Genomic DNA, 72,089 nt, shown 5'->3' with positions numbered 1-72,089 from the left:
CCCCACCAGAACCCAGGGCCACAGACAAGCAGTTATGTGCTACCTCCCAGGGAAAAAAGCCTCTTTGGTTTCACCCAGGAGCTTATTCTCTGTTTTGCTAAGGGCCTGGCTGCCATGGGAACAACACCGTCTTTGCTCAGTCCCTTTGCAATGTGCTGTTAGGGTACAAAGGTACAGCTCAGATTCTCCAGACATAAGGCATCCTGCTTGTTTCCACCTCCTAACCTCTTCTCAATTGCATAATGATGCCTGTTACTGGCTGATTGCCCTGCCCTGATGTGGGTACCAATGAGAGGCCAGGAGGTCAAATCATGAGTAGTTCCCCCAGGAAACCAGCAGGGCATTAAAGGAATCATGACTTGTCAAGCACATCCCTTTTCCCTTCACTATTTCCTTCAATAACCTTGAGGAAAAACCAGATCTTGCCTGGTTCCCTTCCTCCTCAGTCCTTTAGTTCCCAAACTCTGCTGGTTCCCTTCTGACTTTTTCAAAGGCTACTGATGAGGACCAGCCTTATTCTTGGAAATGTGGGTCCTATTCCTACTTAATAGTCAACAGTATTAAGCCATGGTCTATTTTATAGAGACCATGGTCTCTATCTATTTTATAGAGAAGGTAAGAGCCTCAGAGCCTCAGAGAAGGTAAGAGATGAGGGCCTTAAGGTGGGGAGCCCTCTTGGAGGGGCAGCAGAACATGGGATTGGGCTGCATCATAAGGCATAGGAGTAAGGACTGCCAAATTTTGGCTGTCCAGCATCCATCCTCCTAACAACACCTTGATTATGTGCAGTCTCGGTGGGAATGGGCATCCAGGTGCCTATCCCCCACTATGGTCGCTGAAGGGTTAGAGTTTTACTCTGTGAGGTTGAAGGAAAATAGCAGAAGCTGTCTCCTGCTGAGACTAGCACCACGCCCAGCCAGCAGTACCTGCTTAGCAGATGTCACCTCTCCTTCAGCACTGCCACTTTTTACCTGTGTGGTGTGAGACAAGTCACTTCACATTCTTTAACTCAAAAATGATGTGTGTAAAATTTACCAGCATTCCTAATGTGTATTAATTACTATGACTGTCATAATTATAACCTAATTAGTTCTTAAAACAGTGAATGAGTTGAATCAATTGTGGTAGATCATCACAGTAGTGACTGAAATTAAAGTGATGCAGATACAGACATTGACTTGCTGATACAGAAATTTATATCATTCATATAAAAAGATGACATTATGACCATTTTTTGAATAAATGTATAAAAATAAATACATATCTGAAATGCTATGTCTCAAAGTGCTAACCAGTGTTTATCTCTGGATGGTGAGATTGTGGACAATTAAAAATTTTTTTGCCTTTATTCATTTTCTGTCTTCAGTGAGCAGACATTATTTAACAGTAATTAATCTGTAAGTTCAAAAAAGGCCATCACATAGTAGAGAATCAAGGCCTCTGGATTGATTTAAGCCAGGGGCAAATTTAAGGGAGTCGGGCAAGGCAGCCAGAATCTATGCAATAGAGATGGACCCAGGTTGGCAGTCACAGCATACTCCCAGATAGCACACTTCTGGTTTAAAGGAAGGTCTTGGGAGTGTCTAGATGCAGAATCCAACCCTCCAGGGGACTGGAGGCCAGAGCTTAAAAAATAATTTTTGTCTCTTCCCTGTCTATCTTTCCTACTGCATCCGCTACCATTTCATCCTTCTAACGCAAAAAAGCAAAAACAAAAGCAGCCATTTGGTTCCTCAAAATATGCCAAATTCATCCCCACCTCAGAGTCTTCTTACCTCCTTACTTCTCTGACAACCTTTCTAAGTTATTCTCCATCTACCAGGCTCTATCAACCCCATTAGCCTATTTATTTCCTTGGTAACACTCATCCACTCTGAAAACATCTTGTTTGATTTTTGGCACAAAAATGTAAACTCATGAATGCAAAGATTTTTCTGTCTTGTTCACCATATACAAGCTGTGACAAGAATAGTCTTGCATAAAGAAGAAGCTCAACAACAACAAAAAAACTCAATTAATGCAAAATCAAAACTCATCAGGGAACAAAAATATTAAGCAAGGAAACTGAGGCAGAAATCTAGTTGTGCTACTGGAACCCAGAAATATGGAGGATCAGCAATTGTGAGTTTACCTTTTGGGGTTGGATTCAGAGTCAGGAATATAAGGAAACAAATACTACTTCCTTTGCAACAGTAGTTATCATATTAAAAGAAAAAAAAAAGGTGACACTTCCGGGGGAATATGACACAGCCTGTATGTATGAGTTTATTGGAAGTGTGGGCTAAATGAGTAATTTCCTGAATGATGTGAAAAGTGATGAGGCTTGTGGCATTCTGGAAAAATTTGACACAAATTATGCACTAAAGTAATCCCATGGAATGATGTTTGATAGTTTAAATGGTCACTTCATTTAAAAGGTTTTGGCCTGAAGTTATGACAACTGAAAAATTTTCACACACACCAAAATTCCTGGTAGACAGCTGTAACTCAGCTCTTCTGGGACACAAAGAAGCAGGTAACTAGAGTTCTATGCCACACTCTCTGTGAACAAGTAGGACCAATGAAGACAGGGTATAGAGGGAAGAGCTGAGACTTTTTATTCAACACTTTTTACGTGCCACATACTAACAAAGAATGAATTTTCTCACTTAGTAACCCTGCAAGGCAGGCATTATTTATTTCTATTTCCAGAAGAAAAAAAATTAGGCTGAAGCAGACTGACTTGCCCAAGACCACAGTTAATAAATTACAGAGGAAAATCTGATTTCAGGTTTACTTGACTCCAAAGGCTGCACTCTTTCTACCACACTTGCCTCCCTAGCATTCCTGGAAATCCCCTTGATGAAATGTATTGCTCATCTTTTTTTAAAAAAAAGAGAGAGAGAAAGAGAGGAGGCAATAATATGGCCTAAAAGCAGGCAAGAAGTACCAGGAAAAACTAAGTAATCCACAAACTATTAGGTTGAATCACATGACATGGCTATTAGATTTTTTTAAAGCCCATAAAAGAGGCAATTTCACATCATTCAGTCCCATGGTATATGTGCTGTGGATGAAGATCACAATGAAAATACTATTTAACAGGGACTCCCCTGGTGGTCTAGTGGTTAAGAATTTGACTTCCAATGCAGGTGACACAGGTTCAATCCCTGGTTGGGGAACTAAGATCCCAAATGCCATGGGGTGACTAAGCCCATGCACTGCAACTACTGAGCCCTCATGCAACAGCTAAGACCCGATGCGGCCAAAAATAAATAAATCATTTTTTTTTAACAGACAAAACACTACTGATAACCACTCCATCACTCATTTGTCCACACCTTTATATATTATATTTCATTGCAATTTCAGTAACCCTTTTGAATGGGAAGGGTAACAATAATCATTTTCATTTTATATATGAGGGAAAGCAGGTTTGGCAACCCAACTTGACTTACCAGAGCAGCATTTGCCCTTAGGCAAACTTGTAAATTTTTTTTTTTAAGGCTTCTACCTGCCCCCACCACTATCCCACTCTCCACCTCTCATTCTGTCAAAATAATTTTTTAATTTGACTCGTATGACAGGCTCCTAATTGGTCTCCCACATCCCCAATCTATTCTCCAAACAGTAGTCAGAGGTCTTTCTAAATGCAAATCTGATCATTTCAGTTGCTTTTTAAAATTCTCAGTACTTCATTCCCTGCAAGATGAAATTCAAAGGCCTCAGCCTTCACAACTGGATCCTTATCTACCATCTCCAGTCTCACCACCTGCCCCCAATACACTTTATGTTGAGTAGAAGTTGCTTGTCTGTGCTGTGCATGTCTGTGACTTACCCAGTTGTTCTGTGGCTGGATGGTTTCCCCATACTTTCTTCCCATCCCTTACCTGACATTCAGCAGGCAAATTTACGCTTTTCAAGGCTTAGTTCAAATGTCATCTCTTTGTGAAAATTTTCTTGACTTTCCTCTGATAGTTTTCTGTGTTCTCATAGCTTATCAAATAGTCCCTGATTGGGTATTCTTAAAATACTCACAAAATTGTATCTCATCCTCAGTAACTTCAAGATAATGCACAGCACTTACAACAGGTATTACAGTCAGAACCCAAGGGTCTTGGTAAGGCCCTGCATCATGCCTTCAGTTCAGTTCAGTTCAGTTGCTCAGTCGTGTCCGACTCTTTGCGGCCCCATGAATCGCAGCACGCTAGGCCTCCCTGTCCATCACCATCTCCTGGAGTTCACTCAGACTCATGTCCATCGAGTCCATGATGCCATCCAGCCAACTCATCCTCGGTCGTCCCCTTCTCCTCCTGCCCCCAATCCCTCCCAGCATCAGAGTCTTTTCCAATGAGTCAACTCTTGGCATGAGGTGACCAAAGTACTGGAGCTTCAGCTTTAGTGTCATTCCTTCCAAAAAAATCCCAGGGTTGATCTCCTTCAGAATGGACTGGTTGGATCTCCTTGCAGTCCAAGAGTCTTCTCCAACACCACAGTTCAAAAGCATCAATTCTTCGGCACTCAGCTTTCTTCACAGTCCAACTCTCACATCCATACATGGCCACAGGAAAAATCATAGCCTTGACTAGACAGACCTTAGTCGGCAAAGTAATGTCTCTGCTTTTGAATATGCTATCTAGGTTGGTCATAACTTTTCTTCCAAGGAGTAAGCGTCTTTTAATTTCATGGCTGCAGTCACCATCTGCAGTGATTGTGGACTCCCCCCAAAATAAAGTCTGACACTGTTTCCACTGTTTCCCCATCTATTTGCCATGAAGTGATGGGACAGGATGCCATGATCTTCATTTTCTGAATGTTGAGCTTTAAGCCAACTTTTTCGCTCTCCTCTTTCACTTTCATCAAGAGGCTCTTTAGCTCCTCTTCACTTTCTGCCATATGACTCTTTGCGACCCTGTGGACTGTAGCCTACCAGGCTTCTCCATCCATGGGATTCTCCAGGCAAGAATACTGGAGTGGGTTACCATTTCCTTCTCCAGGGGATCTTCCCGACCCAGGGATTGAACCTGAGTCTCCCGCATTGCAGGCAGATGCTTTAACCTCTGAGCCACCAGGGAAGCCTGCATTATGCCTTAGGCTGGGGAAATAAGAGGAAAATCTTACTTCAGGTTAAGTGCCCCAAACCAGGGCACATTCTTCCATGGCTTTTCCAAAGTTCTTTATGGTAAAGGCATAAGCCAGGGACTACCTGAGCTTGGGTTTATTCTTCCATTACCAAGACTTATTTTCATTAAATAGCGCCTATGAGTATACAATCTGCATGAGTTACCTAAGAATATCTCGAGTTTATAAGTTACATTTTACAAATACACCTAGGCCAGTGTCTGGAGCAACTAGGAATCAAGTTGTCCTTTGTTGCCACCATGATGGTAACACATTTAATTCAATTTGACGAACAAGAAACAATTTACTAGAAGAAAACAAAAACCACCACGAGCACAAATGGTCACAAAGACAAGTTATTAGATCAAGAACATTCAGCTAGCCAAACACTCCCCTGAAAGTGAAAAGTGAAAGTGAAAGTCACTCAGTTGTGTCCAACTCTTTGCAACCCCGTAGACTATACAGTCCATGGAATGCTCTAGGCCAGAATCCTGGAGTAGACAGCCTTTCCCTTCTCTAGGGGATCTTCCCAATCCAGGGATCGAACCCAGGTCTCCCACGTTGCAGACAGATTCTTTACCATCTGAGCCACCAGGGAAGCTCAAACACTCCCCTAATACTTCTTTATTACTTTTAAAATTTGGGAGCTGGTTTTAACATTTATGGAGAAGAAACATAAAATTGACAAAATTCTATCAAATTTTCTTGGGCCGAGAAAAAAAAGACCACCATTATTTAATATTAGCTGTGGGAATACACTGGTCCAGCTTGTGAATTATAGTGTACTAGCAGATATGTTTGAAAATAAGCTCTTAACAGTCAAACCTTTACTCAAAGCATGAGTAATAATCATACTTTTACTCAAAGCATGGGGTCATTAGGGAAAAAAAAAGTATGACCTTAAATAACTTCACAGAAAGAACATTTGATTACAACTAATTAAATTCACTTTATGTTGTTGGGCTTTAAGAAACTATATGCATAGCTTAGCAGAGTTCAGAAAATTTCCTGGACAGACTTTTTGAGCCACATAGCATTTTCCCCACATTCTGGCTGGTGAAGCTCCATGTGGTAAGATTCAGTCCCCACCCTCTTTATAGGAGAATGCAGTGCTCACTTATAAGGAAATGCTAGCTCTCCAGGTGGGTTTAAGACATCAAGATTACAGATGTAAAAATCACAAGAGCTAGAATAGGGGACCCCAGCTAATGAAATATCTTAGGCACACCCAGTGATTTGAGGCAGTAAACAGCATTTATTTTCAAGAGGTACCAGTGACATGACTGATGTGATATTTTGATTTTTTATTCACCTTCAGAGAGAGACAGGCAGTATATCCATAACACACCCTGATTCGTCTCAATATAGGAGACATTCTTACAGAGTGGGGTCTTTTTTCTCATCTAACATTCTTTCTTTTTTTTTAACTGAAGCATAATTGACTTACAATACTGTATTAGTTTCAGGTGTATAACACAATGATTCAGTTATACATAAATATATGAATATATAGGCTTCCCTGGTAGCTCAGATGGTAAAGCGTCTGCCTACAATGTGGGAGACCTGGGTTTGATCCCTGGGTCAGGAAGACATGAATATATATTAAGAATTCTTTTTCAGAGTCTTTTCCCTTTCAAGTTATTACAAAATACTGAGTAGAATTCTCTGTGCTATACAGTAGGTACCTGTTGATTATCTATTTTATATATAATAGGGTGTATACATTAATCCCAAACTCTTAATTTACCCCTTCCTTCCCCACCTAACACTTCATATCCACAACCTGTTATCTCTTATGGCTACTGTTATCTCTATAGCTATAGGCTTCACTCATTTAGTTACTCAATAAATATTTATCTGGTACACATTTATCTGGGTACTCCGGTACACATCATATACTTAACACCATTTGCTTATCAATATTCATTTTAGGGTGTCTCAACATTTTAAATTTTCATTATTTATAATGTTTATTATAATGTCAAAGTTTTTGGACTTATTTTTTTCTTTTTTACGGTATGTCTTCCAAAATGGTATTACCAGGGAAAGGTCTGACCAGGTCAAGGAGTCACATAACTACTGTTGCGTGTGGTCAGGACTGCAGTGTCAGCTTTAAATTTAGAATCATTTGTGAAGTTTACAGATGGGCCACTGTAACAGAACACAATAAAGATGACAAAAGTCTAAACCAGAGCAATGACAATAGGAGTGGGGAAAAGAGATGAGAAAAATACTGAGGAAGGGAGAACACTGGGCTTGGTGTCTGATGAGATATAAGGGGTGACGATAGAGCTAACAGTGACTACTGTGTTTCTAGCATAACTAACCAGACAGAGACTCAGCAGAGGAACAAGTCTGAGCGGTAACGTAAGTTTCACTTCATAATGTGCATTTTGAGGTGTCTCTGGATAATAGCCAGCAAGCAGTCGGTGCTGGAGTCGTGGCTGAGCGTCGCTGGAGTGGCTGCGAGGAGATACGCCACGTACAAGGGCAAAGGAGAAGCCCCAACAAGATGGTAGCAGGGACAAATTCGCATTTAGAATCAAACCCCATTCCCACCAGAGATGCTCAGACGGCTCAAACCAACCTTGTGCGCTCCAGGACCCAGAGACCCCACAGAGACTGAGACAGAACTGTGTTTCAGTGTCTGCTGAGGAGGTACGGTCAGCAGTGGCCTGCTGCAGGGGCAGGGGCTCTGGGGGCAGCAGACCTGGGTGTGGCATAAGCCCTCTTGGAGGAGGTCACCATTAACCCCACCAAAGAGCTGCCAGAACGTACACAGGACTGGGAAATAGACTCTTGGAGGGCACAAACAGAACCTCGTGTGCACCAGGACCCAGGAGAAAGGAGCAGTGACCCCACAAGAGACTGACCTAGACTTGCCCAGCAGTCTCCAGCAGAGGTGTGGGTCAGTGGTGGCCTGCTGCAGGGTTGGGGGCACTGAGTGTAGTAGTGCCTGCATGGGACCTTTTGAAGGAGGTCGCCATTATCTTTATTACCTCCATCATAGTTTGGCCCCAGGTAAATAACAGGAAAGGAATAGAGCTCCACCCATCAACAGAAAATTGGATTAAAAATTTACTGAGCATACCCCCCACCCCAATCAGAACAAAACCCAGTTTCCCCCTTAGTCAGTCTCTCCCATTAGGAAGCTTCCATAAGCCTCTTATTCTTCTCCATTATAGGGCTGCTGCTGCTGCTGCTAAGTCGCTTCAGTCATGTCTGACTCTGTGCGACCGCGTAGACAGCAGCCCACCAGGCTCCCCCGTCCTTGGGATTCTCCAGGCAAGAACACTGGAGTGGGTTGCCATTTCCTTCTCCAATGCATGAAAGTGAAACGTGAAAGTGAAGTCACTCAGTCGTGTCCAACTCTTAGTGACCCCATGGACTGCAGCCTCCCAGGCTCCTCTGTCCATGGGATTTTCCAGCCAAGAGTACTGGAGTGGGGTGCCATTGCCTTCTCCCTGAAGCATATGTAAAAGCAGATTTATATGACTGTTCCAGCCTTCAGTGACATTCAACTTTTCATTAAAAGTTCTCCTCTAAAATGCTGTTCTCTGCAGCAACCATCTAATCTTGATGGCCATAGACACATGCATCTATATCACGTCAGATTCCTGCCCCAGTGAGCAAGTGACCTCTTCAGGGCTCCATCTCTGTAATTGTCCCATGGTGCCTAAAAAGACCTTCAGCTTTATCTAGACTCAAAACCAAGCCTTTTGAATCCAAGTATGTTACCTTTACTAAACCATGATGCTTGTATATGTTTATTTTAAACTTGACTTTAAAAACACAGTAATTATAAAAGATGTTCAACTACCAGTAATAAAGGGAGGGTTATTTGCTTACTTCTAAATTTCTCTCTGGTGATCACAGAGAGGGAAATACTCAATTATTTTCTTAAGAGCAAGATAAGTGGATAACATGCAGCAGAAGCAATTTATGTGGCAGAGCACAGAGGGCGTTCATAGATACAGGGTCATCTTTGAGTACCACATGAGAAAGCAAGCCAAAAGACTTGGCTTTGAATCTATGCCTCTTACTTCCCTGGGAAATGTGTTCTGACACCAAAGCTCGTGATATTCTAGGAGAGAGCATCCTAGTATAAGACAAGCAGAAAGTGAAGTTTTTTCATGTGAAGCCCCACAACTCAGAAGAGACCCCAGATTCAAGAGACCCCTGGGTCTCCTTGACATCCAAACTTCATGGCTGTCATCCCATTGGTTGTTTTGTTTTCTTCATCTTTCATCATCATGCAGACTGAAAACCATAATCACAGAAAACTAATCAATCTGATCACATGGACCACACCCTTGTCTAACTCAGTGAAACTATGAGACATGCCCTGTAGGGCCACCCAAGACGGACAGGTCACGGTGGAGAGTTCTGACAAAATGTGGTCCACTGGAGAAGGGAGTGGCAAACCACTTCAGTATTCTTGCCTTGAGAACCCCATGAACAGTAGGAAAAGGCAAAAAGATAGGACACTGAAAGATGAACTCCCCAGGTCGGTAGGTGCCCAATATGCTACTGGAGATCACTGGAGAAATAACTCCAGAAAGAATGAAGAGAAGAAGCCAAAGCAAAAACAAAACCCTGTTGCAGATGTGACTGGTGATAGAAGCAAAGTCTGATGCTGTTAAGAGCACAGGAACCTGGAATGTTAGGACCATGAATCAGAGCAAACTGGAAGTGGTCAAACAGGAGATGGCAAGAGTGAATGTCGACATTTTAGGAATCAGGGAACTAAAATGGATTCACCCATTCACTTAAATGGGTGAATTTAACTCAGATGACCATTATATTTACTACCGTGGGCAAGAATCCCTTAGAAGAAATGAAGTAGTCATCATAGTCAACAAAAGAGTCTGAAATACAGTACTTGGATGTAATCTCAAAAACGACAGAATGATCTCTGTTCATTTCCAAGGCGAACCATTCAGTGTCACAGTAATCCAAGTCTATACCCCGACCAGTAATGCTGAAGAAGCTGAACGGTTCTATGAAGATCTACAAGACTTTCTAGAACTAACACCCAAAAGACATGTCCTTTTCATTATAGAGGACTGGAATGTAAAAGTAGGGAGTCAAGAAACACCTTGCATAACAGGCAAATTTGGCCTTAGAGTACAAAATAAAGCAGGGCAAAGGCTAATAGAGTTTTGCCAAGAGAATGCATTGGTCATAGCAAACACCCTCTTCCAACAACACAAGAGAAGACTTTACACATGGACATCACCAGATAGTCAACACGGAAATCAGATTGATTATATTCTTTGCAGCCAAAGATGGAGAAGCTCTATACTGTGGTTCAGATCATGAACTCCTTATTACCAAATTCAGACTTAAATTGAAAGTAGGGAAAACCACTAGACCATTCAGGTATGACCTAAATCAAATTCCTTACAATTATACAGTGGAGGAGAGAAATGGATTCAAGGGATTAGATCTGACAGAGTGCCTGAAGAACTATGGACAGAGGTTCCTGACATTGTACAGGAGACAGGAATCAAGACCATCCCCAAGAAAAAGAAATGCAAAAAAGCAAAATGGCTGTCTGAGGAGGCCTTACAAATGGCTGAGAAAAGAAGAGAAGTGAAAAGCAAAGGAGAAAAGGAAAGATATACCCATTTGAACGAAGAGCTCCAAAGATAGCAAGGAGAGATAAGAAAGCCTTCCTCAGCGATCAGTGCAAAGAAATAGAAGAAAACAATAGAATGGGAAAGACTAGAGATCTCTTCAAGAAAATTAGAGATACCAACAGAACATTTCATGCAAAGATGGGCATAGTAAAGGGCAGAAATTGTATAGACCTAACAGAAGCAGAATGGCAAACCACTTCAGTATTCTTGCCTTGAGAACCCCATGAACAGTAGGAAAAGGCAAAATGATAGGATACCAAAAGAGGAACTCCCCAGGTCATCAGGTGCCCAATATGTTACTGGAGATCAGTGGAGAAATAACTCCAGAAAGAATGAAGGGATGGAGCCAAAGCAAAAACAATACCCAGTTGTGGATGTGACTGGTGATAGAAGCAAGATCTGATGCTGTAAAGAGCAATATTGCATAGGAACCTGGAATGTCAGGTCCATGAATCAAGGCAAATTGGAAGTGGTCAAACAAGAGATGGCAAGGGTGAATGTTGACATTATAGGAATCAGCAAACTAAAATGGACTGGAATGGGTGAATTTAACTCAGATGACCATTACATCTACTACTGTGGGCAGGAATCCCTCAGAAGAAATGGAGTAGCCATCATGGTCAACAAAAGAGTCCGAAATGCAGTACTTGGATGCAATCTCAAAAACAACAGAATGATCTCTGTTCGTCTCCAAGGCAAACCATTCAATATCACAGTTATCCAAGTCTATGCCCCAACCAGTAACGCTGAAGAAACTGAAGTTGAAAGGTTTTATGAAGACCTACAAGACCTTTTAGAACTAACACCCCAAAACGATGTCCTTTTCATTATAGGGGACTGGAATGCAAAAGTAGGAAGTCAAGAAACACCTGGAGTAACAGGCAAATTTGGCCTTGGAATGCGGAATGAAGCAGGGCAAAGACTAATACAGTTTTGCCAAGAAAATGCACTGGTCATAGCAAACACTGTCTTCCAACAACACAAGAGAAGACTGTACACATGGACATCACCAGATGGTCAACACCGAAATCAGATTGATTATATTCTTTGCAGCCAAAGATGGAGAAGCTCTATACAGTCAACAAAAACAAGACCGGGAGCTGACTGTGGCTCAGATCATGAACTCCTTATTACCAAATTCAGACTTAAATTGAGGAAAGTAGGGAAAACCGCTAGACCATTCAGGTATGACCTAAATCAAATCCCTTATGATTATGCAGTGGAAGTGAGTAACAGATTTAAGGGTCTAGATCTGATAGATAAGAGTGCCTGATGAATTATGGACTGAGGTTCGTGACATTGTACAGGAGACAGGGATCAAGACCATCCCCATGGAAAAGAAATGCAAAAAAGCAAAATGGCTGTCTGGGGAGGGCTTACAAATAGCTGTGGAAAGAAGAGAGGCAAAAAGCAAAGGAGAAAAGGAAAGATATAAGCATCTGAATGCAGAGTTCCAAAGAATAGCAAGAAGAGACAAGAAAGCCCTCTTCAGTGATCAATGCAAAGAAATAGAGGAAAACAACAGAATGGGAAAGACTAGAGATCTCTTCAAGAAAATTAGAGATACCAAGGGGACATTTCATGCAAAGATGGGCTCGATAAAGGACAGAAATGGAACGGACCTAACAGAAGCAGAAGATATTAAGAAGAGGTGGCAAGAATACACAGAAGAACTGTACAAAAAAGATCTTCACGACCCAGATAATCATGATGATGTGATCACTAATCTAGAGCCAGACATCCTGGAATGTGAAGTCAAGTGGGCCTTAGAAAGCATCACTATGAACAAAGCTAGTGGAGGTGATGGAATTCCAGTGGAGCTGTTTCAAATCCTGAAAGATGATGCTGTGAAAGTGCTGCACTCAATATGCCAGCAAATTTGGAAAACTCAGCAGTGGCCACAGGACTGGAAAAGGTCAGTTTTCATTCCAATTCCAAAGAAAGGCAATGCAGAAGAATGCTCAAACTACTGCACAATTGCACTCATCTCACATGCTAGTAAAGTAATGCGCAAAATTCTCCAAGCCAGGCTTCAGCAATACATGACCCGTGAACTCCCTGATGTTCAAGCTGGTTTTAGAAAAGGCAGAGGAACCAGAGATCAAATTGCCAACATCCGCTGGATCATGCAAAAAGCAAGAGAGTTCCACAAAAACATCTATTTCTGCTTTATTGACTATGCCAAAGCCTTGGACTGTGTGGATCACAATAAACTGTGGAAAATTCTGAAAGAGATGGGAATACCAGACCACCTAACCTGCCTCTTGAGAAATCTGTATGCAGGTCAGGAAGCAACAGTTAGAACTGGACATGGAACAACAGACTGGTTCCAAATAGGAAAAGGAGTATGTCAAGGCTGTATATTGTCACCCTGCTTATTTAACTTCTATGCAGAGTACATCATGAGAAACGCTGGACTGGAAGAAACACAAGCTGGAATCAAGACTGCGAGGAGAAATATCAATCACCTCAGATATGCAGATGACACCACACTTATGGCAGAAAGTGAAGAGGCGCTAAAGAGCCTCTTGATGAAAGTGAAAGTGGAGAGTGAAAAAGTTGGCTTAAAGCTCAACATTCAGAAAATGAAGATCATGGCATCTGGTCCCATCACTTCATGGGAAATAGATGGGGAAACAGTAGAAACAGTGTCAGACTTTATTTTTTTGGGCTCCAAAATCACTGCAGATGGTGACTGCAGCCATGAACTTAAAAGATGCTTACTCCTTGGAAGAAAAGTTATGACCAACCTAGATAGTATATTCAAAAGCAGAGACATTACTTTGCCGACTAAGGTCCGTCTAGTCAAGGCTATGGTTTTTCCTGTGGTCATGTATGGATGTGAGAGTTGGACTGTAAAGAAGGCTGAGCGCCGAAGAATTGATGCTTTTGAACTGTGGTGTTGGAGAAGACTCTTGAGAGTCCCTTGGACTGCAAGGAGATCCAACCAGTCCATTCTCAAGAAGATCAACCCTGGGATTTCTTTGGAAGGAATGATGCTAAAGCTGAAGCTCCAGTACTTTGGACACCTCATGCGAGGAGCTGACTCATTGGAAAAGACTCTGATGCTGGGAGAGATTGGGGGCAGGAGGAGAAGGGGACGACCGAGGATGAGATGGCTGGATGGCATCACGGACTCGATGGACATGAGTCTGAGTAAACTCCAGGAGATGGTGATGGACAGGGAGGCCTGGCGTGCTGCGATTCATGGGGTCGCAAATAGTCGGACACGACTGAGCAACTGAACTGAACTGAACAGAAGCAGAAGATGTTAAGAAGAGTCGGCAAGAATACACAGAAGAACTATACAAAAAAAGATCTTCACGACCCAGATAATCATGATGGTATCATCACTCACCTAAAGGCAGACATCCTGAAATGTGAAGTCAAATGGGCCTTAGGAAGCATCACTACACACAAAGCTAGTGGAGGTGATGGAATTTCAGTTGAGGTATTTCAAATCCTAAAAGATGATGCTGTGAAAGTGCTGCATTCAATATGCCAGCAAATTTGGAAAACTCAGCAGTGGCCACAGGACTGGAAAAGGTCAGTTTTCATTCAATCCCAAAGAAAGGCAATGCCAAAGAATGCTCAAACTACTGCACAACTGCACTCATCTCACATGCTAGTAAAGTAATGCGCAAAATTCTCCAAGTCAGGTTTCAACAGTATGTGAATCATGAACTTCCAGATGTTCAAGCTGGATTTAGAAAAGGCAGAGAAACCAGAAATCAAATTGCCAACATCCATTGGATCATTGAAAAAGCAAGAAAGTTCCAGAAAAACATCTATTTCTGCTTTATAGACTATGCCAAAGCCTTTGACTGTGTGGATCACAGTAAACTGTGGATAATTTTTAAAGAGATGGGAATACCAGATGACCTGACCTGCCTCGTAAGAAATCTGTATGCAGGTCAGGAAGCAACTTTATTTTTTTGGGCTCCAAAATCACTGCAGATGGTGACTGCAGCCATGAACTTAAAAGATGCTTACTCCTTGGAAGAAAAGTTATGACCAACCTAGATAGTATATTCAAAAGCAGAGACATTACTTTGCCAACACAGGTTCATCTAGTCAAAGCTATGGTTTTTCCAGTAGTCATGTATGGATGTGAAGTTGGACTATAAAGAAAGGTTAGTGCCGAAGAATTGATGCTTTTGAACTGTGGTGCTGGAGAAGACTCCTGAGAGTCCCTTGGACTGCAAGGAGATCCAACCAGTCCATTCTAAATGAGATCAGTCCTGGGTGTTCATTGGAAGGACTGATGTTGAAGCTGAAACTCCAATACTTTGGCCACCTCATGCGAAGAGTTGACTCACTGGAAAAGACCCTAATGCTGGGAAGGATTGGGGGTAGGAGGAGAAGGGGACTCGACTTGGTATCACTGACTCGATGGACATGGGTTTGGGTAGACTCCGGGAGTTGGTGATGGACAGGGAGGCCTGGCGTGCTGCGATTCATGGGGTTCATTGCAAAGAGTCGGACACGAATGAGCAACTGAACTGATATCCCAGTTGATTTACAAGCTTTGTTGACAGGTATATGTAAAAACACAAGGCTTCTTAGTATGAATTTTTTGAACTAGAAACCCTGGAGTCAGTTAACTGTATTATTTCATCTTATAGATAAAGAGATAGATCCAAATAGATATATCAATTTTCAGAAAGTTAGAGAACTGAGATTCAATTTAGGAAGAATCTCATTTAGGGGTGTTTCAGCCCACCATGCTGCATTTCATTTCTGCATTTTGTTGGTTTTACAATTAATCAAAAATACATAGTTTTCTGAGAATCCCACAATTATATACAGAATCAGATAAAAGGCACAATCCCACTTGCCTGCTTTTGTCACTGCATAACAAACTTCTTAATCAAAGAGATTCTGCCATGCTAGATACAGAAAACAAGAGAAAGTGGTCAATTATCAGAAGTGACTTTTGATCCAAGTGAGCAATTCTAAATAATTGTTACTGTGATCTGGATCCACTTATTTCTGTACTCAGTTGTTAAAGAATCATTCTACTATCATCCTGAAAGCAAATGAAACCAGTATGTTCATCAAAGACCATCTATCACATGGTGTATGGCTTGTGACAGTTTCATTAACTGTGAAAACAACAGTTTATACGCACAAGTGCTAAAGCTAATTAAAAAACTGACATGATGAATACTATTATAAAGAATTCTTGAGAAATGAAGCTTCTTCTAAGTAAGTTTCTTGTGTTAAGAAAAGGGAAAAAAAAGCATTCAAACAGAGTATAAAATTAGGATTTAAATTCTGAGGGAGGTATGAACATAGTTTGAAGAATAGGTTTCCATCTTTTCTGTAGTGTAAGGAAGGTGAATGGGGAAAGAAATAAGAGTGGATACTTATTAACATCTACTATGTGCCAATGTATAATACATTATATCATTTCATCCCTCACATCAATTCTATGAAATAGACATTATAGTGAAAGTTTGAAAGTTTTAGTCATTCAGTTGTATCTGAGTCTTTGTGAATTGCCAGGCTCCTCTTTGTAGCCTGCCAGGCTCCTCTCCATGAAATTCTCTAGGCAAGAACACTGGAGTGGGTAGCCATTCCCTTCCCTAGGCAATCTTCCAGATTCAGGGATCAAACCCAGGTCTCTTGCATTGCAGGCAGATTCTTTACCGTCTGAGCCACCAGGGAAGCCCCAGATATTATAAGCATCTCACAGATGAGGACACTGAAGCACAAAGAGATGAGGCAGTAGTGTCAATGTATGACTAGTTGCAAGGTTCTTGTGTCAGATACAAAACCCAGGCTTCATCCCTGAGTTCGACTCTTAAAATTAAGCCTTAATTGATAGGAAGTAACATCCTCTCTTATGACTGTGATCATCTGTAAATGATGATTTTAATAATATGTGCCTGATAAGCGTCACTGAGGGGTTATATATGCCACTGAAAAAGCACTCAGTGCTATGCCTGACACATGTAAGCACTCAATAAATCAGCTATTCATGATTGTCTAAGACCACAAAACAAGTACATTCAGATAGGATTCTACACTTCTGATTCTAAACTGACCTCTGCACTGTAGCTGGTTACCACTTCAGGTTCCTGAGATTCCTGAGGGTAGAGAGTGATGTTCAAGGATGAGAAAAGATAACACAGAGTCTGGAGAGGACTGTAAGGCAGGGAGATGATATGCCTGACCCTACTTTGAGGACAGTGTTCAGAACTATTAGGACAAAAGACTATAATTGTAAATTTGATCTTGGTTTGAGGGAAAGAATATAAATTATGAGCTAAGGGACATTCTCCAGTGTGGAAGATTTTGTCACCAGTAGAACTACTTACTTTATCCAATATATAGCACAGATACTTCATACTTGATGATATTTGAGCTTTCAAAAATATTTTGGGGACTTCCCTGGTGGTCCAGTGGCCAGGACTCTGTGCTCCCAGGCCCAGGGGCCTGGGTGTGATGGGCTACAATTCATGGAGTCACGAAGAGTCGGATACAACTGAGTGACTATCACTTCCACTTCTTCCTTTCAGGGAACTACATCCCATTTGCTGCAACTAAGACCCACTATAGCCAAATAAATAAACACATATTTAAAAAATAATTTTGGTTCTGTCACTTTAGGTATCCTAAAACAAATTCCTCTGTTTTCTGTATTTATAAATCAAGTGGAAAATTTTTTCATAGCTAGCAAAATATCACTAATATCTTTTTGCTAATAAAAAATATTGGTTTTTCTTTGTATAAAAACAACTCTGAACTCCAATCTCTTCTAATCCCCAAATGAAAGTAACTGCACATGGCTCCCTCTAGTGTCAAGACAGCAAAATATCAAGGCCATTTAATTTTCTTGTAAGATTTACACACTTATTCAATACATTTATATATTAAGCTCTTAGCTGGTGTCCGATACTTTGCTTATCCTCTTACTAGATATGATATTTTATAATGTAAGCACTGCTGTTGTTGCTCAGTCCCTAAGTCTTGCCCCACTCTGAGACCCCACGGACTGAAGCACGCCAGGCTTCCCTGTCCTTCACCATCGCCTGGAGTTTCCTCAAACTCATGTCCATTGAGTAGATAATGCTATCTAACCAACTCACCCTCTGTCGCTCCCTTCTCCTGCCCTCAATCTTCCCAGCATAAATGTCTTTTCTAATGAGCTGGCTCTTCGCATCAGGGGGCCAAAGTACTGGAGATTCAGCTTCAGCATCAGTCCTTCCAATGAATATTCAGGACTGATTTCCTTTAGGATGGACTGGTTGGATCTCCTTGCTGTCCAAGGGACTCTCGAGAGTCTTCTCCAACACCACAGTTCAAAAACAATTCTTTGGCACTCAGCCTTCTTTATGGTCCAACTCTCACATCTGTACATGACTACTGGAAAAACCATGTAGACCTTTGTCAGCAAAGTTATGTCTCTGCTTCTTAATACACTATCTAGGTTTGTTATAGTTTTCCTTCCAAGGAGCACCTTTTAATTTCATGGATGCAAGCACCGTCCACAGTGATTTTTGAGCCCAAGTAAAGAAAATCTGTCACTGTTCCCACTTTTCCCCCATCTACTTGTCATCAAGTGATGGAACTGGATGCCATGATCTTAGATTTCTGAATGCTGAGTTTTAAGCCAGCTTTTTCACTCTTCTTTCACCCTCAAGAGGCCCTTTAGTTCCGCTTTGCTTTCTGCCATTAGGGTGGTATCATTTGCATATCTCAGGTTGTTGATATTTCTCCCCTCAATCCTGATTCCAGATTGTACCTCATCCAACCTGACTGGATGATGTACTCTGCATTGTAAGATAATAAGCAGGGTGACAATATACAGCCTTGACATACTCCTTTCCCAATTTTGAACAAGTCCATTGTTCATTTATGGTTCTAACTGTTGCTTCTTGTCCTACATACAGGATTCTCAGGAGACAGGTAAGGTGGTCTGGTACTTCCATCTCTTGAAGAGTGTTCCAGTTTGTTGTGATCCACACAAAGGCTTGAGCACAGTCAATCAAGCAGATGTTTTTCTGGAATTCTCTAGCTTCTTCTATGATCCAATGGATGTTGTCAATTTGATCTCTGGTTCCTATCTTTTCTAAACCCAGCTTGTATATCTAGAAGTTCTTGGTTCATGTACTATTGAAAAGCCTAGCTTGAAGGACTTTGAATACTCTTTGCTAGCATGTGAAATGAGTGAATTATATGGTAGTTTGAACATTCTTTGGTATTGCCCTTTGGGATTGGAATGAAAACTGACCTTTTCCAGTCCTACAGCCACTGCTGTGCATGCTCAGTTACTTAAGTCGTGTCTGATTCCTTGCAACCCCTTGGACTGTAGAATGCCAGGTTCCTCTTACCTAGGGTTTCTCCAGGAAAGAATATTGGAGTGGGTTGCCATGTCCTCCTCCAGGGGATCTTCCCTACCCAGGAACTGAACCCATATCTCCTGCATCTTCTGCACTGCAGGCAGATTCTTTACCTCTGGGCTATATGCTGAGTTTTCCAAATTTGCTGACACATTAATTAAATCCAGCAATTTAACAGCATCATCTTTTAGGATTTGAAATAGCTCAACTGGAATTCCATCACCTCCACTAGCTTTGCTTGTAGTGATGCTTCCTAAGGCCCATTTGACTTCACATTTCAGGATGTTTACTGTAAGTGACTGACCATACCATCGTGGTTATCATTAAGGCCTTTTTTTTTGAATAGTTCTTCTGTGCATTCCTGCCATCTCTTTGTAAGATCTTCTTTTTTTGCTAGGTCCTTACCATTTCTGTCCTTTATTCTGCCCATCTTTGCATGAAAGGTTCCCTTGATATCTCCAGTTTTCTGGAAGAGATCTCTAGTCTTTCCCATTCTATTGAAAAAGCATTCTTACATGAACAATGCAAAGAAATGTGAGCATATAAAGTGTATTTTAAATCCCAATTAAGAGAGCACAGTGTAAACAGCTTTTCTAAACAGTGCTATCCCACTCAATTTACATTTAGTAAAGGCACAAAACCAATAAAATGCTAATAAAATAAATATCTTAATGTAGTATAGGTATCTGACAACTGTTTTAACCTTTTTCTCTTTTCTCCTTATTTATGAATTTAAGAAAATGGTCATGTGAGCCAATTTTAGCCCAACAAAAGTGACCAGAGTGTTAGGCAATTTTCTGAGAGTATCAACAGAGATATATTCTTGGACATACAGAAAGATAAACCCTTGAGATTTAACATGAAATCATGGTTGTGAATGCAAAACCAAAATCTCTAATGTGCTAAGCCACTTTTCCTGTCCTGTTATCATCAATAGGTGTTCTATAGAAAAAGGATTCCCTGGGTATGTAAGATTAAAATATGCTGGGTTAAACCAAACTTTACTGAAGGACCTCTCAATATTTTCAGTATGCTAGTGTGAGTGGTGAAACGCCAATACAGAACAATATAAAGCTTTTCCAAACTGACTTGACTGTGGAATCCCTTTTCTCTCATAATATCTAATGGCATCAAGGAAACTAATATTCATTGGAACAGAGCCTGGGAAATGATCTAATCCAAAACTGCATCAGTTCTTCTGCTCTCATCACAAATCTCCAACGTTGGACACTGCACCCACCTGATCCCTTTTCAGCATTCCCAGTATCTTTCTTATTTGGTACAGCCACTGACTCTGCTTTGAGATCTTGGTGTTCTGTAATCTCAAATGCCCTATGATCCCCTGGTTCATTTGATTAAAAAAGCAAGTGGCTTCAAAGTTTCTGACATCATACTATGTATCCGTCTCCTTCACACTCCAAACAAACCATTTCATTCTTACTCAAGTGCTGAAATAGGAGATGCCGCTTTCACTCTTTCACAGACCTTATCTATGGACTCATCTTGAATGCAGCCTGAATCTTAGCTGGAAGACAAAGTGTAATAGTTTAATGTTCAGACTTAGGTAAAAGAGCAGACTACCTCAGTCATCCCCAAGGAAAGCAATGGCCAAAAGAACAGCACAATCTGACCTGAGGGAACTCAGCTCAGCTCAGAGGCATTCAGAATCATTCTGGGGATGGTGCCCAGCCCTGGCATAAAGTGAGGAAAAGGGGAGGAGAAGGTGAGGCACAGAGGCAACATGGAAACAGGACAGCTTTCTGATTCCTCTGGAGTTGGATGCTCCCAGTACAGCTTCAGTAATTGGCTGGCTGGAATCAACTTAATTCCTAACAAACATAAAGGAACACCCAAAGCTAAATGTGAGATTAAAACTCTATTTTGGATTATCTACTTTTCATTATGATTCAGAATAATTAAGAATAGTATGTCTAGTCAGTTTATAAAACTCTTTTTAAAATGAAGATGGATACAGATGGCCAACAAACACATGAAAAAAAGGTTCACTCAACATCACTAATTATTAAAGAAATGCAAATCAAAACTACAGTGAGGTCATCGCCTCATCTGCTCAGAATGGCCATTATCAAAAAATCTACAAACAATAAATGCTGCAGAGGGTATGGTGAAAAGGGAACCCTCCCACACTGGTGGCAGTGTAGGTTGGTACAGCCACATCGGAGAACAGTATGGACATTCCTTAAAAAACTAAAAACAGAACTACTACATGACCCAGCAATCCCACTCCTGGACATATACCAGGAGAAAACAATAATTTGGAACTATATATGCACCCTAAAGTTCACTGCAGCACTATTTACAATAGCCAGGACATGGAAGCAACCTAAATGTTCATCAACAGAGAAACGGATAAAAAATATGTGATACATATATACAATGGAACATGAGCCATAAAAAGGAACAAAACTGTGCCACTTTCAGAGACATGGATGGACCCAGAGACTGTCATATAGAGTGACGCCAGAAAAATAAATATCATATAACGTCACTTGTATGTGGAGTCTAGAAAAATTTTTACAGATGAACTTATTTGCAAAGCAGAAATAGACATACAGATGTAAAGAACAAACATATGGATACCAAGGGGGAAGAGGGGAGTGAGAGTATGGAGAGATTGGAATATATATATATAGACTACTATGTATAAATTGACAACTAATGAGTACCTACTGTATAGCACAAGAAACTATTCAGTGCTGTGTGGTGACTTAAATGGGAAGGAAATCTTAAGAAAAAGGGGATATATGTACACATACAGCTGATTCACTTTGTTGTACAGCAGAAACACAACATTGTAAATCAATTATACACCAATAAAATTAATTAAAAGATAAAATGAACATGGATCTGTTTTCTCAAGGTATTTGATACTTTCTTCTAGGACCTAAATTTCAAAGAAAAGCCCTTTAGAACACGATGAGGCATTTTTAGATACAATGATGTCAGAATATTAAATCAGTAACCACTAATCAAGTAAATCAAGGTCTATCTCATTTCATATCACATATTCACAACTCAAACAGCAATTTAAATTTATAATAGAAATCTATAATGCAACTAAAAGAAATTCATTGTTACCTAACTAAAATTATATAATTACACATTTATTCATAAAACAACAAAAGACTTAGGAATAGATCTGTTTATTGTACTGTGAAAATGGTCTTGATACATGTGAGAAACATTATATACTTTGAGGACAGCGTTCAAAACTGTTAAGACAAAAGACAAACTATAATTTTAAAATCAATCTTGATTTAAGGGAAAGGCTATAAATTATTGGCTGGAATGCATTCAGCATGAACTCAGATTCTATATAACACAAAGCACAAAAAGAGTACAAAAGATGTTGGAGTCCAGTAAGCCCATACCTAAATTTTAACTGTAAAGCTGCAAAGACTTGTTTGTTTATTCTTATATACTATTTTTCTTCTGAGACAAGTTGATTTTATCTCCAAGACTTAAAGCCATTCCCTGTAAGAAAGAATGAAGATGTTTATACATAATTATTAAAACTATATGTAATCAGTAGGTTATTCCATCTTACCAAGCCCCCATTCAATGACACCACATCAACAATGAAACTAAGATGTACCAAACAGACTCAGCAAAACTTTACTCGGTTAAGTACTTGTAGTGCTAGATTTATAAAGGGTCACTAGATTTCAAAAAGCTAAAGAATACATTCAGAAACACTCCATAGGAATTAATCTGATTGCAAATAAACCAGAATGACAGACCCAAAAGGTGGGCCATTTATTAAAGGAAGGAGTTATATTTCAAGAGTGAAAAGTGAAAGCAAAAGTTGCTCAGTCATGTCTGACTCTTTGTGACCCCATGGACTATATAGTCCATGGAATTCTCCCAGCCAGAATATGGGAGTGGGTAGCCTTTCCCTTCTCATCTTCCCAACCCAGGGATCAAATCCAGGTCTCCTGCACTGCAGGCAGCTTCTTTACCAGCTGAGCCACCAGGGAAGCCCAAGAATACTGAAGTGGGTAGCCTATCCCTTCTCTAGCAGATCTTCTCGACCCAGGAATCGAACCAGGGTTTCCTGCATTGCAGGTGGATTCTTTACCAAATATAATTATTATAAATATGTGTGTGTGCTTAGTCGCTCAGTTGTGTCCAACTCGTTGCAACCCCATGGATTGTGGCCCACCAGGCTCATCTGTCCATGGGGATTCTTCAGGCAAGAATACTGGAGTGGGCTGCCATGCCCTCCTCTAGGGGATCTTCCTGACCCAGGGATCGAACCCAGGTCTCCTGTATTGCAGGCAGATTCTCTACCGTCTGAGCCAGAGTGAGGTTGCATTAGATGCATATATATTATATATAATTATTAGAAATATTAAAATAGTATACATTATAGATATAAAATATTGTTATAAATATGAAAATATAATTATATCATAAATATAAAATATAAAAATTGTGTATATATATATATATATAATCATCTAGTGTCAACAGTAAAAGTCTGTAAGGAAAGACTGGCTATAATTTCCAACAAGGTAGAAGTTTTTTTTTTAGGAGGAGTTATTTCACAAGAATAAAGAAATCTTTAGATGGTTATTTAAAATGGGATAAATAAAATGGGCATTTATGTGATTAAAACAAGATTTGATATTATGCACTACCTAAGGTTAAATGGGCCAAAAGGGACCCCATACTGGTCCCCAACATTAATAGCCAAACACGTCTTTTCTATTTACTCAGTTTTAAAATATGCATTTAAGAGGCTATAAAAATTTGCATTGAGATATTTGACCAGTAATTACTGGGGCAACAGTTAGACCAAAGGGCCAGAACTCCTCAGCTCAATCTCACTCTGGAGATGCCAGAACTTTTTACACAAAAGTCAGTAAAATGGACAGGGAGAAAAAAAAAAAAAAACTTCTAAAACTCCTCCCTCTAAGACCAAGCTTGCTGATTGGATTGATTGGATCCCAAATGAAAACAAAGGTTAAAGGCATACAAATTTACAGAATTGAGATGAAAGTATATAAAACTGGTATATTTAAATGGACTTTACGTAAGATGGTTGGCATCCCAGGTAGCTCAGTGGTAAAGAATCCACCTGCCAATGGAGGAAACGTGGGTTCAATCTTTGGGTTGGGAAGACCCCTGGAGAAGGGAATGGCAATTCACTCAGGTATTCTTACCTGGAAAATCACATGGACAGAGGAGCCTGGCAGGCTACAGTCCACAGGGTTGCAAAGAGTCAGACACAACTGAGCCACTGAGCATGAGCAATGCACAACACACTACTATGCCAGAGGACACTATATACAGAAATGAGAGAGACACAGATTCTTTCTTTTTATTCAGTTCAGAGACCATCTCAAAAAAAGCAACTGTTACCTGACTCTTTGCACGGATTCTTATGTGGCCAGTAACAGGGGCCTCTGGTCCCTGTTGTATTGGCTTCTCAATGCTAACATTTGCAAGTGCATCTTCTCCAAATATGGAACGAGCATAGAGGTTGGCTGCCATAAAGCCACAGTAACCAGAAAGTGCCTGAAAGAAATTTGTGATAAACTCAATACTAGAGAACTACACATAAGCAAGACTAAACAGCACAGGTAAATTATTACCACTTAAAGCAGCTTATTCACCATTTATTCATACATGACTGTATGAACTTGTTGATACTCACAGAACTATACACGTAAAATGTGTGAGCTTTACTGTGTCTGTATCTCGATAAACCTGATCAAAGAAATAGCACTTATCCTAATTTGCATTTCTATATTCTTTGTTTAGAGTTGTCTGACTGCCTCCTACACCAGACCTTAAGCTCTATAAAGAAAGAGACTATTTTTATTTTCTTCATTATTGTATATCCAGCAGCTCACAGAGTATCGGCATATTTATGAGACTCAATATCTGTTGAATAGACTAACATGAATTAAAGCCTACTTGATTTGGTCTGGCAGTATTCTTTTACTGATTAAATCAGTACCGCAACATTAGCAGACATTTTATAAAGAAAACTTCCTTACATTCTCAGCTTCAGTTTTTGGTTTTTCTCTGTAGTCTTTTTTTCATACATACACAAACATAGCAGAAAATCAGAGTATATTAACAATTCCATATATTGTTATATGCAATATATTCCATATATTGTTATATTCAATATATTCCAGATATATTCTGACCCAAAATCAGAATCAAAACAAGAGGTCATGGACATTTTATAATCTAGTACACTCTGGAATAAGTCTTTAGTTGAAAGGGAGAAGACTGAAAAGAAAAGTCAATCTGACTATTTAGTTGGGACATTGCTCTAGGGACAAGCAGATACTGCTCTTATTTCAGTAGAAAGCAATAAGCAGATTCACACATTCTACGGGACAGTTTTTTTCTAACTAGTTCAGAATGACTGCTTTTCTCAGGCTAAGTAAAAAGACAATATACTACAGGAAATACAAGAAAGCCAAGAATCTACCATTACTCTGTATCAAATTTAAGAAGTACCCAGGCAATTCTTACCTTCTCTGGAGTGAGGCATTTCATGTTGGTTGACTTTAATATGTGCTGTAAATAGTCGTTTAAGTCAACTATATTTGTGTTAACCGTCACCTGTAGAGAGGAAGAGAAAAAAAAGTCAAGAGATTATACTTTTAACAAAGAGAAAGTTGTAAATTTCTTATCTTGGGGCTGATAAAACAATCACTTATGTGTCATATTAAAACCTCCTTCCAAGCACTTAAGGGGAAAGGGTGGGCAACGGAAAGTAAATGACATCTACAAAATCCAACAAACTGTAGGCTGGTATCAGAACTTTCGAGTAGAGATAACTTCATAGACAGTCAACATGTTGTATATAAAATAGCTCTAATAAATATCAAGGGTCACAGGAACAAAGTTCGCTAGCAAGCCACTGACTCTGCAAAGCTTCTACTGGATACTGATTCAATCGTAAGTTTCTATTCATACACACAAGGATGGAACATTGTTTAATGTCTTGAACAATTAGATTACTTATAGAACTGTCACTCTCACCAATTTACAACAGTAAATTAACCAAACCAGTTGCATGCTTTCCAGTTAAGGCTAATTTGTAAGCACAGATACTGAAAGTGTTTGCTTTTCACATCTGGGATTAATTTTATCAAAGAATCCCTAAACACTAGCCAAAAAGAAAGATCGGAGTTTAAGAAAATCATCTAAGGACTAACTTTGTTTTCCCATTCAAATTCAGCCCACATCTGACGGAATTCAGCATCAGTGCAAGTTGCAGGCTGGATATAGTCCATGATGTCAATGTGAATATCACTGAGGACCACACAATTTCTGTCACTTGCTGCTCCAGAGACATCATAAACTGCAATTTAAAAAGATTCCCAATCACCAAAGGCAAATTTTAATTTAAAAGTTTTTGTATTTCTAAAAAACAACTATGATATTAGCAAATAGTTTTGCTTACTATATACTGGGCTCTATTCTATCTGTTTTACAAATTAATTACCTACTTAATATTCCCATCAATACAGTATTATTACTTTCCATCTTACAGAGAAACAAAAACAGAAAAGTTAAGTTGCTCAAGGTCACTCAACTGGTTAAGTGGTAGAGGTCAGGATTCAGTCAATGAGTGCTTACATAGCAGTTGCAATGTGTTATAGACACTGTGGAAAGATATACAGGTAATAGTGTTCCCACAATAGTAACAGATGCCTAACAAACATTTCTGGATGAATACTGCTGAGCTATAGTACTTAATGACACAATACTGTTTGATTCCATATATGTTTCTTCCATAGTAGAAAGTCATAATCTGACTGGAGCCTACCTTTCCTCCTTTTAGCCTCTCTTCTTGACATTCCCCCACGGTATCCACTTTTAGAGAAAACTAAGCTTACCAAGAATAAGTCCCTTTACTTTTCAGCCCCACGTCTAAAAATAAATGTATTTTTCTCTGGATCAACTTATCAACTTTCACCACCTCACTTTTGCTGCCTCTTGTCTTCAAGGTTAATACTTGCTGCCATCCATGATGCCTGCTTTGGTTGAGGAGCTCACTCCATCAGTTATCACCTCTTTCACTCTTAATGTCTTTACCTTCATACTGACTTTCTTCCATTAGAGCTTATGAACATAGTCAAGGCTCTCTCATCTTCAAAAAAAATCTTCCCTTATCCTTTACTTCTTTTCTGGCTACTGCCCCCTCTCAATCTTATCAAAACCAAGGTCCTACAATCAAGAGTGATCTACACTCACTATCTTTATTTCTCCAAGTCCAATGTAGCCCTGAACCTACCACCATTGCCCAAGACATACCATAAGCAATGTTTTAGTATCACTGATAGTCAATCTAAAGGACCCTTCTTGTAGATCATCTGTAGCTTTGGACACGTCTTCAAGACTTTTCCTTACTTCTCTAACCACACTTCCTTTACAGGCTTCTCCTTTTAATATTTCTCGAATAAAAAACTCTGAACAGCTTTTAATATTCTTGTTCTCTTGGATTCAGTTTTCAAATCTCCCCTCTCTAACTCTTTATGCCCTTTTTAGGTAATTTCTTCCATTTCTATGGTTTAAAAACAAATATTCATCTCTACTTTAGACCTTCTGTTCAAGTTCCAGGGTCATCTCGAACTGCCCTTCGGTAACTTAAAGACCGTTTAATTTATTATATCTCTCAAATTTGTCCTTCTCTCCTGTATTCCATTTCAGTGATTATTATAAACACCAACCCAACACACCCAAGAAGGAAATCTGAGGGCTGCTCTAGCTCCTTACTGTTAAATCAGTGACCATGTCCTGGACATTCTACCCCCTTAATATCTATTATATTCAGCCCTTCTCTTCATCCTGGCCATTACTGTGCTGGTTCAAACTCTCCGTCATCTCTCACCTGGGCTACTTCAAGTTTACTAGCTAACCTTCCTGCCTCTTCCAATCAGTCTTCTTTAGTGCTGCCATAGAAATATTTAATCATGTGATTCACCAATAATTCCTCAAAGGCTCCTCTTTATATCCAGGATCAAGTCTGAAATTCTTAGCATGACAAGTATAATACAGCTGTCACTAACCTTCTCAACCTCATTCTTTTCTACCATCAGGCTCTAGCCCACTCTCAACTCCAGGTGTACCAAACTACTTGTGTTTGATTCAACTGAATCTCTGTCTGTAGACCACTTACTGATCTTTCAAAACCCCACTTGAGCTTCAGCTCCTCCACAAAGCCTTTCCTCCCAACCCCCCACCACTCTGCGAGAAATAACCGAATCTCTGCATAGACTTCCACTTCACCCAGCACAGGCTTCTGCCACAGCGCTGAACATTCTGTACTGCACATTATCTATTTCATGCATTTGTTTTCCCTTACTGAACTAGAAGCTATCTGAGGACAGAGATTTTTGTTGTTCCTACCACAGAAACTGCTTTTTTAAAAAAGAGAGCTTATTGACTAAATACCTTTGTGCAAGCTAATCCCTAGGTGGCCTGGCAACAAACACCTGTGCACAGTTCTAGACTTAGTTCAATGGTTGATAACATTCCTTCCTCCTTTATAAAGTCTTCCATAGTTGGCATTTTCCCCCTATGATCCCAAAGCACATAGTATATAACCTAGCTGTTAGCATACTGTATTGTAACTTTATATTACTTATTCTTCTCCTCTTGCTTGACAGTTTGAAGACAATGACTCTCATTTCTGTACATCCAGAACATAGTACAACCCTGAACAGCACAGCAGATGCCCCATAAATCAATAAATGAATGGATTCAAGTCCTGTCCTCAAGAAATGTCACACAGCTACTCATTACAGAAATTCTTTACTAAAAACATCCAAACATCACAGGCTATAAAACAATTCCTTACCTATATTACCAAAAATTATTCCATTTTCTGTTGATGCTACTTTGACATTAGCTTTAATATTTGCAAAATCATGAGGAGCAAGAGTCAAAGGAGATGGTTTTTCCACAAGTTTCAAGTCCCCTGAAAAAAAATTCAGACGTGGCTAAAAAGACATACATATTAACCTCTCCAATCATAAAACCTTAAAATACAGTTTCTGGCAAAACAAGGAATAAAATAAGGATTATGATTCAAATATGAGGATAAAAAAATCATTTAACACTATTATGTACATCAATATGCACATTTTCTTTTAAAAGGTAATAGGCTTCTCAGAATAACCCTATATTTACATTCATTTATGTGGGGGGTGTCTTTTGGGCATACCATTTTATTTCAGTGAATGGATACAAACTTTTCAAAAAGCTTAAGTCTTAAACTATACACTCCATTACAAAGAAAGATAAAACAACCTGAAGAAAGAATTAGTTCTTTATGTAGGACTCAAGCTATGCTGAGGAAGACAGGGCAGAACTATGTTCTCCCTTGATTTCTTAAAGCCTCTTAACTCTTGCTTAAGTCATACAGAATTTTGTAGGGAAAGTACACTGTTCCTATATACAGTTTGTATTTTCCAACTTCAAAGCCAGATACGTAAATGATCAGAAAAAGTCTAATTCATGTGTCTTTATTAAGAAGGAAAAAAAAACTCACATTGCTAAATGTGATAATGTATTACTTTGGCCACACATGGGGTATGTATTGAGTTATGAACTCAGAAGAAACCTTGTTCTGCACTAAGGCAACTGAAACTAACTAAGCTATCTGGTAAATCTGTAATATAAACAGTTCTTATGTATATTTTTTAAAATTGACATATGTTAGATCAAGCTCATTGAATGAACCTATCTAAGAGTACCAAAGAACATAAGCATAAGAAAGTATCACAGAGGCTCAGAAACTAAGACTTGATTCAAAATGTCACAAAGAGCTCAAGAGAATTCTTATACTAAAACTTGTACACTTCTCTTAATAACTTGTCATAAAGATTTACCATATAATAAAACTCCCTTTATGGTAAATTTCCTTACCCAGAGTAGCTAACTCTAACGTGCAGTTCTGCAAGGTGTCACTGGTTTGGTTCACAACAAGTACATCCAGGACGATATCATACTGGTTGACATGAACATAGGCTTCTGCATACACAGGGTCTGAGAAACCTGTCAACTGGGTAACCTGTCAAACAAAAATAATCAAATGACTGAGACAATCAAATATATCCTAGCCAAATGATTAGGAATATTAGGTGATTGATTAACAGAAGTACTTAGATTAAACCAGTCATTCGAAATGGGTATAATAAAATTGTTTTATAATTTAGACATGGTAACTGAAACTTACACATTACCATGTTAAATATGTTCAGCAAATACATTAAACATTATCTCAACTTAGGAACTGAATAGATTTGAACAGATTTTCAGTTAAATCCCTCAGCACATACTCACTGGTTGTTACTCAAACTCGGGAAAAATAATTACAAGCAAGAAATTCTTGTAATTCCATGAAGACAAATTTTTAGATGTACCCCCACCAAAACTTTTAAAAAAACATCCAGTTCAGTTCAGTTGCTCAGTTGTGTTCAACTCTTTGCTACTCCATAAAAAAAAGAAAAGAAAAGAAAAGAAAAATCCAGAGTATATATTTTAAAAATGTAAAACATAACATTTCACCAAAAACATAGGCAGCAAAAGAAAAAAAATAGGTAAATTAGACTACATCAAAAATCACAAACTTTTGTGCATCAAAGAACATTATTAACACAGTGAAAAGGCAACCCACTGAATGGAAGAAAATATTTGCAAATCATACATCTGATAAGCGACCTGTATCCAGAATACAAAAAGAAATCCTACAACTCAACATATAGAAAACAATCAACCAGATTAAAATCACTCGCAAAGGACTTGAGTAGACATTACACCCAACATCACTAATCACTAGGGAAATGCAAATCAAAACTAAAACAAGATGTCACTTCATATCCATTAGGATGGTTACTGTAATAGAAATGAAAAGTAAGTGTTGGCAAGAATATGGAGAAATCAGAATCCCTTCTGCATTGAAGGCTGGAATGTAAAACAGTGCAGCTGCTACGTAAAACAGTACAGCGGTCCTCAAAAAACTAAAGCAGAATCACTGTACTATCCAGCAACTCCATTTCTGGGTTTAACACGAACAAAAGTAGACCTCAAAGAGATATCTAAACGTCCACCTTCATGGCAGCATTACTCACAACAACCAAAAGGTGGAAGCAACCTAAGTGTCCATCAACAGATGAATAGATAAACAAAATGTGGTATATATTTAGCCTTGAAAGGAAAGGAAATTCTGACACATGTCACAGAATGGATGAACCCTGAAGACATTAGGCTAAATGAACTAAGAAACCAGTAACAAAAGGATGAAATTGTGTGATTCCACTAATATAAGGTACCTGGCATAGTCAAATTTACTGGGATAAAAAGTAGAATGTGACTACCAAGGGCTGAGGCAAGATGGGAATGGGGAAATATTGTTTCATGGGCATAGAGTTTCAGTTTTGAAAAATGAAAATATGGCGCTGATGGTTACATAATAATGTGAATGCACTTAATGCCACTGAACTGGACACTAAAAAATGGTTAAGAAGGGATTTCTCTGGTGGTCCAGTGGTCAAGAATCCACCCTGCAATGCAGCAGATGAAGGTTTGATCCCTGGTCAGGCAACTAAGATCTCTTATGTTGCAGGGCAACTAAGCAAGTGTCATAACTAAGACCTGATGCAGCCAAATCAACTGATATATATATATATATATATATATATATTTAAGTAAGTTAAGAGGGTAAATTTGATTTTATGTAAATTTTACCACAATTTAAAAAAACAAAAGTGAAAAAATTTTATAACTGTAATACTGTCAATATCAATTACCAATTTTAAGGGAGAAAGTGTTTTAGTAGTTCCTATTCTGCCACTGATCTTACCTTGGGCAACAAAATCAATTTGAGACTGTTTACTTATCTAACAGAGGAAGGATTAAACTAGGTCATGGGTGTGTAAATTTAATATTTGAGAAAAGAGAGAGATGAGAATACTTTTCCTAATGAAATCCTATATGGAACTCAATACACTAAGAATATAAAAGTGGAGTTGCCCTGTTTAAAGTAGCAGGGGACAGGAGAAACTGAGGGCAGGGTGAGGAGGCTAGTGTTCTACCTTTTAAAAGCTCTAGTTAACCTCTCAGGATCCCTTGGCTCTATGTTTTAGTTTACGGTAATTTGACACACAACTGGAACAAGTTATGAAATCAGCCACGGGACTAATAGTACTAGCATATAGAAAAGTATCAGGTTCCACCGAGTTTCAATTCATGTTTAATGAACCTATCAATCACAGTAAGGACAAAAAAATATGCTGTACTAGTTATTTTTCTTTTACAATAAACAGCAGGACCAACAAATTCTTCATTATTACTTTCTAAAGCAGCCAATTTAAATAACCCACTGGTGTATTTGATATATCATTACCTTGTTAAGTTTAGATGCTAGGGGATCTGCGGCTTCTTTTCTCTGTGTGTTACCCATTGCTGCCAGCAAACTCAGCTGAAACTGATCTTCCTTGCAGTTCATTTCATTCTTTGCAGTTAGTTGCATGAAGGAAATGGGGTCATCAGGCTGTACTGTCACATTCCTTTTTTCAGATTCTTTCTGTGTTGCAAAAACAATATACCAACTCTCTTTAATTTGGAAAAAACAATAGTTTTTTGGAGGCCTTCAAAATAGACACTCCTCATACATGAGAACTGAAAAATCAACAACAAAGAACACAAAGCACTTTTATGCCTTTATTATATATATATCTTACCTTTTGGGATAATTTTTCTTCCTCAAGTTTAGCAGATAACATGTGAGAAAGGGACTGTCTGCATTCCTTATTGAAAATGTCATTCATTAAAGGTGAACATTCAGATAAGACCTTGAGGCACAAGGAGATTCGATCTACATCATCATCTGTAATTGGCTTCTTAGGAAGAGAGGATTTTCCCAAATGTAGGATAGTGGCCATGAGCAACATTGCTTCAGCAACAAAAGACTAGACAAGGAGAGAAATGGTTTATTTATTGTCAGGCTTCTCCAAATGCAATAATGTCACTTTAATATAACTCAAAATCCAAGAAATTAAACCTAATATTACTTAACCTGAATATTTTAGATTTTATTTTTCACACCCTTCTCCTTCCTGCCACCCTCTAAAACCTTCATTAACCCTCAACTGATAGAGAGCAGAGATTTAAAAACTTTTTTCTCTTACTCTATTTTCTCTTATACTTTCCAACTTCAGAAAGATAAAAGAATGATTTTTCTGTTACTGTTCAGTCTCCAAGTCACATCTGACTCTGTGTGACCCCATGAACTGCAGCTTGCCAGGCTTCCCTGTCTTTTACCATCTCCCTGAATTTGCTCACTCATATCCATTGAGTCAGTGATGCCATCCAACCATCTCATCCTCTGTTGCCCCCTTCTCCTCTTGCCTCAATCTTTCCTAGCATCAGGGTCTTTTCAATTTGTTCTTTGCATCAGGTGGTCAAAGTACTGGAGCTTCAGCTTTGGCATCAGTCCTTCCAACGAATATTCTGAGTTGACTGCCTTTAGGATTAACTAGTTTGATCTCCTTGCAGCCCAAGGGACTCTCAAGAGTCTTCTCTTCATTTGCTATTATTTTCTCCCATTCAGAAGGCTGTCTTTTCACCTTGCTTATATTTTCCTTTGTTGTGCAGAAGCTTTTAATTTTAATTAGATCCCATTTGTTTATTTTTGCTTTTATTTCCAGAATTCTGGGAGGTGGATCATAGAGGATCCTGCTGTGGTTTATGTTGGAGAGTGTTTTGCCTATGTTCTCCTCTAGGAGTTTTATAGTTTCTGGCCTTACATTTAGATCTTTAATTCATTTTGAGTTTATTTTTGTGTGCGGTGTTAGAAAGTGATCTAGTTTCATTCTTTTACAAGTGGTTGACCAGTTTTCCCAGCACCACTTGTTAAAGAGATTGTCTTTACTCCATTGTATATTCTTGCCTCCTTTGTCAAAGATAAGGTGTCCATATGTGTGTGGATTTATCTCTGGGCTTTCTATTTTGTTCCATTGATCGATATTTCTGTCTTTGTGCCAGTACCATACTGTCTTGATGACTGTGGCTTTGTAGTAGAGCCTGAAGTCAGGCAAGTTGATTCCTCCAGTTCCATTTTTCTTTCTCAAGATTGCTTTGGCTATTCGAGGTTTTTTTGTATTTCCATACAAATCTTGAAATTATTTGTTCTAGTTCTGTGAAAAATATCGCTGGTAGCTTGATAGGGATTGCACTGAATTTGTAGATTGCTTTGGGTAATATACTCATTTTCACTATATTGATTCTTCTGATCCATGAACATGGTATATTTCTCCATCTATTAGTGTCCTCTTTGATTTCTTTCATCAGTGTTTTATAGTTTTCTATATATAGGTCTTTAGTTTCTTTAGGTAGATATATTCCTAAGTATTTTATTCCTTTCGTTGCAATGGTGAATGGAATTGTTTCCTTAATTTCTCTTTCTATTTTCTCATTATTAGTGTATAGGAATGCAAGGGATTTCTGTGTGTTGATTTTATATCCTGAAACTTTACTATATTCATTGATTAGCTCTAGTAATTTTCTGGTAGAGTCTTTAGGGTTTTCTATGTAGAGGATCATGTCATCTGCGAACAGTGAGAGTTTTACTTCTTCTTTTCCAATTTGGATTCCTTTTATTTCTTTTTCTGCTCTGATTGCTGTGGCTAAAACTTCCAGAACTATGTTGAATAGCAGCGGTGAAAGTGGGCACCCTTGTCTTGTTCCTGAGTTTAGGGGAAATGCTTTCAATTTTTCACCATTGAGGATAATGTTTGCTGTGGGTTTGTCATATATAGCTTTTATTATGTTGAGGTATGTTCCTTCTATTCCTGCTTTCTGGAGAGTTTTTATCATAAATGGATGTTGAATTTTGTCAAAGGCCTTCTCTGCATCTATTGAGATAATCATATGGCTTTTATTTTTCAATTTGTTAATGTGGTGAATTACATTGATTGATTTGTGGATATTGATGAATCCTTGCATCCCTGAGATAAAGCCCACTTGGTCATGGTGTATGATCTTTTTAATGTGTTGTTGGATTCTGATTGCTAGAATTTTGTTGAGGATTTCTGCATCTATGTTCATCAGTGATACTGGCCTGTAGTTTTCTTTTTTTGTAGTATCTTTGTCAGGTTTTGGTATTAGTGTGATGGTGGCCTCATAGAATGAGTTTGGAAGGAAAGGAAAATATAAGCAAGGTGAAAAGACAGCCTTCTGAATGGGAGAAAATGATAGCAAATGAAGCAACTGACAAACAACTAATCTCAAAAATATACAAGCAACTTATGCAGCTCAATTCCAGAAAAATAAATGACCCAATCAAAAAATGGGCCAAAGAACTAAATAGACATTTCTCCAAAGAAGACATACGGATGGCTAACAAACACATGAAAAGATGCTCAACATCACTCATTATCAGAGAAATGCAAATCAAAACCACAATGAGGTACAACTTCACACCAGTCAGAATGGCTGCGATCCAAAAATCTGCAAGCAATAAATGCTGGAGAGGGTGTGGAGAAAAGGGAAGCCTCCTACACTGTTGGTGGGAATGCAAACTAGTACAGCCACTATGGAGAATAGTGTGGAGAGTCCTTAAAAAATTGCAAATAGAACTGCCTTATGACCCATCAATCCCACTGCTGGGCATACACACCAAGGAAACCAGAATTGAAAGAGACACATGTACCCCAATGTTCATCGCAGCACTGTTTATAATAGCCAGGACATGGAAACAACCTAGATGTCCATCAGCAGATGAATGGGTAAGAAAGCTGTGATACATATACACAATGGAGTATTACTCAGCTGTTAAAAAGAATACATTTGAATCAGTTCTGATGAGATGGATGAAACTGGAGCCAATTATACAGAGTGAAGTAAGCCAGAAAGAAAAACACCAATACGGTATACTAACACATATATATGGAATTTAGAAAGATGGCAATGATGACCCTGTATAGAAGACAGCAAAAAAGACACAGATGTGTATAGTGGACTTTTGGACTCAGAGGGAGAGGGAGAGGGTGAGATGATTTGGGAGAATGGCATTGAAACATGTATAATATCATGTAAGAATTGAATCGCCAGTCTATGTCCGATGCAGGATACAGCATGCTTGGGGCTGGTACACGGGGATGACCCAGAGAGATGTAATGGGGAGGGAGGTGGGAGGGGGGTTCATGTTTGGGAAGGCATGTACACCCGTGGTGGATTCATGTCAATGTATGGAAAAACCAATACAGAATTATAAAGTAAAATAAAGTAAAAATGGAAAAAAAAAGAAAAAAAAAAGAGTGTTCTCCAGCACCACAGTTCGAAAACATCAATTCTTCAACTCTTAGTCTTCTTTACGGTTCAACTTTCACATCTATATACAACTACCAGGAAATCATAGCTTTGACTATATGGACCTTTGTTGGCAAAAGGATGTCTCTGCTTTTTAATACACTGTTTAGGTGTGTCATAGCTATTCTTCAGGAGCAAGTGTCTTTCTAATCTCGTGGCTGCAGTCACTATCTGCATTGGTTTTGGAGCCCAAGAATGATACACTTCACTAATTGTTAATATTCTGCCAAAACTGTGTTCTTATTCTAACCATATATGTACATTTATTTTTTTGACTTGGGCTTCTGAGGTGGCTCAATGGTAAAGAATCTGCCTGCAATGCACGAGGTGTGGATTCAATCTCTGGGTTGGGAAGTTCCCCTGGAGAAGGAAACGGCAACCCATTCCAGTATTTTAGCCTGGGAAATCCCATGGACAGAGGAGCCTGGTGGTCTACAGTCCATGGTATCACAAAGAGTCAGATTTCCGACTTAGCAACTAAACAACAATTTTTTTGGCTTAACGTTTGAAAGCAAGAATCTTTACTTCATAAGTGCTTTAGCAAATATCTCTTGATTCAGGACAGTTTCCTGGATAATCATAATATCATTATCTCACCTAAAAAATGTAACAATTCCCAACTATATCTACTACACTCCAAATTCAACTAAATCTTACTAATTGTCACAAAATGTTTTTTTTTTTTAATCCAGGATCAGGTTCATGCATTTTATTTGATTATTATTCTCTTTAGCCCCTTTTAATCTAGACCAGTCCCTTGGTTTTCCATATTGTTTCCCACCACTGTGATGTAAATGTATCTACACATTGTGATCAGCATACATATATGAAAAAATTATCAGAAGCCTGGGAGGAATAAATCTAATAATCCTTTGTGTCCAGATATGGTCTCCAGAAGGAAAGAGAAGGGGAGACAGAAAAAAGTAGCTCAAGAAATAATAACCAAAAATTTCTCACATTTGATAGAAATTATAAAACTACATATTCAAGAAGCTCAATGAACCATAAGCAAAGGAAACATAAAGAAAATCACACTAAAGCATATCCTAATCAAATGACTGAAACCTGAAATTCTAATTATAGTGATAAGGAGAAAACCCAAAACCAGCTGAAGGAAAACAGGACACACTCCACAAAGAGGCACAAGAGCAACATCTTGATAGTACTGAAAGCCAGAGGACAATGAAGCAACATCTTTACAGTGCTAAAAGAAAAAACTGTCAACCTAGAATGCTATACCTACAAAGATATCTTTCAAAATTGAAGGAGAAATAAGGGCTTTTTCAGACAAACAAAAACCTAAAGAATTAACTGTCAACAGATCTGCACTACAAGAGAAGTTAAAGCAAATTCTTTAGGCAAAAGGTGTATGATATCAGAGAGAAAGTCAGATCTACATTAAGAAATGAAGCGTGTTGGGAAAGGTATAAATGAAGGAAAGCCAAAACAGCACAGTGATGAACAACCAAACTTCCTTCTGCCTTGTACCAAACGTGGCAAATTTCTTGAACTAGTATGTTACCAGAAAGCTGGTTCTCTTAAATAGATTCCAGCAAATGCTCTCCCAACTTGCAGAACCAAGACATAAAATGTTGGAGATTTTTAAGAAGCATAATTTAAAGAACAGACGAGACCTAAATAAATAAATAAGGGCCCTCAGAGAATTACAAAGTAAGTTACTCCTCATAAAATTGACTAACAAGAGATAAAACATCTTATAATTTACCTGATCCTCTGAATCTTATTTATGGATTTATGAGGAAAGCTATATGAAGGACATTTTTTAAAAAATCCTTCAAAAATCCCTAATCTAAAAATAAAGTGTTGTCTTATATGGAGGTTTGACTACATGAAAGAATCTAATGGATTATTATGGAGCTATTAAATATTATTATGATTAGGAAGGGTTTAGAAGAGCATAGGGAAAATGTTATAAAGTTAAATGAAACTACAATATGGTAAAACACAAAATGATCACAACTAGGGAAAAAGTGTTTCAAAGATAAAAGTCATAATAAACTCTGAGGAAAGGTTTTTGTTGACCTGAACTGAACTGAATGTAATCCTATTTTTTGATGTTTCTATCTCCACTATAATATTAATAAGATTTGTACTTCAGTGTTTTAACCATGACTGATTTTTTTCTCATTAATTTTCATTACATCACTCCTTATTTTTGCAATGTGAAAAAAGATATGAATAAAAATAAAATAAAAAACACTCAGTTTTACCACAAAGTGATTTTTTCTTTTTAATGAAAGCAAAGATTTTTTTTCAGGCAAATGAAAGCTGAGAGAATTCATCATCAGCAGACCTGCATTATAAGAATAATCAACTTCTTCAGGCAGGAAGAAAATATCAGATAGAAATCTGCATGTATACAAAAAATTAAAAACACTTAAGTATAACTTTTTTCTCATTAAAAAATATTTAGAAGAAAATTGACTATTAATAATGGATGAATGGATAAACAGTAACAGCAGAATATTAGATGGCCTGAAAAAAGAAAGAAGTTCTGACAACGCTATCATTCAAATGAACCTTGAAAACATTATGCTAAATGAAATAAGCCTGTCGCTGAAGGACAAATATTGTATACTTCCATTTATACTAGGTGTGTAGAAGAGGCAAATCTATAGGGGCAGAAAAGCAGAATGGTGGTGGCCAAGGACTAGTGGAGGGAATATGGGGTTATGGTTTGCTGGTTATTCTCAGTTTGGGATGATGAAAAAGTTCTGAAGAGGGATAGTGGTAATGGCTAACAATTTGAATGACTCACAACACTGAACAGTACACTTAAAATAGTTTAAATGATAAACTTTGTGTTACATGTATTTTACCAGGAAGAAAAATATGAAAACAAACAAAGCAAAAATGAAAAAAAAAAAAAACCCACCCAAAGAGGTACTTGAACTGTGCCCTGTTTCCAACTCTCAACTACTTAAAACTTGCTAAGTATATCCCTTCCCAACATGAGTCTGGTCACTAGGTAAATAAGAAAAGGGAAAGAAATGGTACATATATACATAAAAGATAATTGACTATTTAAAGCAAAAATAATAATTATGCATCACAGGGCTGATTAAATGACACACAGAAATAAAATATAGGACAATAACATAAAGGATGGCAGTAGGGGTTGGGTAGAACGACAGTACATTACACTAAATGAGTATACAGTCAGAATAGTCAGAAGCCATGAAGAAGGTATGAACTGCAAAAATGGGACTACATTTAAGAGGCATTTCTAGGATAAAACAGACAATGACTAGCAGGATGAAGATGTTGGAGAGACAGGCATTTCCTTCACTGGGCTTTGACTAATCCCAGCAATCAGAAATAACTTCATAAACCCGTGTATCACTTCCAATGGACTAATCATACTGTGTTGTTATTACATTACTATGTCAATTTTACAATCATTATATTATATACATATATTTCATTATATTACTGTGTTCATTTCCCCAATTAAAGCATAAGCTCTTTTATGACAGGAATTTAGCATTCATTCACTTTTGGGTCCTCACTGTTCAATGCATACAGCAGGCACTCAATATTCATGTTAAGTAAATGTAGAATAAATGAACTTACATTTTGCTTTTTCTTCTCCTGAACCAAAGCCACATAGCGCAAGGCAATCTTGGTCAGAGTTGTGGCAAGGGAGGCAGCAACAAAGAAATCTCCATCCAGAAGGAATCCTCTTAGGGGAGGTCTGCAAAGCAATCAAGGCAAATGAATCCCACTAACTTCTTAAGCAGCATGTAGCTTTTGTATAAATGACTCAAGGAAGCCTATTTCATACTCTCACTGCACCCTTCGATGATAAAGATCTCAACTAGCTCCCTCTTTACCTCTCAGAATAAAAAAGGAAAAAGATTAAAAAAAATACATGGCTGTAACACATCTGCAATGTTAAAAGAGCTAAATAAATAAAGAGAAAACAGTTAAAGGTGTATATTCATTTATTGCGTCCCTTTGGGTAGTTCCAAACCTCTTTAAACCTCAAATTCCTCCTGTATGAAATGTGGCTAATCAACAGGATACTGTCAAAGACTATCAGAGACAAGCTATTTATTTAGTACAATGCCTAATACATAGTAACCATTAAAATTTTAGACATCATCAAAATTTTCATCATCTTCACTATATAATTAGAGAGCAAATATGTAGGAAAACATCAAAATTTTACTCCATCAATTAGAAGTGCAAAATCTTGAAATTTCAGTTTGGGATGATGAAAAAGTTCTGGAGAGGGATAGTGGTAATGTAATTTCCAAATGTTATTTGGAAATAAAACTCAAATGTCATTAGTTTCCTCCACTTAGTATTTTCTATGTGAGTAAAGTAATCTTAAATAGAACACAGTTCAATGAGAATATTTATTAGAAGCAGAGAATTAAAACTATTAACACAATTTCTGGAAGAAAGAACTTAAACATCCTTTTCCTTCCAAGTATCTTAAATAGTGGAAGATTTCTATTTGGGTCAAAAGAGTAAACTAATAAGAGAAAGAAATCCTCTGACTGTTTTATACACAGAAGTACAGCTCGCAGGTCCCAGGTGCTGCAAACTACCTTTCTTCCTCTTTCTTGGTTGGTCTAGAACTGCTAAGGGCACTCTGAGTTGCATAGGTGCCCATCTCAGTTACCAACTTCTGAACTGGTCCCACAGTTATTTCTTCTTCAGGTTTTAATTCACCAGCTTCTTTTTTAATCTCTGACTCTACAATTGGGATCTAAAAATCAAATGGAAACATCAAATGTCAGTAGGAAGCCAAACATATTTAAATATTCAATAATTTCTATAGTTCTCTATAGAACTATTTCCTCAATGGGGTTTTTTGGAACTTGGGACTCTGCTTCCAATTTTCCTTCCTCCTCAGAATAATGTAGTGAGGAAAGGGGCTTTGGAGTTGGATGCTACTTTTAGTTGTATCTGTTGAATGTATTAGTCACTCAGCCATGTCCAACCCTTTGCGACTCCATGGACTGTATGTAGCCCGCCAGGCTCCTCTGTCCATGGAATTCTCCAGGCAAGAATACTGAAGCGGGTAGCCACTCCCTTCTCCAGGGGATCTTCTCAAACCAGGGATCCAACTCAGGTCTTCCACACTGCAGACAGATTCTTCACTGTCTAAGGCTTCAGGGCAAATTAATTAAAACTGCTTTGAACCTCAGTTTCTTAATCTGTTAAACAGAAATCTTAATTCTCTAAATATAAGTTACTGAAAAGGAAAACGCTTAGGATAGTAACTAAGCCTTATTCCTCTTCTCCCTCACTTTCGTTGAAATACTAATCAAAACCAGCACCCATTCTTCCACAAAATGAAATAAATCTGACTTATGTGTATGTAGTCAGATTTACCAACCTCCTCTTTTAATTTTTTTTTTTTTGGCCACATGGCATATGGGATCTTGGTTTCCCCAATCAGGGATTGAACCTGCACTCCCTGCATAGGAACCATGGAGTCTTAACCACTGGACTGCCAAGGAAGTCACCCAACTTCCTTCCTCTTTTAAACCAAGTAGATACTATGTATTTATTTCTTAATACCAGTCTATCATCTAATTTATGAGCTCCAAGAGTCGTCAATCATTATCTACCGACTCCTTTATTATTAGATGAAAAACCTGATGTCCAGTCAGGTTAAGGAAATTATATCCAAAGTCCCAGAGTTATTATTGGTAGAAGCAAGACTGGAATCCAGGTTTCTAACAAGAACTGTTCTTTCTATTCTACTATATGGGCTTGTTTAGATGAGGAAAATGCTGCCAGTTTTAGTACATAAATAGTATTCTAAAGTCTGCCCTGTTCTTATAAGAATTCTTTTTTTTATAATACAGAGGATTAAGCAGTTTTACAATTCTTTTTCCTTTTTTAAAAAATATAACCTTTTGTTCAAATAAAATCTTACCCAGAATGGTAAATAATACAGATAAAAGAACATGTGTTATCAATGCAGAGGAGGGCAACTCCCTTAATTTCCCATTGACCAGAAGCTTAATTATCTGGGTAATTAAAATTTTTTTCAATGTTCTTTAGCCCAAACACTGTTAAATAAAAACACAAAAGTAAATCACCACATAAAAGTCAGATTTACTAAAATAAAAATCACTGCATAAAGTAGCATATATTAAAGTAAAACATACCTCCCCAAGGGACCTTCGGACCTCAGTCATCACACTCTGAATGTCTTCCTTGGTACTACAGTATTCTCCCAAGATCCACAATGCTCCTCGGTAAATCCTAAGGCAAGAATACAAGCTATGAAGAACTGACTCGGCCAACAAATCTTGAAGCAGTGATCTTTTTTTGTGAGTTTAAGCTTAAGGAAGAAAAAAATATTCTGCAGTTCCAAGGGACTATGGATGAAATGTTAAGAAAGAATATAACAAGACACGAAGTTTCTTTGATTCTCTCCTGAAGTCACAAGAATTAAAAGGAAAGTAAGTGTTCTTTATTTAGGAACATTCTACAACTGGTAAACCCAGGAGGTTAAAAAATACCCAAATGTTTCCCAGAAATGTGTTGTCTTTCATTTCGGACAGAATTTAAGGTAAATTTGATTTTATAACCTACCACTATTAAAAGCATGTATTATTTTTATATAAAAAGTAATTCACTGAAGAGGTAGGGGTGCCAAATAGACCAGTGAAAAAGGAAGGAATACAGAGAATCAAAACAACAGAAAAAAACCTCAAATAAAGCAAGCAACAATTTTCTAGTTAAAAATGTTGAAGTGAATTAAGTCTTCAGTCATCTCTTCCCTAAGATTTTCATTAAATTTATTCCAAAAAAAGTTCTAGAAATTGAAAGCCTAAGAGGCTATGGCTGCCAAAAGCTAAACTTTGACATGATTTCTTTTTTCCCAGAAAGAAACAAATCTTTCTCACTTTCATAAATCTCAATACATTTTCATATCATAAAACCAATATTGTACTCCCTTCTTTTCTATACAGGCAGATATAAGGCAAGTCTACTACAATCCATCAGATGATTTAAATGAAGCAAACTCAGCTGCAACAGTCCTTTCTCACTAGCAAAGGCTATCTGAAGGGAAACATTACAGATTTAGGCTGTTGTTTTCAATGCTCCACTTCAGTAAATGCTAAAGAGGGAATATAAATAATGATGGTATCCCAAAATAGTACCTTTTAAAAATATTTGCCTTATCAGATCAGATTATTCCTTGCAAGTGTACAAAATGCAATTGATACTTAATACTGATCTCCTAAGTGGCAATCTTGAGCTCATTTATTAGTTCTAATAGTTTTGCTTGTATGTGCATGGGGTGCAGGGTGGGGGTAATTCTTTCCTTTGTTCATATGGTGGATTACATAGATTGAATTTTTTTAACTAGTCTTGCATCCCTGTAATAAACCCACTTGGTCAAGGTACATAAAAAAACAAATAAATAAAAATACGTTTCTTAGTCACGTTAGAATTTATGATGCTTTAGAGGAAATGAGAGTGGAGAAACCTATCTAAATCATACCTACCTACCAAAAATTTTTTGCTGATAGATTATGGATTCACTAAGGGTAAGAGTAGGGGTGACATGTTTCTGACATTTATTTTGTCTCATTTTGTCTTAACTGTTTTAAGACAGCTCTCCTGTCATATTTTCTATCAACTTACCCTTAAAGACGGAAATTGGTAAAATGCTTACTTAACTTTACATTTAAACAGATTTCAAACCTACTTGACAGATTTGATAGCATGAAAGACTTCAAGCATCTTCTCAACAATAAGCATTCTCAGGTTATCAAAGCGCTGAATGGCTTCACGAACAAACTCCAAGACATCTGCAGCTGCTGCTTCATTACTGTCACTGAGAAATTCCATTAACTAAAAGAATAAAAAAAGAAGGGATAACAATTACACATTTTCAGAAAGAAAATTACCTATTACCTAAGGTTAATTAGTAAACTGAACAAGTTTACAAAGAAAATAAATAATACTTTTCAAATACACAGCAAAATGTAAATTGAGAGACAAGTACCATTATGTAAACAAAGGGATGATGACTTTCCAGTTTACATGCAGCAAAGTTTATTACAAAACACATGATATAACTGAAGCTAGAGGACTTCCCTGCTAGTCCAGTGGATAAGAATCCACCTGCCCACATAGGAGACACAGGTTTGATTCCTGGTCCAGGGGTCCAGGAAGATCCACATGCTTTGGAGCAACCAAGCCTGTGCACTGCAACTACTGAGGCCCATCACCCTAGAGTCTGTGCTGCGACAAGAAAAGCCACTGCAATGAGAAGCCCGCACACCACGACTAGAGTAGCCCCTGCTCACTGCAACTAGAGAAAACCCATGTGCAGCAACAAAGGCCCAGCATAGCCAAAAAAAAAACAAAAACTGAAGCTGGAAATCCACAATTCAAAAAAATTAACTGGAGACACAAAGTTGTAACCAAAAGTAAAATCATTTCAGAGAAAATTTAGAGCTCAAAGTCAAAATTTCAAATTACAATAACATACCTCATTTGTCTACAATGACAGAAAGCAAAACATTCCTGGTATGCTAATTTTTCCTCTAACTAAATCCTTCAAATTTAAGAGATAAAATTATTGATTATCTGAAAGAAACTTATTTGCCTCACTGATTGATTTATATACACAGAATATTTTACTGTAGGTAATAGTAACAAACATTAAGGGCTTCACTCATAGCTCAGCTGGTAAAGAATCTGCCTACAATGCAGGAGACCTGGGTTCGATCCCTGGGTTGGGAAGATCCTCTAGAGAAGGAAACAGCAACCCACTTCAGTACTCTTCCCTGGAGAATCCCATAGACAAAGGAACCTGGCAGACAGTCCATGGGGTCACAAGAGTCGAACATGACTTATCAACTAAACCACCACCAATAAACATTAGTTATAATAGTATATGGAGGTATATTTGTCATTATTTTTGTTGTTGTTTTTTCAGTGAAGATATGAGAGAAAGAAGTCAAAGTCCTTATCCTTTTGAGCTTAGTAGCAGACATAAAGATCTCTTCTTACCATGAGATTTAGTGATTACAAAGAGCTGAGATTTACAGAATTTAACTGTCAAATAACTAAAATTTCCTAATTTTTATTTTTAGAGAATTTCAAGATTAAGATCATTGGGATTACATACCACAGGAATAACATTTGCAGCCATATCTGGAAATCGGACAGAACAGGAATGCAATGTTCGCACAAGGAGTTGTCTGTATTTGTCAGTATCTTCATGCTCTGACACATTATTTGTTTTAATTACTTCCTTCTTAAGGACAATAACCAGCTGTAGAACAAAACAAAAATAAGTGAGAATGACATCATGTTTGACTTGACAGCTTACAAAGTGCTGTCAGAATTTTGTTTTACCTCTTCAACATTCCTAGAGGAGACAAGATCCAGTGCTAACTGCAGAGTCTTCTTGCGTACTTCTAAGTCTGGTGTGCTCAGTACTCTTAGGATGTCCATAACCAGATCCTAAAAAAGAATAAAAATAATCTAGAATTAATATCAGTATTTCTGGTCACAAGAAGAAAATCTTAACTGTAGAATAGAGGGTTCTATCATGACCTTAATTCTCTGATCAATTATAAAATCACTACTGTTGGACAAAACAGATAATTTAAGTTGCCTGATGTAAGGCAACATGAAGTATGTAGTATCACATATGATGCATTCAAACTGAACACGTTTACTCTGACTCTGTCAAGCTTTAGCTCAAAAGTGCAGTTTATAGGAAACACACAAGTCAGAGCAACAAGCTAAATGACACCAAAAAAAGTAACCAGATACATCCAGAAGGAGTCTCTCAAACAAGTCAGTGTTCTGAAAAAACGATACTGCTCAAATTAAGAGACTCAAGGAACCACACATCACAATTACATAGGAAAAATCAAACCAAAAGAGTGTTTTAGGAATATCTGGGAAAATTGGGTGATTCATTAACAATTTTGTTAAATGCGATAATGTTATTTTGGCTCTGCAGGAAACTAATATTTTAAAAAAGCATACTTAAAATCCTATAGCAAGTGTTTTTAAATATAGCAAAACAAAATATTTCACTTCTTTAAAACTTTATATTTTTTTAAAATTCTGATTAAAATGTTCTAAAATTTTTAAGGATAAACTCCTCTATAACCATCACTTATATATACCAGCTGTTAATATCTCACCACATTTGCTGTGTCTTATTTTCTATACTCCTAAATGTTTCACTGTTTACCCAAGAATAAGAAAAATTTCGTATATAACACAATTATCAAATTTAGAGAACTTAACACTGATCAACGATACTATTAACTAATACAGAGTTTGCATTCACATTTCTCCAACTTTCCCAATAATGTCCTTTATAGAAAATGTTTTTGTTGTTACTCTGATCCAGGATCAGCATTGAACGTAGCTTTATTTTTATCATGGGGCTTTAGTTTTACAATAATCATTGTCACAGATTAAACAGGTATATTGATAATTTTCTAGAATCTAATCATCTTTCATTCTCCGTTGGTGTTAATTACTTTGCAAAAAATGTAAATTAAAACTAAAACAAATATATCTCTACTGGTAAGAACACCAAGTGCAATACAAACAGAAAAGATAAAAGGTAACACATTAATTCATGTTAGAAATTATTTTTAATAACAAAGACAATACCCCAAAAGGCTACGGTGCTTCAAGAGTTATACCTTAGTTGACCAAAATTTAAACCACCAAATCTCTAAGCATTTAAGCTAACCAAGATGAAAAGTATTGGAAATTATTTCAATTTGAAAGAAGATTCTATTTAGGATTTCTCTGTTTCAGAAATATTTACCTGTAGTACTCGTTCATGTGCAGGATGTTCTTTTAATTCTATCAATCGATCTAGAACTATAAGCTTTACATTGTTGTCACTCTCCTTAATAATTAAATCAATGTAACACTGAGCAGCAGCCTATGTAAAAAAAAGAAATACATTTTAAGAACACATTCATCTATCTTAAACATAGAATCTGAAAATCAGTAAAGCCTCCAGGAAGCCAAAATACATTCACTATCCTGACTGAAAATTTATGCATTTTTCTCAGAGGAATGTGTCCCTCTACTACCCAAGTTCTAACAAATTTCATTATTTTTTTAAATTACAAAAAATTGGAAGCATCACAAATTAAAAGGATGAGAAGAGGTTGTTACAGGCAGAAACCCTCATTAACAGCCAAAAATTAAGGGCTGAACCTAAGGAACAAGGCAGAAAAAAGCAGATAGAGAATCCCAAACAGTTTGGCTACTACGCAACTTTTAAGTTTAGGTACAAACTCTAACCCACTTGCATTACAGAACAGAAAAAATCAAGAATATAAAGATGGCTCCGAGTCATTAAAAGCAAAGGGCAAAGAAGCAAATCTGAAAGAGCTCCTAATGACTAAAGCTAGGACAATCTGATCAACAAAATAATACTGGATTATAATCCATAGAATAAAACATCCACACTGATATAAAGAAGAAAAGGAAGGAAAGAAGGAAAGGAGAGAGGGAGGAAGGGAAGAAGGGATGAAGGAGAAGGGACAGCTCCTCCCTACAGAACTCCAAATAATAAGTGTAGAATGAGGGTAACAAAAAATCACCATTAGAATATCATAATAAAAACTGCTGTAGAAAAGATGTACTGATATGTGCTAAAATTAGTTGGGTATAAGTCAGGAGAAATAGGATATTTGCAGTTTCTAAGTATGTTCTCAAAATATTTATTGATTACAAAAAGAAAAATCATAAGTCAACAGTTGAGAGATCTGACAGAGACCACCTTAATCGAATGATCAAGGTTAACATCACCAGTAATAAGGTATATCAGCACCATGTAGGACGGGATACACTGAGAATGGTGTACCACTTCTGTGGTACTTCCCTAAAATATTTGCACATTAAACTAATGAGGAGAAAATGCCAGACAAACCAAAATTAAGAGATATTTTACAAACAAACTGACCTAGAACTCTTCAGAAGTATCAATGTCATGAAAAACAAGGAAAGGCTGAGGAACTGCCCCAGACTAGAAGGACACGGACACATGATAACTTCGTGTTACATGGGATCCTAGACTGAATTCTGGGACAGAGAATGAACTTTAGTAGGATAACTGGTGAAACTTAAATAAAGTCTATAGTTTAGTTAACAATATTGTTCCAATGATAATTTTAACTTTGACAACTACACAATTGTTATGCAAGACATAAACATCATGGGAAGCTGGGTGAAGGGTAATGGGAACTTTGACCTATTTTTGCAACTTTTCTGTAAGTTTAAAATTATTTCAAAATAACACATTAAAAAGAATTTTTTAAGTATTGGTGGTAAAAGCACTAAATTCCCCTATTTATACAATCTGGTTTTCTACAATAATTCATTCTATGAATAGAGTAGGGTTCCTCACATAGTCTTGACAGTATATTAAAATATTTCATTATCGAAAACATTCACTGGAACTGTTTTAGGGGCCATCATTTAGGATTCAGCATCCATTTCCCCAGATCTAGTTCTTAATGTAACTGAAGTATGGGGTGGAGATCTTAAAATACCAGTATCATGCTCCAGAAACTACAAATACTGCTATTCTGTCAATTTTACTCTTTATATACATACGAAAACAGAAAGTAAGAAAAGAAAGTTGGACTACATTGGAAATCAAAGAATTTTCTAAAATTTGTAGTTGATTGTAAGGTTACAAAATTAAATGAGAAGACAGCATATCTATCATCTAACTGGCACACAGACACACAAAAAAGGACAGTACCTTGATGGCAGTGGGTGCACTAGAGAGAGTTACTAATGTTCCAGCAGCTTCGTATTTTACAGCAGGGCTAGATGACTGTAGTAAGTTATAGATGCAGCGAATGAAACGAGCCCTTTCTGATGGATTAGCATGACAGACCTGGAGAAGAAAACATTTAGGTTTCAACTGAATTCAGGAACACTTGCTTTCAAACACATTCTTAAAGACAGATGTCAGCTTATGGGATACGCTGCTGCTGCTGCTAAGTCATATCAGTCGTGTCCGACTCTGTGCAACCCCACAGACGGCAGCCCACCAGGCTCCCCCATCCCTGGGATTCTCCAGGCAAGAACACTGGAGTGGGCTGCCATAGTTTTCTTCATTTGAAAGCTAAGAGATGTCGGCCAATGCAGGATGAGACGCCATGATACAACACCGGTAATTTCAGGAAGAAATAGATTTTACTTCAAATAACTAACTGTTACAGCTACTCATTCATTTATTCATTCAATAATAATTTATACTTCCACTCTTTCATAAAAGGTTTTCAGATGGCTTATAATTAAAGACATGCACACTATACGCAAGACATTGACGAAGTAACTAGCATGCGCACTGTAACAGGCATTAAATTTTGTCCTACGTTCCATTCTGGACGTCACATCAAAAAGGTGAACGTGATGGATTATATGAATTTCAATAAATAATTATAGAAAAACACTAGCTTTTTAATAAAGCAAGAGCACTTCTTTTTCAAATACTACTATTGTACTTATTATTTGGGACCATATTCCATGTTGAGAAGACAAATAACATTTTCTATTCCATTCTAAATGCATCTTAATACTTTTACCTGTGAAGTAAATATTTCTTATTTTTTCTCTTTTGAAGTTAGCATTTATGTCAGATTTTTCTAAAATGTACACAGTCAAATCTCTATTACTCCACTAAGACTCAAAACCTCTTTCCTCTCACTATAACCTGGACCCTACTAGACAAAGAAGTCATTGGACAGCAGAGAACTCCTACTTCTGAGAATCTCGGTGGCATCCCTGAACCATACAGATGAATTACATTTATATATTTACATATGTAATATTCATAGTTCTGGCTTCATCTTAAATGTCAATTCAAAATGACTGGATAACCTGTGTTGAAAGGGGCCTCTTTCCTGCAGAAGCAAAGAGGATGTAATGAGTTAGCAGGGTCTGCTATGTATTCTGTTCATGCCATTCTATGCAATAAAAGTCATTCCTAACATATATTTTTGTTGGCCTCCAATGGTATTAATAGCAAAACTGAATGTTACTGCATCTTTTATTTTCTCAGAATATTAAGATACAATCAATTTTTTGAAGGATATATTGAATTAAAATGTTGTCAATAAAGTACTTCATTTTAAAACCCAAATCTCTGATCAAGTTTTAAAATTCCTGTGAGTCCATGGCATAAAATGTCACTTTAACATATTTAAAATCTTTCTATTCTCTTTTACAAACAAGGAACAAAAATATATTTAAGACTTTTTCTCGTTTGTCTTTAGATTTCCAAAGTAGTTGGGTATGTATTCAAAAAAAGATCTTGACTTTTAGTTCAAAGCCTAATTCATAGTCAATTCAGTGACTAAGCAGTACACAACAATTTCTTCACATATGCATTGGGTCAAACATGAATTTTTACAGAATTCTTTATGGAGATTTAGAAAGAATGGAAGAATCTGGAAAATATGACAAAGCAAAGGGAGTAGGAAAGACTTGAATAGGCCATGCTGCAAAATATTTCTACTGTTAAAACATATTACCCCACCAATTAAGCTGTGCCCTCAAGACTGTTTAACCTTATCTCAAACTCTTAATTTTACCCATTATAGTTTAGTTTTACCTTATAAATTAGTTCAACGATAACCAACTGAAGAATGTCTCCAAATGTCTGAACTTGATCTATACAAGTACTTAGGTAATCCAAAGCTCGATCCTAAAAAAAAAGAATATATTTATCAAACTCAACCTCATTCAATAAAAGGACTTAAAGAACTTTAAAAAGCATACACAACTAAACCTAAAACAAATGAGGAAATCAGGGCAAAGAAAAATTAATTGAAGGAAAAACATAAAGGTTAACACATAAATATAAGATACAAAGTCAAATATATTTTCTATTAATAGAAATGGGCCACAAATCCAGCATTAGAATTTTCTAGCAGCTAAACTAAGGAGAAAAACACTATGTATTACCTGATTTGGGGTATCTACACAACCTAAACAAACCAATTGCCTATGAATACAGTTACTTCTATTTCTGAGACCTAAAATAAAAATCTCACTGATTCTCACACCCTTAACACTGTAACATAGAGAACTATGGTCTCATCAACATCTCTATAGTAAAAGTATCAATAAATTTTATTGAAATTCTAATTATGTAGGTAAATACATAACACCAAAAACACAGGTCAATAAAACCAACTGAACAAAAGGACAAAACTTTGTGGCCCAAATAAGCAGCATTCTTATAATCTTGTTTACAAAGATAAAATGATAGCATCTAGATTTCAGAAGAATGGATAGATTCCATTATTTTTTCAGTCTTCATGCATATTTTGATAATAAATACTGGATGGCAAAAGTTCTAAGATTAAACGCCACCAATGTGTGCAGAATCTCTGCTAACCAGCAGAAGAATAAAATTTAACCACCAGCAGAGCTGGATATAGGGCTGACATTTACATATGAAGTTTGAAAAGCCTAACAAAAACATACATCTGCATTGAAGTCCACCCTCTTCCAAAGCTATGGCTCGGGACAGACCCTACAAAGAACTTCTATTTTTCTCTATTAAACAATTTTAGATCTTTACCAACAGAAGGAAAATTAAAGCCCCAACCTGGCTGCCAAAGCATATGGCCACAATAATTTCAATCCAGAAGAACTGTAAAATGGCTGTTATTAAAAATGTCTGTCTGATGTGTACTTAAGAAAAGAACACATACATAAGCAATATACCACAAAATGAATTTTTAAACTCAATTTTTATATAAATTAAATTCAAAAATCTAAAAAAAATCAAAAAAATACAAATCATATGTACTACAAACAAAATTACTAAAAACGTATGTAATATCTTTAATTCTCACTTAAATAGTCATAAAAGTATTTTTTAAAAAGTACTTCACCTGATCTGCATGAATTAGCATCATAAATGCATTTCTTTTGCAACTTGCATCCTTCTCATTCACCAGAAAATCATGTATCAATTCAGGAGCATCCGGTATAAGATGTTCAAAGTTTCTTCAAATAAAACAGGTAATACTCATATTTAGTAACTCTCTGGACTCTACCAAAATTAACCTTTATCAAACCTTATACCATTATTAATTGTTTTGCCTTTTTAAACTTTAAATCAATTAGAAAACTGTGAGTATGAATCAGAAATTTACATCTTCATCTATTTATCGAATTGTGTTTTTTAGTTCAAATTAGAGAAAGCTGATTTACTCAACATGCTATCTATCAACTGGACAGCTCTAATTTCTCTTTCATATACTTTAGGGCTATAATATTGATGCTCATAATGACAACTTTGAGGTACTGAAAGATCCTACATTAAGGATTATTGGAGGGACTTCCCTGGTGGCCCAGTGGCTAAGACTCTGTGCTTGCAATGGAGGGGGGCCAGTATTCAATCCCAGGTCAGGGAGCTAGATCCCACATGCTACAACTAAAGATTCCGCATGTTGCGGCTAAGATCTCTTGCAGCCATATAAATTTTTTAAATATTAAAAAAAAAAAGAATTATTGGAGAAGAAATAGTCCCTTCAATTTTACTATTTATGCACTGTATTTATCTACTAATTTCTCACTTTGAAAACTTAGAAGTGTTTGTATTGTATACAGAACAATGAACACCTGTTTACTAAAAACCATCCCCTAGCCCTTTTTTCCCCCTAACTTTAACAATAATTCATTCATAGTCATTTTGGTTTCACCTGTCTCACTTCCTCTCCTCCCATATTATTCTGAAACAAATCTCAGACCATTTAACATTTCTTCTGTAAATGTATCAGTATGCATCTCTAAAATTAAGAACTTTCTTTTCAAACTAACATTATCATGTAGTAAAAACTAATAATTTCTTACTATCATCATACAGACTGTTCAAATTTCCAGTTGTCCTATAATCATCATAATTTTTGTGTGTGTACTCTTAAGTTTAAATTCTGAAATCTGTGTAATCTGTAATGATAACTTCCAAAGAACTCTACATTATTAACCAGATTACCACCTTCCTGAACAGATACAAAATCCAATATAACTGTGAAATTACTAAATTATTGACTATTAAAGTACAAAGATGTTTATATAAATTACATCCTGATTCTAAATAGACTGACACCAGTGACTGTAAAAACCAAGCATTCCAGCCTAAAGTCCAAAATTTTCAGTTTTCTAAGAACAGGAACCAGCTGAGAACTGCAACCCTTCCTATTAAAAAGTTTCCTCCTTAAGGGCTCTAAGTATAAAAAGACAAGACCCACATTCCACAAAAAGAGAATTCTAAAATAAGGTCAAAACCTCAAAGTTATGGGCTAAGCAAGTTAATAAATTAATTAACTGGGCTGGAGTACTAAAATTGAGAAAGACAGGTAGTGATGTAAACTGGAAAGTATACAACCTGTTTAAACGCGGCCCCTGCCATTCACTTCCAGCAGATTACTGTCATGCAGAAACCAGGACCTGGTGTTGCCAGATCTTTTTGACTTTTCAATGTTAACAACTTAATAAGGAAAAATGTTCAGGCTAAACAAAACATATTTGCAAGGTACATAAAATCTGTAAGGAATCACCCTGAAACTTCTTCTGGTCTGAAAGACTAAACAGCCCATATAGAAGGAAGCCAAAGGAGGACCTTTATTTACCTGTAGATAGTATAGATGGCCAAAACAGCATTTCTTCTAACATAGCTATGTCGATGCTCCAAACAAGCACGGATAGCTGGCATTAAAGGTTCCAGCAATTCTGCCTCTTTCAACTTGCAAAGAAAACGAAGAGTAGATCCTCGAATAAATTCATTAGGATGCTGAAGATCCTGATATAAAAATCAAGTATGAAATGCTGAGTCCCAGTATTTTGCAAAAAACCACAATGTTTAAATACAAAATTTTTCAATTAAAAAAAATTAGGAAGTAGGTTTCAGGACAAATACCTAGATTATTACACAATTTCCATCAGATTCCTATAGATAAAAGCAACTTTTACTTATCACGTCAATGTCTTATATTCTATGTGTCACTGTTTTTTATTAATAACACATAAAAATGCATGGAAAGTATCTGGAAAAAAGCAACAATAAAACTTTTCACAATAACTTTTTACAACTTCTGCTTCAATTATCTAAAACTTACATTTCTGAGGTTTAATTTAAAAAATTAAAACAGAGCCCACACCACCAACTTTACAATTATTTAAAAATCAAAGCAATATTTGGAAATAATTACGGTTTGGTTTACCTTTCTATATGCATCACAAACAAGGATCATTTCATGTAAAAGCCTCCCATCTGGAGTTGTTTTAGGAACAATTTCCCAAAATACCAGAAGTAATTTTTTGATGGTATGATCCTGAAGAGGCAGCACAAAGCGAATGATGGTCATCAGAAGTCCAGGAAGTTTTTCACCATTCAGAATCATAATGATTACTTTCTTCAAAGCTTCAGTCTTTGACTTCACATCTCCTTTTTCTGATTTAAAAAAAAAAATTTTTTTTAAGCACAATTATTTTAAAAGAAAATTCCTCAGATAATTTTAAAAGTAATTAACAAAATAAAACATGTTCTCTATCAGCGCCAATAGTAATAAAGGTACCAACCCAAGTGACAAGGGTTTTCCACCTGGCTCTGCCAAAAACAAGCTGTATGATTTTAGAGTCATTTATCTCTGAACCTCATGATTCTTTACATATAATAGAAAAGCACTGGATTAGATCTTTGACCCCAAACCAATGGAGTTAATGTGGAAGCCATGAATCTATAGGTATACCAAAAAACGTCTATCTCAAACACACCTGTAGCTATTTTTCAAAATGCAAACAGATACTTTATGCGCTTTGGAATTCAAAGTAGGTTTTAGTCAGTACCTATTTTCTAAACCAAAGTTACAGCCACTATTATGAAGGGTAGGGATGGGGATAAGTGACCTTTTTTCAACATAAGGAAGAACCTCAAACTCGAAAAAGTTGGGAATTAACAGGCTAAATTAATTCCAAAATCTCATATTTCTACAGATTATAAAACTTCAGAATCTTTCTTGAGAAATTACCTAAAAATTGGAGGAAAGTTAAAATGTACTGGATCAGCAACCATTATTTATAATTAAGGATGACACATTTAAGATAAGATAGTTTACTGTTACTTAACCTAAAAATAAGCGCTCTATGTTATGCAAAACAATCTATAATTTCACATCATTATTGCATACTGAAGAATTTATGGTTAAAATCTTCTGGATCCAAAATTTGAAGGCAGAAACATAAGAGCCAAGTATATTGAATACTAACGAATTTAACGTATGCATTAAAAATGTAACACAGGATACCGGTCCTGTGGGAATTCTACAATGGATAAGAATAGGCCTGCCAATGCAGGGGACACAGGTTCAAACCCTGGTCCAGGAAGATTCCACAAGTCTCAGAGCAACTAAGCCTGAGCCACAACTACCGAGCCCAAGTTCTAGGGCTTGTGAGCCACAGCTACTGAGGCCGGTGTGGCTAGAGTCCATGCTTGTCAAGAGAAGCCACCACAGTGAAAAGCCAGCTCACAGCAACAAAGAGCAGCCGCCATCCCAACCTCCCCGCAGCCAGAGAGAGCCTGTGAGGAGCAAGAGACCCAGCGCAGCCAAAAGTAAATAAACAAATAACCTCTTTAAAAGAACAGAACACAGTGAGGGTTACTGCCAAAGTTATACCGTAAGTGTCAATGTGAGGTGAAAAAGTGTTATGCTCAGTTGTGCCCGACTGCCCGACTCTTTGCAACCCCACAGATGGCAGCTCGCCAGGCTCCTGTGTCCATGGAATTCTCCAGGCAAGAATACTGGCATGGGTTGCCATTCCCTTTTCTAGGGGATCCTCCCGACCCAGGAATTAAAGCCAGGTTTCCCACATTGCAGGCAGATTCTTCACCGTCTGAGCCACCAGGGAAGCCTTTTAAGTGTCAATATTTTTGTTTAAAACAGACTAACTTCTTATGCATCTCTCCATGCTTCACACATGGAAAAGAAAACCAAAAAACTGTGTGCCATATCAAATCAAGAAATGAACAAATGTAAAAGGGTGAAGTTAAGCATTAATCTGGGCAGACCTTCAGTTTTTTCTCTTTTTTTAATATGTATTTATTCATTTGGCTGCTCTGAGTGTTAGTTGCAGCATGGGATCTAGTCCCCTGATCAGGGATCAAACCCAGCCCCTACTGCATTGTGAGCATGCAATCTTAGCCACTGAAAAATCCACTTGTAACTAAAGGTTTAAAAGTTTTAAAAGTAGGTTTATTAGTAAACTTGTAAAAAATCAACACCATTTATTTCAAGTTCCTCAATCCTTATTTCCATTTATTCTAACAATTCAAATTGAGGTGAAGAATGCTTCTTTTCACATCCTCTAAATTTTCAGAGGTTCTTCTCCTTTATGAAAAATAGTTTTAAATATCAATTTAATTCACCAAAATATACTCCAGGAAATGTATAGTCATCAGGGCTCATATCCAGTGATCAAAGGTAAAGTGAAATTAAACCATATCAGTGTTTCACCAAACAAAACTATGTTATTCAAATTGAAAACGATTTCTAAATCTTTTCATCTCAACTCTATTGAAATACAGTCAAAAGTAAACGTAAAATTCAACACTACTTATTTATTTACTTGGTAGGTAAAGTATAGTTAATAAAAGAGTATTTTTACAGTTAAGGACAAGTTTGTCCTTTACCTTATCACCCACCAATAAACTTAAGTATTTGGGGGGTTTAAAAGTGAAAACCTTTAAATTATGAAAATTTGAAGATTTTGAAATTAGAAAAAAAAAGTAATGAAAGTTTATTCAATTTGTATTCCATTCTACTCTTACATGAATATGTGGGAAAAAAAGGAAATACAGTATGTGTGGTTTTTGTAAACGAAGATCAGCTTAAATGCCATAAAAAAATATTTATTTTTCCTTCTCTAGAAATAGGCCTCAATAGAAACCAAATATTATATAACCTAAAATCACAAGGTATTCCATTACTGCTGATTAAGAGCAGGAACATACAACTAAAATATCATCTCCTTTCAAACTGTAAACTATCTTCTAAAAGACACTATCAAGATTTGAAGCATAATTTTCCCTCTAGTCTGTTTTAAACAGTAGTTATCACTTTAAGTAAAACTTATTTTTATTAGTTCAATTAAGCAAGAATTATTATCTTGGAACGTGCATTACTTTAAAAAAAATTTGACAGAATTACTCACAAAAAGGAGATACAGTACATACTTTTAAAATTCAGAAATAAAGTTTTTGTTTTCTTCTTTGTATAAATGCTTTAAAAATCAAAAGCATAAATGTTTCTGAGAAAACATATGTATGTTCCAGCGTTGACTTCATTTGTTCAACAGGCAGTAAAACAAAAAGAATAAGCTAAGTAATATGAAGCTAAGTGCACAAAGAAATTAAAACATTCTAATACACACTCTCAATCTGTTATCTACAGAGAACTGTCAGCTACATTTAAACAAGCTATTATGTTATCTTGAGGAATAGCTAAAAACTAAACCACCACATTTATTTAGCCCCACCCCACCGTGATATAAGCTAAGATGAGATGTTCCTTTATTTCCAAAAACCAATATTTCAGGCCTAAAGTAACACATTTCCATTTTTAGCAAGACAAAGTTTTATTGAAGAAATCTTAAAAAAAAATTAAGTATTTCTAATTATAAAGGAACTTGAAATGCAAGTGAACTTTTTACTTTCATTTTCAAAATATTACCAACATTTACCTAGATCATTTTTTAAGCTAATTTCAGACGGTGGTTCTGAATCCATTGGCACGTTAATTAACGTATAGCATACGTTCTCGGCAGCCGTCATGGTTCCCGGTTACAGCCTACTCTCGATACAAGATTTAAAGATAACAGATGCCAAAAAAAAAAACCTAGGAAAAGAAATATAAAGATATTACAACCGAAAAAAAACAAAATAAAAACAGAACCAGTAACTATCGTGATCTTTTCTGTCTAAAGTTCATTCAGCTCGGCTTATGAATTTTACAGCATTAGACGGGGAGGGTCCATCTATATTACGTTGCATAGAAATAAATCCTGATGTATTAAAACACACACTTGTCAGCCTTAGCTTGTTAAATTATCTCTCACCCCACAACCCCGCCCAGAGTCTAGAAAGCTGTACTGCAGAATTAAACCCCACAATACAGTGACAAGTCCCCCAGCCTCACCCCATCACCTATAAAAGTGATTTTTAAACATAATACACAATCTGAACTTCTGAAGTTAAAAAGATCCCGTACAAAAAGACTCTGCTTAAAACCCTTACAGCGCTTTAATACGTTCACCTATGCTACCCGACTCTGTGGACCAGGAGTCCCTCAACTGGTGCTCTGCACCCCCACGCCCCCTCCCCGTTCCTTCCCTCCAGCAAAGGAAGCCCCGGTCGGGAATGGCGAGCCTCGGGCGCCTGGAAGGGAGAAGACCCCCGGCCAGCAGGCAGGCCAGGATGGGGCGGCCCGCTCACTGCTTCCCAGCCCTGCACTCCACTTCGCCAGGCCCGGACGCTAGCGGCCTAGTCGCTCCCCTTCCTAATCTCCCCGCTAGAGCCCGATTCCTCCGACTCTGCCCAGCCCAGGGAGCTCCTCCAAGATGAGGGGGCTTGTAGGCCGTTACCTGACTCCGAGGGGCGGCAGCTGGGGCAACCGCGGAACCGTAAACTCCGGCTCCAACCCGCAGCAGCGGCGGCGGACCCGCAGAGTCCTCCGCTGACGTGGAAAGGGGTGGGGAGCCGACCCAGGCCGCGGCCACCTAGACCCTACGGCAACTCAGAGAGGACAAGCCCTCTCCGTCCTGCGCCTGCGCGCTCCGAGTACGTCGCAAGCATTTCTGGTTCCAAAGGAACTTTAAAAGCCTCTTCCTGTTTTCTTATCGTCGGCTGCTGTAGGCCGAAGAGGACACTGGAAACACAAGCTAAGTTTTCCCTGCAAGCCTGAATTAGGCGTTGAGGTCATTTAAACACTACTTAGAAATTGTATTTTCTGCCAGAAACTCCCCAGCAGCCAATGGAGGAGAGGGAGTGCTTGGACTCAAGAACATTTTACAGGACTGATGGCCTAGTGGGATAGAATGCTATCCTGGGAGCTGGAATCCCTTTTCTAGCTCACCCACGAATAAACTGGGAAAGTAAATACAATTTGAGGAAGTAACTTCAGTTCTTCCGAGACACTAGATTGTATGAAGATCCATTTCAGTTCTTAACGCCTCTGCCTCTGCAGTTAGGCTGGAGTTGCTTCAACATCAAAGTAGCACTGGTTTTGATTTCTGGTCTTTGTTTAGTAATGGTCCCTTTCATGATCCTTTAGAAGAACCTAGATTAAATTTTTTTATGCATAAAGGGAGACTGACAGTCACTGTTTTAAAGGATTTTACCTGTTTCCAAAGACCTAATTGTTACAGCTACAATCAGCCATAGTACCTCCGATTTTGCATATTTAAGGTTCCACATCCTCACCCCTCCCATCTCCCCCCCACGCCCCACAAGAGGATTTTCTGACCAATCATTAACAATAAAAACTTCTTTGAGGCCTTAAGCAAAATATTGTGAATACAAAGAGACCTGACAGATCCTGACATAAACAGGCTCACCTCCGGGAGATGGAACACAAATAGTGCTTCTCTATCCAGAATCCAGATATTTTGAGGTTTGTTCTTTCTAGAACCATCAGACAAAAGTAAATTCTTTGATAAGCCAAAATATATCACAAAATCCATGTGCTCCTCAAACCCATCATTCATTTTATTAAAACTATTTTTCTTGAGATCCCATATATTCTTCACCTCAGTTCAGTTCAGTCGCTGAGTCATGTCCGACTCTTTGCAACCCCGTCAATTGCAGCACGCCAGGCCTCCCTGTCCATCACCAACTCTCAGAGTTCACTCAGACTCACATCCATTGAGTCAGTGATGCCATCCAGCCATCTCATCCTGTCGTCCCCTTCTCCTCCTGCCCCCAATCCCTCCCAGCGTCAGAGTCTTTTCCAGTGAGTCAGCTCTTCACATGAGGTGGCCAAAGTACTGGAGTTTCAGCTTTAGCATCATTCCTTCCAAAGAAATCCCAGGGCTGATCTCCTTCAGAATGGACTGGTTGGATCTCCTTGCAGTCCAAGGGAATCTCAAGAGTCTTCTCCAACACCACAGTTCAAAAGCATCAATTCTTCAGCACTCAGCTTTCTTCACAGTCCAACTCTCACATCCATACATGACCACAGGAAAAACCATAGCCTTGACTAGACGGACCTTTGTTGGCAAAGTAATGTCTCTGCTTTTGAATATGCTATCTAGGTTGGTCATAACTTTTCTTCCAAGGAGTAAGCGTCTTTTAATTTCATGGCTGCAGTCACCATCTGCAGTGATTTTGGAGGCCAAAAAAATAAAGTCTGACACTGTTTCTACTGTCTCCCCATCTATTTCCCATGAAGTGATGGGACCGGATGCCGTGATCTTCATTTTCTGAATGTTGAGCTTTAAGCCAACTTTTTCGCTCTCCTCTTTCACTTTCATCAAGAGGCTTTTTAGCTCCTCTTCACTTTCTGCCATAAGGGTGGTGTCATCTGCATATCTGAGGTTTTGATATTTCTCCTGGCAGTCTTGATTCCAGCTTGTGTTTCTTCCAGTCCAGCGTTTCTCATATACTCTGCATATAATTGCCCAGAACTAAATATACAATGAGTACATGTAAAACTGGTAAAATATGAATGAGGACTGAATTGTATCAACGTCAGTTTCCTGGATTTGATATTGTACTATAGCTATACAAGATTTTTTTTTTTTTACAATTGGAAGAATGGAACAACAGACTGGTTCCAAATAGGAAAAGGAGTACGTCAAGGCTATATATTGTCACCCTGCTTATTTAACTTCTATGCAGAGTACATCGTGAGAAATGCTGGACTGGAAGAAGCACAAGCTGGATCAAGATTGCTAGGAGAAATATCAATAACCTCAGATATGCAGATGACACCACACTTATGGCAGAAAGTGAAAAGGAACTCAAAAGCCTCTTGATGAAAGTGAAAGAGGAGAGCGAAAAAGTTGGCTTAAAGCTCAACATTCAGAAAACGAAGATCATGGCATCTGGTCCCATCACTTCATGGGAAATAGATGGGGAGACAGTGGAAACAGTGTCAGACTTTATCTTTTGGGGCTGCAGTCACTGCAGATGGTGACTGCAGCCATGAAATTAAAAGACGCTTACTCCTTGGAAGAAAAGTTATGACCAACCTAGATAGCATATTCAAAAGCAGAGACATTACTTTGCCAACTAAGGTCCGTCTTGTCAAGGCTATGGTCATGTGTGGATGTGAGAGTTGGACTGTGAAGAAGGCTGAGCGCTGAAGAATTGATGCTTTTGAACTGTGGTGTTGGAGAAGACTCTTGAGAGTCCCTTGGACTGCAAGGAGATCCAACCAGTCCATTCTGAAAGAGATCAACCCTGGGATTTCTTTGGAAGGAATGATGCTAAAGCTGAAACTCCAATACTTTGGCCACCTCATGCGAAGAGTTAACTCATTGGAAAAGACTCTGATGCTGGGAGGGATTGGGGGCAGGAGGAGAAGGGGACGACCGAGGATGAGATGGCTGGATGGCATCATGGACTCGATGGACGTGAGTCTGAGTGAACTCCGGGAGATGGTGATGGACAGGGAGGCCTGGCGTGCTGCAATTCATGGGGTCGCAAAGAGTCAGACACAACTGAGCAACTGAACTGAACTGAAGATTCATATGATCACCACTAATAATTCCATTAGAAAGCTCCCTCCTACCATCTTTCCGTCACTGTCCCTTCCCTCCTTAACCCCTGGATACTATTAACCTGGTCCCCATGTATGTAATTTTTTCATTTCAAGAATGCAATATAAATGAATTACACAATGTAACCTTTTAGTCTGGCTTTGTTTTTCACTTAAGGTTAATTCCCTTGAGATCAACTCAAGCTATATGTGCAACAAGTTATTCCATTTCTGTCTTTATTTTTAATATGGAATTTTCACAAATGCAGTTATCTAGTTTCCAAGTCCACTTCCCAAGAAGTGGCAATCTATCAGCATGAAATGACCCATAAGGCATTAAAAAGTAAACTTAGCAGTAACAAAAGCTCAGCAGTTTGAGTCTGCACTCAAAATTGTCATTGCCAGTGTATATACATTACTGTATATATATTTTAAATTAACTTATTTTAATTGGGGGCTAATTACTTTATAATATGGTAGTGGTTTTTGCCATACACTGACATGAATCAGCCATCAGTGTACGTGTGTTCCCCATCCTGAACCCCCGTCTCACCTCCCTCCCCATCCCATCCCTCAGGGTCATCCCAGTGTACCGGCCCTGAGTGCCCTGTCTCATGCATCGAACCTGGACTGGTGATCTGTTTCACATTGGTAATGTACATGTTTCAGTGCTATTCTCTCAAATCATCCCAACCTCACCTTCTCCCACAGAGTCCAAAAGTCTGTTCTTTACATCTGTGTCTCTTTTGCTGTCTCTCATATAGGGTCACCGTTAGCATCTTTCTAAATTCCACATATGTGTATTATTATACTGTATTGGTGTTTTTCGTTCTGACTTACTTAACTCTGTATAATAGGTTCCAGTTTCATCCACCTCATTAGAACTGATTCAAATGCATTCTTTTTAATAGCTGAGTAATATTCCATTTTGTATTAAATACAGAGTTTATTAACAGGTATGAGGATCTTATAGAGCCTAATTCTTCCTCACTTGTTATAACATGCACTTTGTTTTGGGACTTCTTTTTATCTAGCATGTAATTATATCATTTTGAATGCATTTTAAATTATAAATTGAGAGCAAGAACCTGTCATATAAGAATTGAAAAATTTAGACGTCTAGAAAATCAAGGCCTAGAGAAAAGGGACTTGTCCCCCAAATCACAAAATGGTTCAATAATGAAAAAAACTGGGATGAATCCTGTTACCTACTTTACTGCATCTTCTTTTTAACTATACCAGTTCTTCAAAGATGCATATATGCACTCCATCCTAAAGGAGACCAGTCCTGGGTGTTCATTGAAAGGACTGATGCTGAGGCTGAAACTCCAATACTTTGGCCACCTCATGTGAAGAGCTGACTCTTTGGAAAAGACCCTGATGCTGGGAGGGATTGGGGGCAGGAGAAGGGACAACAGAGGATGAGATGGCTGGATGGCATCACCGACTCGATGCACATGAGTTTGGATTAACTCCGGGAGTTGGTGATGGACAGGGAGGCCTGGTGTGCTGCAATTCATGGGGTCGCAGAGTCGGACATGACTAAGCGTCTAAACTGAACTGAATAAATTCAAAGTGAATTAAATGTTATCTTTATATCAAAGTGATAGGTTTTAATGAAGATATTAAGAATTTTATTATTTAACACAGACTAAATGGAATGGTCGAGTATAACACACTGGATAAAACATGAAAAGACATCAAAATGAACTCTGTACAAATAGAATTGAATCTTATTGGGGTGGGGAGGATTTTAAGTTCTAAAGTCAGTGTGCCAGACTAAAATTACATACTGAAAAAATTACTAAAATTTCCCCCAAAGTACAATACAGATCAGTACACCCACTGAGTCTAGAGACAGATGGAATGACTCCCGTTCTCTGTTTTGAGCTTGACACAGCTTCACTGTAGGTCAAATGGCACTGTGGGCTCATTGCACGCTCAAATGGCAGGCTCTTGAAGCTGATTCCAGAGTGGAGACCAACATCTCCACCTTCCTGTATTTAGTTATAGGTGGACCTCCCTGGTGGCTCAGATGGTAAAGAATCTGCCTGCAATGTAGGAGACATGGGTTTGATCCCTGGGTCAGGCAGATCCCCTGGAAAAGGGAATGGCTACCTACTCTGGTATTCTTGCCTGGAGAATTCCATGGACAGGGGAGCCTGGGGAACTACAGTCCATGGGGTTGAAAAGAGTCAGATACGACTGAGCAATTAACATTTTCACTTTTCATTCCTTCAACAAGGATGCCAGAGTTTCTCTAACCACTCTCCCTTCAAGAAGTCAAAAGAGTTAAACCTATTAAGATTCACATAAATTTTCCCACTTAACCTTCACAATAATTCTCCAGAGGATTTCCCTAAAGCAGGGTTAAGTCAACTGCTCAAAGTCAAAAGCAGCTAATTAGTAGAATTAAGTCTAAACTCCAAGTTGCCTGTCTATAAATGAACTGTTCCTCTTTAGAAAGATATGAATCTCAGAAAAGAACTCCTTTGGGCTTCTGAGCAGTAAAATTCTGGATTACGGGCTTTGTCTTTTATTTTTTGGCTGTGCCACAGGGTTTGTGGGATGTTAGTTCCCTGACAGAGATTGAACCTGCATCCCCTACAGGGGAAGTGTGGAGGCCTAACCAGAGGACCTCCAGGGAAGTCCCTGGCTTTGTTTTTTAAAAACAGATTTTCTCTAATTTCATTTTGTATGATCTAAGATAAAAATTGTACTGCAGTATTTACATACACAGTTCATAGGAATAATGGAAGGCAGGCTAAAGATTATGCTAAAGTAGGGCTGGGCAGGATATGAGGAAATGATGGTTTGAGATTAAAATTTCCCTTTTGCTATTTTTATTGACTACGCCAAAGCCTTTGACTATGTGGATCACAACAAACTGTGGAAAATTCTTAGAGATGGGAATATCAGACCACCTGACCTGCCTCCTGAGAAATCTGTATGCAAGTCAAGAAGCAACAGTTAGAACTAGTCATGGAACAACAGACTGGTTCCAAATCAGGAAAGGAGTACGTCAAGGCTGTATATCGTCACCCTGCTTATTCAACTTATATGCAGAGTACATCATGCGAAATGCCAGGCTGGATGAAGAACAATCTGGAATCAAGATTGCCAGGAAAAATATCAATAACCTCAGATATGCAGATGACACCACTCTTATGGCAGAAAGCAAAGAAGAACCAAAGAGCCTCTTGATCAAAGTGAAAGAGGAGAGTGAAAAAGTTGGCTTAAAACTCAATATTCAAAAAACTAAGATCATGGCATCCAGTCCCATCACTTCATGGAAAGTAGATGGGAAACAGTGAGAGACTTTGGTTTTTTGGGGCTCCAAAATCACTGCAGATGGTGACTGCAGCCATGAAACTAAAAGATGCTTGCTCTTTGGAATAAAAGCTATGACCAACCTAGATAGCATATTAAAAAGCAGACATTACTTTGCCAACAAAGGTCCATCTAGTCAAAGTTATGGTTTTTCAAGTAGTCGTGTGGATGTGAGAGTTGGACTATAAAGAAAGCTGAGCGCCGAAAAATTGATGCTTTTGAAGTGTGGTGTTGGAGAAGACTCTTGAGAGTCCCTTGGACTGCAAGATCAAACCAGTCCATCCTAAAGGAAATCAGTCCTGAATATTCATTGGAAGGACTGATGCTGAAGCTGAAGCTCCAATACTTTGGCCACCTGATGCGAAGAACTGACTTTTTATTGGAAAAGACCCTGATGCTGAGCAAGATTGAAGGAGGGGAAGGGTATGACAGGATGGGTTGGTTGGATGGTATCACCAACTCGATGGACATGAGTTTGAGCAAGCTCTGGGAGTTGGTGATAGACAGGGAGGCCTGGTGTGGTGCAGTCTAAGGGGTCAAAAAGAGTTGGACACGACTGAGTGACTGAACTGAACTGAACTGAACTGAACTGATTTTTGCAAAAATTCCCTACACTGAGACCACAGATACTACTACTGCCATCTGCTGGTTGTAATGAAAAATCATTCCCATGTTAATAATCTTCCCACTACGATTATTAGAAAGTGGTTTTTTCTTAGGTTTTACTTGGAATCTCCAAGGTTAAACTCTAAAAATCAGTACTCTGGACCAAACCTCCATGAAGGTTTCTCATGCAGCCAGTCTATTCGCTGGGGTATTAGTATAAGGCTGTTATATATAAGAGATAATATTTTTCCTGTCACTAAAAATAAGGCAATTTAATTGGCAAACATGGTGACCACATATGATGATGACAGAGCTGTAATCTCAGACTACTATTTACAGTTGAAGCTACTTAAAAAGCAAAACCCTGATACATCAGCAGGTGAAACAATTTTATTTCACAGTTATCTTTAAAACCACAAAGACACTATGTTCTTCATATAAAAACATTAGTAGAGAGAACTATACTTTCTAGAAAATGATTATAGAGGCCCTCTTAAAGAAAAATGAACCCAATTATATGGTTTTGGTGGCAGCTTAGGAAAAACTCACATCTGAACTGATTCCTAAAACATACCATTCTATCCCACCATTCTGCATCTTTTGGTTCAAAGTATAGATTACTGTCATCAGTGTCTGCTCCTGCATTCTTACATGTATGACAATACATATACAGACTGGTTTATTGTTTAATGTTCCATTGGTTCATCAGCCTTTTCTGCAGGTTCATCAGCAGGTTGAGTAGGCTTAAGAGAGGAAGAAAAAAGAAAGTATATAAAAAGGACACTTAACCAATATATACTTTTACTCACAAATATTACATAATAAAAAGCAATGAACAATTCCAACATTTCATCATACTTTGTTTTGCTCAAGAATAAAGGCTTTTCTTATTACTAATAAACACAGCAAAAATATTTTCCAACAAAGCAGCTGTGAGGTACTATTCTGTATTGTTCCCAACAGCAGTTAAATAATGCAAATCTCACCACTCCAAATAATACCAACATCTTTTTCACGTTAAAAAAAGAATTCATGCTGTAGAAGAAATTTCTGAACAAGATACTTTTTTTTACCAATTACACAGCTATTAAATAAGCACCTATAAAAGCAAATGTGTATTCAAACTTTTGACAAAAAAGGCTAGTATTTAACCTGAGATTCACCAGTACTTCTTGATCCTTTTCTCAATATTTGTTAAGAGTCAACTTAGTTTCCCAAACTGGTCACCAGTGAGTTTTTCTCTCAGTCCCACCTCATAGAATCTCAGATAGCCCTAAGACTTGCTTTAACCAACAGAATGTAAAGAAGGAATGCTGTGCCAGTCCTGGGCCTCAGCCTTAACAATGCCTGGCAGCTTGCACTTCTGAGCTTTTGAACTTTTGCAACCTCTGAGCTGCTTCCTGCCAGAGATACTCTGGTGAAGGAGAGGCCCTGAGACTACATGGACAAAGGCCCAGCCACCCTTCTAGCTGTCCTTCCAAGATACCTAGCAAATATGAGTAAAGAAGACACATGAGTAAAGCCATCTTGGATGTTCCAGCCGTACCCACTCAACTGACTGCAATGTTTGAGACACTCGAAGTGACATGAGCCAAAGAACCGTCTAGCTGAGCCCATCAACACACAGAACTGAGAAGCTACAACAGAGAACCAAATCACCCTTTTTGTGTTTTAGAGATCACTGACCCCCTCAGTATTAGTTCTTAGTTTTCCTACTGCCACATGAATTATAAGCCTATCTCAAAAATTAAAGACAAAAACAGTAGATTTACACAGTTGTGGTAGGAATAGCAATTTACAATAGAATTAGTCTCTTGGTTATAATTAGTTATATACCTGTGCCTTTCTCTGTGGTCTTTCTTCTAGACCTTCCAGGAATGGAGACACATCATCATCATCATAAATTGTAAACTCCAAGTCTTTACCAACAATTCCAATGGAAACATTCTGAAGGGGAAAAAAAGGTAAAATTTAAAAATCAAGAGAATTTAGGTTAGAAATATGCTTATGATAAAAAGAAAAAAGTTGAATAAAAATTTATATACCACTTGAATGAGACCAAAAAAAAAAAACTTAGGGAAAAAAAGAAGAAAACTAGTAAACTTTTGTAATCTGCAGATTTAATATTCACTTTTGATAACCACAAACAATCCTGAAGGTCAATGTCACCTAGAAATTTGCAACTTGGCTCACAGTCAGAATGTGAAGACCAGTGTGAGGACACAAACCATTTGCTAGGAAGTAAGCCTTCATTCTTTACCATCTGAGAGGTAAAGCCTTCCCTTGTATATGTTAAGATATAATGGTTCTTAAGGAAATAAATTTGGGGTTCTAAAATATTGAGTTTAGGGAACTTAGAACTGTGTTCTACATGGAAAAATTAAAAAGCAACTCTTAAAATGTTCAGTGAATGCTAACCAGTACAGTAGAGCTCCTGTAAGATTAAAATTTCAGTGAGAACTTGAGACATTAAGGATATATAGGGCATTCTCTATGATTCAGTAAAAATGTAAAATCAGAAAGCCAGATACCTGAGCCAACTTTTCCAAGTTGTAAATGCCAACAGTCAACTGTATACCCAAAATTTAAAAGACAGTCATCTTGGAGTGATGGCATTATAGGTATTTTTAAAACAAACAAGTAAAAACAATTTAATGTACTTTAATGTAACTTTCCTAATTTTTTTGAAAGAAAATTATTTTTATGATAGGAAATGCTATTTAAAAAGATTATGCAGGTTATAAAGTCTTCATGATGCTAAAGCTGAAACTCCAGTACTTTGGCCACCTCATGCGAAGAGTTGACTCATTAGAAAAGACTTTGATGCTGGGAGGGATTGGGGGCAGGAGGAGAAGGGGACGAGAGAGGATGAGATGGCTGGATGGCATCGCTGACTCGATGGACGTGAATCTGAGTGAACTCCGGGAGTTGGTGATGGACAGGCGTGCTGCAACTCATGGGGTCGCAAAGAGTCAGACACGACTGAACGATTAAACTGAACTGAAAGTCTTCATACACATATTAATTACCCAATCATAACAAGACATTTTATGATACGGTAACTGATCTCTCTAGTGATCATTAACCTCAAGGAGTCCTTTAGTTGTTGTTGTATTATACAAGTTTCTAGATCATTCAATCTCCCCTTCCCTGGACAACTCTTTCCAACATTCTCCATTTCTCTTGCAGCTCAAAACCTACCTTGCTTCTAATCAACTCAGAAAACAGAAGCAATCAGAAGAGAATGTTCACAAGCTCCCATAGTATCCAACCTTTCCTATATCTATGTCCCTAGATTCTCTCCCTTCGTGTTACTGGGAATGAAGAGCCCCAGTCCTCTCTGAAGCCTACCTTTTCACCTAGGTGCTACTGGTGATTGGTCTAGCAGTTCTCATTTTTATCCTATATAGATGTTTTTATCTTTGTTTTCTTAATAATGATGTTTAATCTACTTAGTGCACATCTTTACTTGTTTGTCTATTTATTTATTTCTGCACTATGCAGCATGCAGGACTTTAGTTCTCTGACCAGAGATGGAAACCATCCCCCCTGCATTGGAGTGTGGGCTTAACCACTGGACCACCAGGGAAGTTCCATAAATCTTTTTCTTGATACTGGATTATTTTTATAACCATGCAGCAAAAGATTGTAATCTCTCCCATCTTAAAAAACCAAAACAAAACCCTTTTTTCACTACATTCTCTACCAACCACCACCCCCTTTCTCTGGATCTGTAACAGAAAGTCTCCTCCAAAGAGCTGTCTCCAATTTCTCTCATTTTCTCCTGACTCTATTCCTAGCACACTTTTCTCCTCCATTCCATTAAGACTGTCTAGTCAAGTTTCAGTAACATCACTGCTAATCTAAATGTTAATTCTCAGTCCACATCTTTCATGGCCTATTGGCAATGTTTTACTCTCTTCTCCTTAAAAGTCAGTTTACCTCTCTGTCGGTGGGTTCTTCATTTGTTAGCTGTGGGTTCAACCAACCATGGATCAAAAATATTTTGGGAAAAAAATTCCAGAAAGTTCTGAATAGCAAAACTTAAATTTGCTGTGCCCTGGCAACTGTTTACACAGCACTTATATTGCAATTACAACTATTTACATGCATTTACATTTTATTAGGTGACACAGGTAGTCTAGAGATAATTTCAGGTATACAGGAGGACTGTGTATAGGCTATATGCAAGTATGACATCATTTTACATAAGGGACTTGAGCACCCTTGGATTTAGGGATCCATGGTAGGGGATTCTGGAACTAATCCCCCCACCACTGATGCCAATGGATGACTGCAGTTTCTTCATTTCCTTTTAAAGATGCCTCATTTTCCATGTTTTCTTCCTACCTCCCTGGCATATTTCTCAGTCCCTTTTTGCTGATTCCTACTCTCACCTTCTAATCTCTATAGGATAGAGTACCCTTGACCAAGTCTTCAAACTTGTCTTCAAACTTATTCTAATGTTTCAGAAATCTAATCCTAGCCAGTCTCTAAAGACCATTTTTCCACAAAGACTTCAAAACTTTAGTTCTAGGATAAACCAATCTCCACCAAACTCTAGGGGGTGAACATCCAATAATCACTTATTCTGTATCACCAAATGGACAAATAAGAGGCATTTCAAAGTAAACTAACTGCCTGATCTTCCGTTCCTCCAAATGTCTCATCCACCTCAGTAAATCCACCTCAGTAAATCGTAAGTCTATCTTTCCTCTAATCAGGCAAAAACGCTAAAGGCATTTTCTAAACTCACACCTCACAACCAATTCATTAGCAAAGCTTTCTGGTTCTAATTTCAAAACATGCAAAATCGAACCACTTCTCATCATCTCCAACTCTATGACTCTGCTCTAATCTACCACAGTCTATCACTTGAATTACTGTAACAGCCTTGAAACTATTTCCACCCATGCCCCCACTCAAAATGGCAACTAGAGTGACTTTTTAAATCTACATCAAGCCACAGTATTGCTCTGCTCAAACTCAAGAGTAAAATCCAAAGTACCTACAATGTTTACAGGACATACGCTATGTGGCTTCCATTACCTCTCTGACTTTATTCCTTCTTCTCCTCTTGATTACTGACTCCAACACAACTGGCCTCCTTATGTTGAATACTAGCAACATTCTGAACTCAAGGCCCCCATATGCATAGCTCACTCACTCAACTCTTTTAGATCTTTCCCTCAAATTTCACTTTCTCAGTGAGACCATCTTTCACCACTCTATGTTAAATTATACCCACCATGTCTCCTTCTTATACCCTATTGGCCATTCTTTCTCCTTTTAAACCTGTTTTATTTTTTCTAAGCCTTTATCACATTCTAATATCCTACATAATCTATTTGTGGGTACACTGTCTGTCTTTGCCCACTTGGATGTATGTCCCAGGAATGCCAAGATGTTTGTTGTATGCATTATATTTTCTCCGTGCCTCCTGCCTGCATGTGATTGGTGCTCAATGTATATTAAAAATACAAAGATATTCCTATCTCTTGATGAAAGACATTCTGCAACAGAATTAGATGTTTCGTTGCTTTATACCAAAAATAAATATTTAAAAATCATTTAAAAATCAGTCATTTAGTGAATACCTTAAAGAGAAAGAATGAGCCGAGGAAACCAAATTAAAGAACTATAAGTAGACACACCTCTATTACTGACATTTGTATAATAAATGATTAAACTATAATGTTAGTATCCCCAATTGGAAAATGTGGTATTTACCTTTGTAGTCAGGTCCTGTTCTGCAGGAAGGGTTTCCCGTAAGGCACGCAGACCATGCTTAACCAGTTCGTTCAAATTACCTAAATATAATAAATTAACAATTATTTCTTAATTCTATTTTCATGCTAGGCTTCCTTTACTTATTTGTCAGGTCTATAGTCTGAAATCATGGTTTTAGTCACACA

General features: G+C 37.8%; 2 protein-coding genes across 2 annotated transcripts in view; both read right to left on the bottom strand.

The window, feature by feature from the left end:
* Nucleotides 1-22,238: 22,238 nt before the first annotated feature.
* On the bottom strand, nucleotides 22,239-60,122 carry COPB1 (COPI coat complex subunit beta 1). The gene is made up of 22 exons (XM_040258314.1): nucleotides 59,123-60,122; nucleotides 58,223-58,377; nucleotides 54,709-54,938; nucleotides 54,118-54,287; nucleotides 52,375-52,489; nucleotides 51,084-51,176; nucleotides 49,224-49,361; nucleotides 47,268-47,387; nucleotides 45,824-45,931; nucleotides 45,594-45,740; nucleotides 44,163-44,308; nucleotides 42,610-42,706; nucleotides 41,035-41,195; nucleotides 40,052-40,172; nucleotides 32,830-33,057; nucleotides 32,493-32,672; nucleotides 30,014-30,158; nucleotides 28,944-29,063; nucleotides 26,296-26,441; nucleotides 25,607-25,696; nucleotides 24,476-24,631; nucleotides 22,239-22,585 (listed from the first exon to the last, which is right to left on the bottom strand). The coding sequence occupies exons 2-22, from the start codon at nucleotides 58,311-58,313 to the stop codon at nucleotides 22,526-22,528; spliced, it is 2,862 nt and encodes a 953-aa protein (XP_040114248.1). The 5' UTR covers nucleotides 58,314-58,377; nucleotides 59,123-60,122; the 3' UTR covers nucleotides 22,239-22,525.
* Nucleotides 60,123-66,542: 6,420 nt separating this feature from the next.
* PSMA1 (proteasome 20S subunit alpha 1) overlaps nucleotides 66,543-72,089 on the bottom strand; it is a 13,376-nt gene continuing 7,829 nt past the window's right edge. Inside the window, exons 8-10 of the mRNA XM_040258312.1 lie at nucleotides 71,905-71,984; nucleotides 68,011-68,121; nucleotides 66,543-66,917 (exon numbers count right to left, since the gene is read on the bottom strand). Coding sequence (XP_040114246.1) covers nucleotides 66,861-66,917; nucleotides 68,011-68,121; nucleotides 71,905-71,984 — 248 coding nt within the window. The 3' untranslated portion in view covers nucleotides 66,543-66,860. The remainder of the gene's footprint in view (nucleotides 66,918-68,010; nucleotides 68,122-71,904; nucleotides 71,985-72,089) is intronic.

This window comes from Oryx dammah, unplaced genomic scaffold (genome assembly GCF_014754425.2).
Source record: "Oryx dammah isolate SB20612 unplaced genomic scaffold, SCBI_Odam_1.1 HiC_scaffold_17, whole genome shotgun sequence".
Lineage (NCBI taxonomy): Eukaryota > Metazoa > Chordata > Mammalia > Artiodactyla > Bovidae > Oryx > Oryx dammah.
This window is presented reverse-complemented; position numbering and strand designations above follow the sequence as displayed.

Bases quoted from the DNA above. Each gene is read 5' to 3' on its own strand.
- COPB1 (XM_040258314.1), bottom strand. From the start codon at position 58,313: ATGACGGCTGCCGAGAACGTATGCTATACGTTAATTAACGTGCCAATG. The intron at 54,288-54,708 runs GTAAACCAAACC...TTTTTATATCAG, and splicing joins TTTGTGATGCATATAGAAAG to GATCTTCAGCATCCTAATGA. The intron at 32,673-32,829 runs GTAAGATATATA...TTTGCAACACAG, and splicing joins AAGAAAAATTATCCCAAAAG to AAAGAATCTGAAAAAAGGAA.